We start from the raw sequence: 71,591 nt of genomic DNA on the forward strand, positions 1-71,591 counted from the left end.
GATTGTTCATAATTTTAATAATGTTCATTGAAACATTTAAATCTTTTGTAGCTCCTTAATTAAAACATGCACCCAAAATCATGCAACTTAACTGACTAATCCAAGTTGCACCATAGACATGCAGATAGTAAGTAGTTATCTCTTAAGAGAAATCACTATCTGTTCATTCAACGCATTCACGCAATTTGTAACTCTATTTAGTGGCTAAAATTCGTATGAATTCATACAATCTAATATGTACAATTCAGTACGATTTGCTCATCACCCAATGACAATTGGGATTAGGGGTGAGGTTGGGTGCCATGCCTCCTTTTTAAAATTGTACGTTTTCGTACGATTGAACTCTGAATTGACTGAATTAGCCCTAAACTGACAAAACGTAAAATACTTACATTTCCTCTTGAGATCAGGCTGGTTCCTTAGCTACTAAAACAGGGGAGTTCTTGAGATCTATCTGAGCTCAAACTCCTCTTGCCTTGCAAACGGGAGGGAACCCCGAGCTTGAGGAGCTTATGAGCAAGTGTGAACTCTTGAATTCCCTTTTAAGAACCTCTCAACCAATGCGTGAAATGAAGTCAAGTCACAGATCTTCCATTAAAACAAAAGATTTTTATTTAACTTTTTCTCTGTATACTTTTTTATTATAATAAGACACTTCTCTGCTTGTACATTGCTCCCTTGAACTTAAAATGGCAACAATTGTGTGTGGGAATGTAAGTTGGGGCGGACAAACTCCGATGCATACCAATATACATACATGTGTGTATATCAAGGTTCCAATAATAAGCCATAAATGCTAGGACAGCAGTAACAACTTCATGTACCTTGGTATATAGTTAGAAGTATAATACAATCTCTGAGTATTTCAAGGAATACACGTTTTCTATTCGGTTTTATTCAAATATCGGTACATATAATAATGTGACCACATCCATGAAGTAAGTTTAAGAGGGATGATAAACAGCGACTAGACCAACCAAGCTGTATCTGAGGACGAAACCATGCTTGGTGAAATGTCTGCAAGTAAAATAAATTCGTTTTAGTGCTTTTTTTTAGTAGATAGGAAAAAATATATATATATCGATTTCACTTTTTTTTCCACTCCACTTCGTTTGGATTAACATATACACACACTTGAATGTATATAATGAAAATATCCTAGATAAAATAAACATCCTAATAGTGTCAGAAAAGGTGGGCGATTGGGATTTGTGTTCGCCTTTCACAAAGCGTTCTACCCTCAAAAGAGCACGTTACATGTAGAGATCAGATATAAACTCACACATACATTTTTTTTAAATGCCCTACTCACACATACATTTCATTCAAAAAGCCCTACATAGTATTTCAAAGCTATTCATTAGACCAAGGCATTCCCAGAAGAAACAAACAAACCCCAACTTACACCATTAGGATACAGATGCTGGTCAAAATGAGGAGGGAACAATGCTTTGATCTGTTGTTTTTAGACGTCAAGCGTTTGTGGTTTCTCGTTAACCTGGACTCGGGCTCCCTCGATGGGCAGGTTTTGTCTGACGTCAGGCATATTGCACATTGAACCAATGTCTCATTTTGTAACACTACTCATAAGGGCCGCAGACTCCTTGGCATTGACTTTTGTCTCAATGAGATGTCTGGTAAATTGAAGATCAGTCCGAGGATGTGAGCAGGACAGCTCATCATAGTTCTGAGACATGTTTTGTGGGACTTTGTGGGAATACACACTGGAGAAAGAGCTCGCGTAGGTTTCTTCGAGGAGAGAAAATAAAAGGGAATTTACAATGCAGATGGTGATCGAAGAGCGATTCTCTACCCTGCCTAGAACTGGTAAGTGAATATAACAATAGCACAATACTTTCATGTTTAATCACCTGGAACTGCAGTATGACATCCAAATCAAATAAGATGTCCGATACACAGCTAATCATTTGGAGGAGAAAGAAAAAACAGAACGATCTAAAGGAGAGTTTTGGAGTTTACTGGCTTAATATAAGTAAGTGCAAGACTAAAGAAAATCTGTAACGGATATTCTCAACAACAACAAAAAAAATCTAATGAGGATCTGACGCAAAGGCTAAGAGTTATCGGATTTGCTCACAACCGAAAAAAAGAGCCTTAACAATGTGATCCATGAAGGGAATCGATTGAAGGACCTTCATTTATGATCACTCTGTCTAACAATATAAACATGTATAATGTGCACTATTAGACTAAAATTCCATGTGGAGGCCAAAAAACCCAAAGCAATGAGCAGAGAAGACCTATGACTCCAACGTACAGAAAATATACAATGTAGATCTGAATAAGTGGGCCTGACAGTGATATTCCAACACAAAAACAGAGCTGTGGTTGTAAGTGGGCAAGCACAGTAATATGTGAGTTTTGACAAAAATGAAGGGGGATTTATTAAAACACTTTTAATGAAGGGAAAAAGACATTTCCACCTTTAAAAAGAGATAGAAATGAAAAACTAATGTGGGGAAAAATTATTTTATGATACATATGTTCTTATTAAAAGAGCAACTTCCAAAATCCAACATGTAATGTGAATAATACACAAGTACACCAACCTTGGCCTTATACTAAGCCAGACTTCATACAAGAAATACACATATCGTGCCCGGCATACACAAACTAAGCACATTTTCGTCAGGTTGATGTCTTACTGTGTTTGTGTATGCAAACATAATTGGGTTGAATGCATGTTCAGTCAGGAAATACTTCCATTAAAAAGGGCTGTGTTGTGTAAAATCTCAATAGAGTTTAGGAATTGTGGGAGCGTGAAATGACACGAGTGTAAATTTCCAATTAAGGGACAAAAAGCTATCAACCAAAAGAGCTAGACTGTGTACATGGTCTTGGTAACTATTCTTTCACAATAATAATGTGTTAACATGTTAAGGGGGAAGAAGTTTTACAGAAAACAAAAGTGGCCAAAGATAGAGGGATGCGTTTGAAACATTTCCAAAAAAAAAAAGAAATCACTTCCTGTTCTTGGGAGAAGGCCAGTTGCCACGCCTCTCACCACGATTACCCCCGCCATTGCCAGCTCCACCCACTGGCCCACCAGTGCCGGGCGGACCCCTCTGGCCTTTTCCTCCACCACCACCACCAGCATTCACCCTTCTGTTCTGCCGCTCCATTCCTGGACGCTGACTGGAGAAGCTCCTCTTCCCAGAGGCTAATTCTTTAGCAGTCATCTCTCTGTCGCCACCACCGCCCCCTCCACCGCCTCTTCCCGGTGGATGGTGGTGGTGGTGGTGATGATGGTGATGCGAGGAATAGGATTTACCACCTCCTCCACCCTCTCTCTCTCGAAACTCTGTGAAATCACTGCTTTCTGAGGCAGTTTCCCATTCTTCATTTGCCTGGTCAGAGTTCTGGTTGGAGACATCTGGAGATTTGGCGCCCCCGGCCGGGTTATGGTTGTGATGGTGCTGAGGGTGTGACTGGGAGTTACCCTGATAGTGATGGTGGTGGTGACTATTGAAATTTTGGTTTCCACCTGCAAGGTTGCTGCTATTATTATTACTGTTAGGAGTTGTGGACACACTGTGATTTGCATTTGCAACTACTGCATCGGGTACATTGGGAGTGCTGTTGGCTTGTTGCAGGGAATTTTGCAACAGTGGAGCAGTGCGTTGCTGTTGTGCAGCTATGACTTCAATTAATCCACTGCTTCCATTTATACGGGCTGCATTCTCTCGCTCTTGTTTAAGTCTGCGGAATCTTGGAGGCTTGTCCTGCTGATGCTGGGATCGGCCATGGCGCCTACGACGAGGAGGGCGCTCAAATCCCCTGTTAGGGAAGTTCCGCCCATCTGGGGCAGGCAGAGGAAGAGACTGTGTAGGTGCACCAGCGGGATTTGATGGAGCATTAGTTGAAGACATTGGTGCTCCAACATTTCCATTCTCAGTGGACCCCTGTTGGATAGTTGTAGGCACAGAGGCAACAGTTGTGGTGGGATTTGCACTTTGACTTTGAGGCTGATTCTGTTCTGCAGGTTTCTTCTTGTCAACATTCACTCCACGGCTTAAATCTTTAGCAGGGGGTGGCTGTGAGGATGTCTGTGGCTTTCGCACATTTGCAGACTTTGCCGACCAGCCATGGGAAGAAGAGCCAGGTCCAGGTCTTTGTCCACCAGACACTCCAGCACCACCTCCGCTTCTATGGAGACCCCCTCCAGCACCACCTCCACCTCTACCACGTCTTGATGGTACTCCCCTTGGTGTGAATACTCTAGTCTGAGTGTTTCTGACTGAAGCAGAAGATGAAGGGCCAGTTGTAGGGTTCTCTCCTACTGTTCCAGCCTTGGTGTTGAGCTTGCGATCTTCCTTGTCAGAGTGAGCAAGGTCACTTCCAGCACTCTCACTGCCTGTTTCAGATCCTCGTTGTCTCCTTCTCTTTGGCACCTCTTCATATTCAGAGCCTTCGCTTCGAGTCTCACTACGGTTCCTAGCACGTCCAGGATTGGGTTGAGATGTGCCATGTCTGCCACTCCCAGATGATGCCTCTCTTTTGTAATCTTGATTAGAAGATGGATGGTGGTAACCACTATTGGCAGCTGGCCTATAATCCCTGCTGTTCCTGCCACCAGCCTTTCCACGGTTGCCACCACCTGCACTACCCACGTAAGTGCCCCTATAGCCTCTGCCTCGACCATAGAACTCTCCTCTGCCACGATTGGATCGGCTACCTCTGGATGAGGACGAATGGTAGGTTGTGCTCCCTCTTTCAGGTGAATGTTCTCTTTCCCTCCTGGACTGAGAGGCTGAATAACCAGAATTCTGCATGGAGCTTTCCCCATTTTTGGATCCTTTGCCTGAACCCCCAGTGTTACCTCGCTCCTTTCCACCAGTTCTGGGTTTATTTGATGAGACGGCATCATCTTTTCCACTGGGTGCTAATATGACTTGATTCCCAGTGGCAGGTTCTTGTTTGGTTGTGGTTTGACTTGCATCTTGTTCTTTATCTTTACCAGAGCCTCCAGTAGTCTTTTCTCCTCCTCCTTCACCACCCTCCCTTTTAATCTCTTTAAGAACTGGTCTCTTAATAGGACCTGCCCGCTTGACTGTGATGCCATCTGATTGGTTAAAGGACTTGTTCTCAGCACCCTGGTTTCCAGATGGTTCTGTAATTGCAATAATTCCAGAGCCTGTCTTTCTGTTGTGAGTAGAGCTTCCACTCACACTACTGCTACCAGGCCTCGGGCCCCAGTGCGTCTCAGTTTTGTGTTCCCGATTGCGAGGGTTGGCTCTAGGGTGGTGCTGCTGCCCAGAATGTTGTGGGGGCTGATTATGCGCATTTCCTGTCTTGTCCTGCTTCCTTCCTGAAGCATGAGTGGATCCAGTATCATGCTCATGCAGTGGTGGAACTTGATTATGTAAAGACTGTTTTCCACTGCCATCTTCTCTGGCAGAGGAAGACGAGGATGATGATGAACAGGAAGAGGAGAGGGACGGCTGATGGAGTGGAGGTGAAGGGTCATTCTTCTTTGGCTCCACCATTTTTTCTCGCTCCCTGCCATTCTCTTGCTTATGAGGATGAAGAGAAAAATGAGGGGCGTGAGAGGGAGGACCATGATGTTGGTGATGAGAGTTGCTCTCCAAGGCTGAGTGATCAGAACGGTCATAATGAGGATGAGGAGTCCCCCAGATTTGGTTCGGCTGACTACCTTCCTGATGGCCAAAACCATGCAGTGTCCCTCCACTGTTAGCCCTTTGCTGCAGGTGGGAGCCCATTCTTGATCCATTGTCAGGGTAGCTGCTGTAACCTCCTCGCCCATCCAAGAAGGGTTGATGATGGGCATGGTGGCCTGCACCCCCAACTTGAATCCCCAGAGGTGGTGGGGTTTGGTTGGATGAGCCAGATGGAGAGCTGGGAGCCACACCAGGCTGCTGAACAGACGCTGTGCCTCCTTCTCGCATACGAACGGGAGGAGTGTCACTTCTAGAAACATTCAGAAAAGAAAAATGGTTAAATGCTTTTAGAAACTCACAACATAACATCAAGCAGACGTTTACAAAATATATTTAGCAGAAAAATAAATCAGGAAAAAACAACAAGCTGGAATGTTTAATGCAACTAATAAAATTTTTTGTTGATACCTTTGACCTTTTCCAGCCTCCTCTTCCTCAACTGCTTTCTGACGTAAAGGGGAGCTTAGACCTCGTCCCTCTGTTCCTCCTGGAAAAACATCTGGTCCCCAAGCCAGTTTGGGATCCATGGGGGGTGTACCACGATGGGAATGAGGGGGTCCAGCATGCTGCTGCCTATCAAAGGGATCTGACCCAGAGCCACCTGAATCAGAACGCTCTCGATTCATCATCCCTGAAACACAAAAGCCCTTATAGTTTCTGAATCGAAAGGCTGTCAATCTATTATTTACAGCTGATCTGAGTTAGTCACTAACCTGAAGGATGCATGCTTGGAGGGTAGTAGTCCATAGGAGGGGGGCGTCCCTGCATCATTCGGGGGTCCATATAGGGCATCATCATCCAGCGGGGATCAAAGTTCATAGGAAGAGGTGGAGGACGTCCCATTGAGCCAGGAGGATAAAGAGTTGGCTGTTTGGGCCCAGACTGTGGTGCGGTACCTGGAGCGGGGCCCTGCTGGTTCTGAGGCTGTGACTGCAACTGATTTTGGGCAGCAACCTGGTTATGTTGCTGTTGTTGCTGCTGCCACTGCTGTTGCTGTTTGAGAAGTTGCTCCTGTTGATAAATGATACAAGGCAGATTTTATATAGAACATTTTTAAAAGTTCATCTGCCACTTTAAATGCTCAAGCTTACACAGAAAAGATTCTGGTTGAAAAAATGATTCTGCTAATTGTTCCGCTCTGCTGTTACCTTTATAGCTGTTGTGTGACATTTTCTAAGTAGAAAAATATTTAGAACTATGCATTTATCATTATAGTACACCATGTGAACCATTTAGTACTTTAAAGCATTCAAGGTTTCTAATGTTTCAGCTCTGGTGATGAATATTTACATCTACACAATCTATAAAAATATTCTTGTCACTCTGCATCATAATTCTACAGTCCTAGTGGGAACGTTAAAACAGGTCAAGATGTTTCTAGCAAATTTTAACAACACAAACTAAAACAACTCATTGAATTTAATGAGCTTTTCTTACAGATTTGAAAAAATAAAAACCAACCTGTTGTTGCCTCTGAAAGCGAGGAGGAAGCGATTTTTGATACTTGGAAAAGCCTTGCCCAGAAGGACCACTTCCCTGCCGTCCTGTTACACCAACACATTCAACCACCTTCACTGAATCATCTCCAACTCTAGTACTGCGGATGTGTGGACCGCCCACCACATGCTCCTCCTTGATATCTCCAGGCCCTGGGACATCCTGGGATTGTGGATGCTGGGTGGCTTGAGGTTGCAGAACCTGCTGGGACTCTGAATAGAAAGGAAATCATGCAATTACCTTAAAAATAATCATACTCAAGCTGTTTGCTGATCTTGAACAAAATTGACATTTCAGAAAAGTTAGGAAACATTTTAACAAAAGTGCCAAACATACTTTTATGTAATAATTTAAATAAAATAAAAAACTAACCATTGTTGGAGTCGTGGCTGCTGTTGCTACCAGCTCTCTGTCTGTTATTATTAGTAAGCCCTAGAGTTGCACCACTTCCTTGAGCGGATAACAGAGGTGGTTCTTCAGTGTCCACGCAGGGTGATGATGGCTGACTGACATTGGGAGATGAGGCATGTGCAGACAAAGAAGGACTAGGGCTGTTGGCTGGAGCGTCACTGGGGCTGCTGGGTTTTATTGTCTGTTGCTGCTGTTTTTCATCAAGTCTTTTCAGCTTCTCTGCACAGGCAGCACGGCGCTCCTCCTGCATCCTCCGTTCCTCCTCTTCACGGCGTCGACGGGCACGCTCCACTGCTGCAGATATCTCGGTTGATGACTGCTTTCTCCTTTGTCGCCATGTCTCATCTTCATCCTCACCCTGTTGCTGAGGGTGCAGGGTGTTGGAGGGAGGAGGAGTTGGCCCACCAGGCACTGTCCCTGCCTGCTGCTGTGCATGAGCACTACTGGGCTTCTGGGGGGCCAGGATTGGGCCAGGTATTGGCGACTGGTTTGAAGGCCGGTCCTGTTGACATAAGGTGGGTTAGTCAAGTTCACAAATACAAACATTACCTCCATTACACCCAACATGCTTATGTTAGTGCTTGATGTCACTTCTGCCCTATTTCTCGGACTCTTTCCCCATGTACCTGGCGGTAGTAGGAGTGGGGCCCTTGTCCAAGAAGTGGACCTGGTGGGGGAGAGGGCTGCTCCCTAGTGCCACCTAATCCAGGCCTAGGCCCCTGCATAGGGGTACATGTATCAATCAGCGAGTCATCCAGGACACACCGTGAGCATGTTCCTGTCCTCACAATGACTGTACAGTATTTGGCAAAGGCAAGTTGTTGCACTGAGGGCTTGGACTTTGATGGGGTTATGATTTTTATACCTGATAAGATCCGGCATTTGCTTGACTGTTCCAGCTGCTACCTCCCTCCTCGGCCCAGCCTGGCTTGCTGGAGGGGGACACAGAGCCATCTTCAGTACTGGAAGGAGGGGTGCGTCGCGAATCCCCTCCACTGTCGGATGCCCTGGAACGTGAAACAGGTACAGGTCCATCTTGGGATCTCTGCTGTTCCCTTGACTCCCTGTTAAACCAGAACTTCAGTAAGCAAACATAAACAGTTAAAAACAACTAATGGGAGAAAATTTTAGAAATGTTTACCGGGTTCCATTTTTATTTTCACCCCGTTCCTCCTCCCCATCATCCTCTCCTTCATCGTCACTGAATTTCAACTTCGCGGAGTAGTCAATTTCCTCTTGAGCTCCTGAGAACAAAGTAAACCATCAAGAAAAAGGACTAAATACTGTAGTTACAACTTCTGTGTCAGTATTAAAAGAGTTACTTTTACACATTTCCCTCAATTTTATAGTGTTAACTACTACGGTTTATTCCACTCTAATGTGGCATATAAATGGAAAGATTTTCTCTTACCAGCCCAGCCCTCATCTCCATCATGGTCCAGCTCATCCAGCTCTTTTAGGTCATCCTGTTTGAGGATGGATGGGCGTTTTACCACTTCACCCCGGGGGCCTCCAGGGGGTCGCCCATCTGGCCCTATTCCACCCTGGTTCCGAGAAAACCTGGCAAAAACAGTTACAACAGACTTAGAAAAGGCAATAAAATGACTGTGAACATGAATATTAGTATCTGAATTTCTGCTTAATTAAGCACGTATAACTCACCTAGGAGCCTCATTTGGCGGTGGGTACCTGTAAGGTCCCTGTGGACCATAAGGGGGTGGAAAGGGCAGGTATGGTGGATACATCTAGAAATAAACATACAAAAACAAACAATAAATTGATTCTTTTTTTACTCAACAAGGTACTATTTTCAGGGAAAGAGGATGCACTGAGCCACAGGAGCTCCAGCATGCTTAATAATTGCAGTTAAAGCTGCATATTAAAGGGATAGATAATTCTGTTAAACACTAAAGATGATGTTTTGCTAAAATCTGAAAACCTGTAAATATTCACATGCACAATATAGGAAAACCAAATACAATGAGGGTCAATGGATACATGTTTCCAGATTTCATCAAAATATATTATTTTGGGTTTAACAGAAGAAAAGATCTTCACACAGATTTTGAACAAGTGAAGAGTGTGTAAATGATGACAATTTTCAATTTTGGGTGAATTACTGCTTTAAATTCATGAATGCACTGCTTCTACAGTCTTCAAAGAACCAACAATTTTATAAGAAACATGCACGTAAAGATCTTTTTTTTTTTAATTACTAAAAATTCAAAACTTCACTTACACTTACGAAGGGAGGCATGATCCCTCTGTAAGCCTGAAACTGCGGGCCAATAGTTGGCTGGGGGAGGGGAAGCGCGGGGTTGCTGGTTGGGGGAGTTCTAGGCGGCCCATGAGAAGATGCATTCTGCTGTTGGATGGGAGGGGCCCCAGCAGCACCCTCCATCAGGATGACTCCCCCAGCACCGCCCTCCGCAACTGCCTCCCCAGCCAGGGTGGGTGCCAATGCCCGGCCCCCACCATCCCGCCAACTTGTTACGTCTGGGACAGAAAGCAATCAATTGTTTTTGATAGTTTGTCGAACATATGCGAACTAATAAAAGTAAGAAGCATTAGAAGATAAAAGATTTAACTTAAACCCTGCATGTTCCAAGACACAAATCACAGTATGAATTATTAAAATGAGAGCAGGGATATCATGCTTACTCTGGGGGCGGAGGCTTGGTCCTGGCCCATACCACTGATCTGCAGTGGCCTGTTCTTTGCCAGCTCTGTCCTGGTCTCCAGCCGCCTGCAGGGTGGGAAATTCCTCGCGAGAGAATGGCGATGGTTGGTTTGATCCCTTTCCACCTGTGAAGAGACCAAAGGGAATTAATGATGTAGAAAAAACATCCTTTATTAAAAACATTACTCTTCATATTCTGCATTAAAAAACATCTAAAAATAAACAACAATAGTTTTACCGCAAGCCTTCATGATTTTTTTATCTTTTGCTTAAATTAAGAATATAGCTTCAAGATGAATCACGAAAGCAGCAAGTACTACTTTAACACTATTTCCAATTCAGGGTTCTTGCACCATTTTAAAAGTAAAACTTAATGCTTTTTAAGACCTTTTTAAGACCTCAACAAATATAATTTAAGACCCAAAAATTATATAATTTCTTTGGAATAGGCTACTCATTTGAATGTTTTCGTTAAATTAAAATAAATTGTGCCTCGTCACAGTATGGATAACCCGCAGTACCTGCCTTTTGGGTGTCTGGTGGTGAAATGAAACTGTTATAGCTGACTGTGAGGGGGCGTCTGAACTAGAGCTGCAATCAGGCTATGAAAGGTAGGCCCGATAGAGCCCGAACCCGACAGGTACATTTTGATTGACAGCTTTTTAAAAGCCCGAACCCGTTTATAGCCCGACATTACCCAAATGTGCACATGTACAGCTCTTTTGTCTTTTTTCATGAATGAGTTGTTTATTTGCGTTAACATTACTTATCCATAACATAGGCTACAGGCCAAGTTGGAAAAAAAAAAAAAAAAAAAAAAAGCCCCCTATAACATATTAACATCTCAACACTCTAAATAGGCCTGGGTACATACACTTAACATTTAAATTGGCCAACACACCAATAAAAATAAGTCTTTCTTAGCAAATAAATTAAAATAAATGATAAATGATGACGGATATTTGGCAATAACGAAATTAAGATAATGGCTCAGTGGGATTTGTTTTGCCACTTCTCTTCACAATAAGGCGATGGTGAAGCTGAATAATAAAAGAATAATGCCAACATTAGCCTGTATACTCTGCATACATTATGATTTTATTAATATTAAGTTGTAATTTAAAATTCTTTACTCATCAACCCAATTGACATTATTGAACCCACTGAGCAGCACTGAACACCTTTTCTCTGCTGCTGCTACTGGCCGGGATACACTACTGATCCGGCTAATTTAGCATGTTTTGGGTAGGATTGTTTGTTCATCTTCCATCAGTCAAAAACATTCATTTAACTTTCCATGACAAAAGGAGTCATGGAGTCAAAGGAGTTTCAAAGCAGCGAGTGGCCTCGTCATGTCCTGTCAGCTCGCTGGACACTGCTCCTTAGTGCTCTACCGTAAAGAGCGACCGCCAAAATACCTTTATATACCAGTGGCTAGAATGACTGTTCGAATAAAACAAGGCGGCTGGCCTGATCGCTGACATAATTCGCTCTTTTTGACATCTCTTTCATCATTTGATTCACCTTTGCAGGGATGGATTTCAATGTTGTAACAAACAATTTGATTACTTCCTCGCGCTAATCGAAATGCATCACATGACTGTTCATTTACTGCGCAAGCCCAAGCCCGGCACGACCCCGTCTAAAATTATAGAAATAAAGTCCGAGCCCAACAAAGATCTTCAGCTCTAGTCTGAACTAGTAACATTGTTAGGTCGAGCTGCAAACAATGCAGGGATTAACCTGGACCCACTATGACTAGCTGCTGCAATGTCCAGCTGCTGCTTTCCTCCTTTCAAGTTATACTCGATGACTTTGAGCCCCATGGTCCCTAACGAAAAGGTCTTTTTGCAGAATTTACACATTGCCTCTTTGCCACGTCGTTAAATTTACATTCTCCCATCTTTGCATTTTGAACCTCACATCAACAACCGCGTAATGACAGCACGCAGGTGCAGACCGCCGTCAGCGTCTGTACTCTGTACCCAACCTACCGTAATAAGCTAATAAATCACGGAGACTGTCATTTCTCTCCCGTTTCACATACTGAATTAATCAACTATTAGATGTTTTACGGTGGACCACTGTGCTTCCCTATCGTCATTGAGCAGACCGGCTGAAAATTTAATACCTATAGCCACTTTACGGTAAAATTTAAGACAATTTAAGACCTTAATTTCACGGATTTTAATTTAAGACATTTTAAGACTTTTTAAGGACCCGCGGGAACCCTGCAATTTTATGCAGAATTCTATATTTTGATTTTTTTCTTTCTACAACTTTAAAACTGTAACAAACCAAGTTTTAGACTTGTTGTGTTTCAAACAATGTGCACCAATCAAGATATGATGGTCATGCTACAGTATGGTCATGATTAGGGTTGTAACAATATACCGGTATGACGGTTTACCACGATTTGAACGTGCACGATTATCATACCATGAACAATTGCATATCAACGGTTTTAACCCTTAAAGACCGAGACAGCCGCCCGCGGCTAAAAATAAGTATTGCTCTTAAATGTTTAATAACTTTTGATCCGCTGATCCGATTCATACAATTCAAAGATTGGCATAAAGAAGAGAATCTCAGCTTTCCAGCGCTGTATCACATATCATTCGCGGACTTTCAGAGGCTCCGGAATCAGTGCGGTTACGTCATCAACATTTGACAACGCTGATTTGACAAAGAAACGCTCGTCACTGTGTCTCCGGACAAATCAGACATGATACATTGATGCATTGTCCCTCCTCCATGCCCAGATTGGTTCAAACTCGCTATATCACAACCAATAAGCATAGGTTTCGCTTTTGTTTGTGGACCAAGCTTTTTGAACAACACGGAATGAGAGATAGGCACACATTTATGCACGGCTAAATAAAACGCAAAAAAAAAAGTTTTGCATGAAATAATTCTCATACTAAGTACTTTTGCATGCACAGCAGCACAGAAACATGACAAAACAGTGACACAGCAAAGACGAACTGCTGCTCTTGCTGTTTTCAAAAGACGCAAATGAAGATGCAGCTGTTTGTCTGCATTGCAGACAACCATATCCAAATCCATAGACAACCATATCCATGCTGGCACATAAAACCTAGGGATGTTCCATATTGAATCTAGTTTCGTTATGTAACTATTTATAGTATAGTAAATATTTATATCTATTTTTTACTGAGGATTTGCACCATGTTTATTTGGACTTTATTTGGACTTTGACACATTATTTATTATTTTCTTATTTTTATTTGTTCATTGTAAGTGGTGTTGTTTATAGTAACTAAAAATATATTATTTGGAAAAAGTCAAATTTGCTTCACTGTTCTATTATTTTGTAACATACCGTATACCGCGAAACCGTCAAACCGTGGTATTGTTTTAGACGATTATCATACCGTGAAAAATTCATACCGTTACAACCCTAGTCATGATAGAGTATCTTACCATCTCCTTGTGCTCCATGTGTAACACTGGCCGGAGCCCAAGACCTTGGCCCTACGGCTAGAGCTGGAGTCGGAGGCTAAGAAACATACAAAAATGGCAGGTATTAAACACTGAGCCAGAATAACAAAGTATAAGTATTTCCATCTCGTCATAAAATAACAACTACAGCTATAAGGTGCATGTTTAGGTGCCGTTTACACTTTTCCATTTTGATTTAAAAATGGCATTTTAGAATGAAAATGCTCCGATATCCAGACAAACGATCTGTCCACACCACACATAAAATGCATGATACATACCTCTTTAACGCTCAGTGTAAACAGCACCTTAATCAGAGATTGTGAAGAGCATGCATAATGTTGTAGATTAATAATGTTTGTGTGATGGCACCTCTTGAGCTGGGGGTGTTCTCGGTATGCTCGGCGCAGACGTCTGTGAGGCCACAGGCTGCTGCGACTCCGGCTGCGCTGCTGACAATACATCGGTACTGGAGGAAAGATCAAAACCATAGCAATCTTGCATTAGATGGCAGGCATGAACATTCATTTCATTATACTGCATATACCAACAGCAGGTCTGTGAAGCTAATTGTGTCTTTGCCCGAGTTTTCTGAGGCCGATCATAACCACACTTGATGTTATATGTCTCTATTAACAGATTTAAAGGGTTATGACACCCCTTACTTTCGGTTCAGGTCTACCTCAGAATTTTTTCAAAAGATGCATCGTAACTTTTATATACAGATAACCACAATTTATATCATTATAAAGATAATCATGTTCATATAAACACTATAAATGAAGACTTTTCCATCAATCCCCAGGTCTGAATCATAGGTCTGAATGCAGACTCAGTGAAGCAGGTCTCTTGCCCTATCTATTTTAACCATTAGCCCTGTTGGTTATCTAGAGGATTTAGGTGAACACAGCAGCACGCCGATGTGTCTAAATGTGAACGAACTCCTGATAAAAGACATTGTCCGCCATTCTCCATTTCTCATACTGCTCTCCCGACAAAATGCTTGCTGCACACACACAGCTTTGCTGAATTCGCCCTGACAGGATCGTGGGGAAAAACATGCAACAAACCCTGTGAATCATAGAAACAAAAACATACTACCCTTCATGAACAGCTAAATACTGTGTGCCGTGGGTCTGTCTCACACAGCTTGGCACTGGCAAGTCTGCCTTGCCTTCAGAAAGCACATGCAGTCATGAACAATTAAGAAGTAGACTCTTTTCATAGGATAAGAAAACTCCGCTATGAATAATAATGAAAAACCGATGCGTCATTTTTGCACTTGCAGTTTTGCGCTACATCGCCGATTTTGATCCCGCCCCAAAAATCATTTTAAACCCAGAAGCTGAAATTAGCTGACAAAAGCTTTAAGAATCTGGGTGGTCTACAAAGAAAATCAAGCACCATCCGCTTATTAAGTGTGACGTCACACCCAAGCTCTATATTAAACGGTATGGGGAGACTCAACAAATGGCTATAATAAACATTTACAAAGCGATGTAATATTTTCAAAAATCATGATCACAATAAATACATCCATGCCTAATATCCGATGGCCAGAAAGTGATCCATTTTTTAGAAATTATAAAAACATTATCAAATTACAAAAACAATATAAAATTCACTTTAATGGGTGATTTGAATAAAAAGTGGTCACAAACGAGGATTTTCTCAATTCAAATGAGTAGCGACTTGAACCTAGAAACAGTATTCCATACGTCATGACTTAACAAGCAGATTTAAGTACACTGTCAGTTAATCAGTATTTTACTGAGCACTTATTCATAGCGCAACCTGCTAGATTTGATAGTGATTGAACTGGCATGGGTTATTATTTACTGCATTAACAGCTTCTTAAACCCTCAAAAGTTTTTATATTTTGATATTTTAAAAAATGTGGACATTGATAAATGTATCATTTGCATTATATAATCTTTGCATTCAATTAAAAAAAAAATATTAACTGTTAACTCTTAGGTAAGGTGTTTCTAATGCAGAGTCTATAGGCACGGCTAAAAAAAAAGGAAAAATATATTCTAAAGTGTAAATGGTTTCACTTTCTTGAGAAAGCTTGTCACGCTTTAATATTTGGAATAACAAACTTCTTGAGCTAATATTAATTACATGCGTGTGATTATTAAAGTGCTTCTGACACTCTATCCTTTCAGAAACGGACAATTGCAAGAGTGACCCGTAAAAAAACAAAGGAAAAGCCGAAAAAAACAAAGCGGCAAATGATTCTTTCAGCAACCTAAAACATGAAAAAACTGCCATGTTTAACTATTATCATCACCTTTTGGATTATTATTAACTCAGAATGACAGAATTACTTTTTAATTAGAGGTTACATGTGCTGGTGAAGATTAAAGATGCAGATGAAAGGTTTGCACTGACTGTGTTGTTTTTGAACCCAAATAAGGACTACAGTGTGCTGTGTTTAGTTTTTCTGTAATAGGTAACATACTGGAGACTGTAAGGGGCTGTATGTGTTGATATACTGTGCATTTATTTCATCATTCATCTGCAGTTATAATCAAATCATGTTCATTAAAAAGTTAGTGATGAACATTTATACACAAGTATTTGTGTATAAAGCATCTGTTTTGTGAGAAGTGATTCTCATATGATATGTAAACGACCTGTACAGCTTTACTTTTACATGTTCTCGAGAGAGAATGAAGTCAACTGAAACTTTGTTATACACCACACCCACCAAAGGGTACCGTTGTTGCCCTTTCGGCAGTGGAAACGCGAGCCTGATAACGGTGACCCGTAGCGACCCGTACCGTACTCTACCACTTAGTGGAAACGGGTCATTAAACACTATATAATGGCTAAAAAGCTCACCTCTTTGGGTCTGCTTGTTCCTGCTTGCTTGCCCATCCTGTGCCGTCTTTGGGAACGAGCGAGACGTTGGGGTCGTTGCCTTTGTTCTCTGCCTTCAAACTAGGCAAGTTGGCAGGGGGGGGCATGCGCCGTGTAGAGGCAACTTTACCAAGAGACTGTAAGCCATGACGAGGGGCAACTGAAAGTAGAAGAGGAACATGAGTAAATAAACATGCAGAAACCCAACACCATCTTGAGGGACTCAGTCAGAGAGATTGCAGCATATGCAAGAACATCAAATCCCTTCATCCGTTTAGACTTAGGAATGCTTGACTGGTCAGTACAAGAAGCAAAACTATCTTGCGTGGATTTGTTTCAAGTGGTTGACATTAAAATTACTTGAAGTCAAAAATACCACTCTCTCAATAAACTTGGCCCATGCTAACTAGGTTTAGCCTTGCACAGCGTAGTCACTGGAGGTTTCAGACACTGAAAAACACATCTGTCCTGACTCTCAATCCCCTATTTGTTTCCAGAAGCCAAGAGGGCTAGAGTGCTGGAAGAATTGTATTTGAGAAAACAGGGGCAGCTACTCAGAACTGATAGCAGAGCGACTGAATAAAACATAAGGAGGGAAAAACGAAGATCACAAGAAGAACTCTGTCTTGGGTCAAGCCTCAACACTTCTGTGAGCTGCCCTGGAACGCTAGGGTGACCCACTGTGGGATTTAAGATGCACAGAAATCAAAGAACATGCTTGTTTTAGAAGGCCAGACAGATCAAGCACAACGCGGTATTTGTTTAATATGCAACAGCTGTATTACACTGTTTTGTTAAAGACAGATGAGGTTCATTAGTCCTATCGAAGAGCTAATACTAGTGTGGTCACGATGCTGAAATTTCTCATTTTGATATGATACCTTGAAAAATAACGATAATCGATACCATTTGTGATTTTGCAAGGAAACCCTCTCCCTCCCCAAAATTAATAGTATCCAATTTTTATTTTTTATTAAAGATATACAAGGCTAGTACATGAGAATGAGACATGTTTTACATCATAAAAAATGTGATTGCAACATTCAAAATGCAAAAAAAAGTGTCTTAAAAAATAATAAATAAAAATAAACCTCCATCTTTCAAGTAAAATTAAATATTATACTAGGCCTATGTCAGCAGCCCTTAAGTCAGCAATAAGCAATTTGTAAAAACTAAAATCTAGTTAACTAGAAAAATCCATGCAATCTCATATAATCGTCTTATTTTCTGATTAAAACAAAAGTGATTTACCAGTAATGCACAACCAAAAAATAGGACTGCAGGATTTAGCAAAAATCTGATATTAAAGAATTTTAATATACAATATTTTTATTTTGCAATAAGAAAACAATGTTACTAAATGAGTTGAAAAACCATTTGGAAAGAATTTACTATTTTAGATTGATTTGGGATGATTCTGTAGGGGATTAAATAACAAATAATAAAACACTCTAGAAGTGTTGATAAATTCAATGAAGAAAAAGATACTAATTAAATAAACTGCACTATACTGTTTTTCGAGGAGCCAAATTGTATTCAGGTACAGTGATCCCTCGCAATAACGCATTCACCTTTCGCGGTTTCAGGTATACAGTAACTGATTACTCAAAATTAAAATAATACCACATGGTCATCTCTTTATAAACAATTCAATAAAATGTATCGTTGTTAATTTGACAAAGTTACAATCTTCATATTCTTCAATGCTTTTAAAACCCTCAGTCACATGCCTTAAAAATCACTTGCAAAACGATCTATTTTAATCTAGACCTAACAATGCACATACTTGCCATGTGACTATTGCGAATGATCACATTGTGATATCGATGCTGAAACGATATATTGTGCAGCCCTAACGACAAGCTATCCTCAAAGAAAAGCAACCACAGAAATAGCACAACATTTTTAAAAGTCTTTTTAAAATGCAAATAATAAATAAAAGTAAATATAATATGTAAAAAACATATTTACAGTCTTACATGCCAACATTTTTATTCAAATTGATTATTAGAATATGAAAATAAATGTTACTCTAAGTTCTAAGCACACTGCACAAAAACCACAGTTTCTAAATGCCTGTCTTGTTTTACAATAAAAAATATATTTTTAAAAGCTTGTTTTATTACTACCAAAATGCAAACTCACCAACTGGCTTCTGTGCTTCAAGGCTCTTTCCTTTGTAGGTATCAAACAGGTTGAGAGACGCATACTTGGTTTTGCCATCCTTCCCCTTTGCCGTTTGCCCAGAGCGCTCTGACATTGCGCTGTACGCTCATTGAGTATGGTGAGTCCTGAGACTGAAAGAGAAAGAGATTGAAAGAGAGTGAAAAAGGAGAATGTGATGCTAGGGCGAAGGGTGTTCCCTTTCAAGCATTACTGTTTTCAGGATCCAAATAAACATTCAACTGAACAGTACAAGTAAGAATGAGGATAGTGTTTGCTATTTTTTTGTCAACAGCATAATTGTAATGGGCAATAATTTGTTAGGCCATTTCAAAATTTATCGTCTCTCAGCAAACCACAATAAGTAGTAATAAAGTGAGTTAAATCTGATATCATTACAGACTATAATCAGTTCTGTGCCATATGGATTTGGCTTAGCACTTTGCAATGTACCATCGCCTAGATCTAATATTAACCAACCTCAAACCAACCAAGACATTGGGACATCCCATAATATAGCAGGTTATATGTGAAATAAGGCACACAAGTTGATTCCAATGTTAACCAAAACCAACGAAAGCCACTAAATTATTTCTTTCACTACATTTTGACTGCTCACTAAATCAAACTTACTAATAAAAACCATTAAAAACTTTAGTGTGTTTTTTGAAAACCTAGAGAAGGCAATTGTGACTAGCATTACCATGGAGATGTAATATAAATGTTGTTCCTCTTTTTCTGCCTCGCGAGTGGTTGCATCCATAGCAACACCAGGACTGTATTTCAGTGACTGACTGTACACTCAAAATCAACTGCATTCATAAAATCTAAAAAAAAGGATTGTGAAAAGTGTAAACTCCAGCATACACAGATCAATCTAAAAGCAGTTATTCTCTTAATATTGTGATATGCTGATCAATGCTTGCATTTGGAAATATACATCAGGCAGTACATGAATTTAATATAAACCATACATATAAAAGTTGTCATCATAGTAAAAGAAACTTGTACAGCTCCATGGTGAATGTTTATTTTCCGACCATTTTTTTTTTTGCAAAAAATAAGTCATTTTCCTCTAAACTGTAAACCAACTTTAATATTGTGCTCCATGAACTGTAAAATGTATTTCTGTATTTTTAAGGGGTGGTCCATGATACGATATCATATTTCAAACTTTAGTTGATGTGTAGTGTAGCTGTGTGAACGTAAACAACATGAATGTAATGCGAAGGGAGACATTGGCTTTTACAGAGTTAGCTCAGCAAAGCATACAGCAAACTAATTTGGGGGCTACAAAAAGATACATACCGGTTAATGAGATCATAAACGCTTCAGGTTACGCACATTCACCAAGCCCACACCCCGCGCAGCAACAGGGAATGGCCAGTGGCGCTATATTTAAAAAATATATATAGAGCATTTGACAAAGAACAGCTTCCAGAATATCTCCCAGTTCAGTGCTGGATTCGGTTAAAACTCTTCCAACCGACAAAGCTGTAGATTGTGAGCCACAACCTGAAAGTGCTTTTATTTGGTAAAATTGATCAATTACATGTAACGTTTCTAGTGTTAACAGTATGTTGTAGTGAGGACGTTGACAAGGATGTAAACAATGGGAAATGCTGTTTGGCACTGTTAACAATTTAACTACAAATTCATATTTATCAGTCAAACACCCACAATCTTCAGCAGCGCTGCAGTGTCTCACTTTGTGGATGCTTTCCGTGCATTCTACATCTCAAATAATAAACTCGCAAAAGACATGTGAACATTTCATATAACTTAAACATGCTTAGAACTCAAACTTGTCATATTGTATTCTAGAGTGCAGGCGTGAGGTTCAGCTGTTCGCTCTTAATTTTCTTTCTGATTTAGCTACTGTAGAAACAGCGCTAAAGTGCGTGCTAGTAGGGCCGTGACGTGGTGACATGGAGTTGATCCGTGAATCGCAACACATTATGTTAGCTGACCAATCAGAGCCTCTTGAGGGTGGGCTTTTGAAGGAACCAGGAAATATGATTGTTGTTTTCATGTTCATGGAGCAGCTGTATAATTAAATAAAGATATATGAAAATATAACATGATTTTCCACAAATGAAGCACGAGTACACATTGCTTTGAATCTTATAAAAACAACCAAACCTTAAAGGGTCACGAAACACCAAAACACATTTTTTGAGCTGTTGACAGTCGCAGGGCTGATAGTGGAAAAAATTCCTGAGCCTGAACTTTTTTTCCTTGCCCCTGAGGTGAGTATGCAACGCACTTTTAACACATAATATAATATATTTATATTATATTATAATATATTATTGGGCCCAAATATATTAACAGCCTATGTGTAACCCTGATCATCATTATTGTCAAGTGGCTCTTTTTAGACACATGCCAGTAATATCAGTGACACATGCCAGTGTCAGTGATCTTGTGACATGTGCCAGTAGGTGTCAGTATAAGCACGTTATAAGCACATTAATCTTATAAGTCTCTTTGCCTTAATATTTAAAAATCATTAGGCAAATGACACCTGTTATCTTACATGCATATATGTTATGAGTTTTAAATTTGCATTTTATTATAACTTTTTAAAGGATATTATTTAAAATACCTTAAAATGAAAATAAGTTAAATAATAAAATAAATGAATGAATTAAAAACATAGAGAAGTCCATATTGTAGGGAACAAAGGAACTGCCAGGATGCAATAATATACAGTACAACAGATAAGTGTAACCCCTCCCATACATAAGCATGCCACAATAAATTTTAATGACATGTACTGTCAAATGACTATATTACGTACGGAAGTATGACTACGAATACATAAAATAAATGCTTTTAAATTAAAACATCGTGGAGTAGCTCAGCAAATAAACTAACTTGTGACGCGATAAATTAGGTTAAAAGTCGCGTAATGATTAAATATGGTTTTGCTCGTGTTAATTAATGTCATAAGCTTCGCCGGGTGTCGATGTCACTGCAGTGACATGCAGCGCGACACTCTGAGTGACACAGGTCACTAGGTCACTACACATGCCACTAGCGAGTGACATATGACAGTGGAAAACACCGGACGTGCCACCAGAATGTGCCAGTGTCATCTGTACGTCAGATGTCGTGTCACTCCATGTTAAAACTGCTACTGTGAATCCGCGTTCAAGCGCACACAATAAGCTAAAACTCGCCCCAAGCACCGGCAAAAACAAATAACAATGAATGTGTCGAGGAAAGTGTAAGGACATATCTTAATTATTTATTAATAAACTTATTCTGAGTCAGTGTCGCAAAGATCCTGACTGGCAATCTCCTCTTGGACTCGCCTTTAGAAATTCATCTTTACGGATTACATGAAGGACTTTTTTTGTTTTCGATTTGTTTTATTTCGTTAAGTAATAATTTAAAGCTTTCTATAAATATATTTATTATGTCTGTGAGGCATATACATTTTGCTTCATTTTGTTAAGCGCTCCAGTTCAAAAACCAGACGACAGAAAGCGCATAGTTTTGGTTTTCTTTATTTTATAAAAATCGCTGTAACGTTTTTTGATGTATTACTCGTACTTTGTGAGCAAAAATGACGGTTAACTTTAAATTGCTCCCACTGAAAAAATGCAAGTGATTTCTTTCGCGCCTCGATGTCCTGCAAGCTTTTTATAAGCAAACTAAGTCGTGATGATCTGAGAAGGCAAACTGATCAAACAGACAATGATGGTCTTCCGCTGGGCGCTGTTCGTTAAAAAAAAACTTATTTTTAACGAATAAAAAATGCTCCAAACGTTTTTCTAAATAAGCTGAATAAAAAACGAAACTAAATATAAACACTTTGCCATTAGGCTACATACAAAACTGAACTATTTCATAGCTGAAACACTAAGTGGTTTAAGGAGAAGGGGGAAATATATTTTTGTCCCGTCTATTGCTTCACCGTTATTTCGAGAATAAACCCAGTGTAAATATGCAGATGCCATTCCCAAAACATATCAGCGTATATGTGCCGAAAACGAAAGTTTCATACAAATTCTGAATGGATTATAGCCTGGAAAGTGCAAAGCACGCTCCTCTTATTATCACTAAAAAGCGTCACTAATCTTAGTTCATAGAGATCTCACAAAGATCCGTTATGATTTATAAAGCTCTCTAAATTACACAATGAATCTTTTATTTACATGGCGTCTACACTCAAAAGATGATTCACGAGCACACAAAATGGCACTTAATAAAAACCAATCCGGCGCTTTCAGCAGTGAGTGAATTCTGTGAATCTAGAGAAATGACAGATCAATATCCGTGAACCTGATTTTTTTTTTCCCCCGCAGCCACAGTACGCCGGAAATCCGGCGTGGTGCCGGAACGCTATCACCCCTGCAGTCGTATATGTGTCCCACACTGCTAAAAACACTTTTAGGACACCTATATTTCACTAAAAAGTGTAAATTGGTTGTTTTTGCGTTATTTCAAGCAAATTCGTACTTCCTGTTTGAAACGAATTTTTGAAGCTGCGTCACGGTCATGACATAATAGCGTTGTATTCCAGCGTGCAGACTGGGCGTCTGTGCCAGAGTGAGTCTTATTACGTCTTACAGTGTGATACATTAATGCATGAGTAAGGCTTGGTTCAAACCAATCAGCGCGCTCTACTGTGAAACTTCATTAATATTCATTTGTGTCACCGCGCTTACACCACAAAGACGCCACGTTGTGTTGGCAAAACAAGCGTGAAGTGTTGCTTTTATAGTTTGCTGCCGTTAAGTTTCGTTTTCATTTTCTCTCTGTGAGAGCTTATCTGGATCACGTGTGGATTACAGTGTACGCGACGCTCGACAACAATAACTTACGTGTCTAAGGAGGATTATTGTTTACCTGAGAGCTGTTCACATCTGCAAACGCTGAAATCTGGATTCGTTTGTAGTATTCTCTCTATATAGACGCGGCTCTAGTTGCTGGTGATTGTCCTGTCTCTACAGATTTGGTAAGTGAGCGACCAGTGCTCTTTGTTTATTCAGTTTGTTCGTATCGAATTAAGTTAACTATTGCACTGAGTGCAGAAATGTTAGCACCGCATTTTGTGACCGGAATAACACACGTGGGTTTCTGACACTACCTGCCGTATGCATCTAAGTTTCCGGGAAATGCGGAGTTTTTTTTTTCTCTCATTCGCCGTGCGGTATCAAACATTGCATGAAAAATACACGCTTAGATCAGTTCCTCGAATCAAATATCTCGTTTGTCGCGAGAGGCATGAATGAATTCCCTGAATGAAAGAGCCAAACTGCTGTTAAAGTCCAACATTTAATAATTTGGCAAATAATTCGACTACAGATGTCCATGTAGGTTAAACACCATCACTTACTCCTGTCTGTGTGGGTGTGTATTTTGACTCTGAAACTCGCGCGTGCACAAATAGACACTCCCACACCATCCCACTTTAGTTCCTCCGACACTCCCCCCTAAACAGAGCTGGACACGCCCACTTTTCTGACTTTTTCCAAAGTAGAGGTGTGAAAACACCCTGCTGAAACGAGGGGGTTTCATGGCCCTTTAAAAATACACTGTGGAGTGTGGACCACTTCTTTAAGAGAAGATGGTTGAGTAAAATGAAAACCTGATAAATATTTACCTTTTTCCTGGTCAGATTTTTTTTTTAAGTTGCCAGCTACCGTCAGTATTTTTCCAAAATTTCCACCTAAGCATGTAACGTCACATCATGTACCTCATGCAGGCCCCTACTGTTACATACATAAAAAATTTATTGCCGTAAAAACTCAAATGCAGGGAAACCTTTTCTCTTACTTGACAAGTTATTTCTTCAATAGCAGGGAAAGAGTTAAAAGTTCACTCACTATAAATGGTGAAAAACTGTAACGGACCAAACAGGATATCTCATGTAATTCTACAGTAAATACTTCTTAAGGTTTAGATTTTGGAAGTCGAAACATTGTCACTTTTAAATTTACAGTGAAAAACATACTGACATTCCTACTATTGCAATAGATGCAGTATTTACAGTAAATATAATCTAAATACAATACCAATGTATTATGTAAATTTAAGACATGCAACAAAAAATATTGCCACTACAATGTTTCCAAAAATACAGCAGACGCTAAACTTAACAATAAATGTACACAGAGGAAATATTATTATTATGCAGGCCATTAATACATGCACACTAAAAAGTTTTATCGGTCTAGTTTCTGTTACTTCTCTTCATAAGTTAGGCCCTTCTCAGACGTCTAGGTGTTTAACATCTTTTTTATTGTCTCAAAAAACAGAAGGGCTAGTGATGACCTGAAGGTGAAATCTATGCCATGTATGCTGTACACGTACACTAGCATACACATAAATAAACTTGAGTGTATGTATATGCACACTCAGACCATTGGCAGAATTGACATTCAATTAAACGAGGCTGCTTGTCTAGTTGGAAGACTCAAAGTATGTTGAAATCAGAGGTACCTGACAAGAGAAAATATACCAGTTTGCCCAAATAGTTATAAAAAATTTTACCAAAATGTACTAGGCATGTTGTCACCCAAAGCCACCTCCACTCCCCAGTCAAACACTTCCATGTTGCAAAAGAAAACTTTTATACACAGTTGTATCTACTAGTATTGTTTATAGGTACAATATTTCAAAGACTTAAAAAAGTTTCTGAAAATTCCCAAAGCATCGTATGTAGTGGCAGAACTGCAACAAAACAATATTGTTGCAAAAAATAAACAATATGGAGAAAACACTCCATAATCTAATAAACAATGTATTCCTGCTTAATAAGAGAAGTATGCCTAGTTCACACTACAGGATTTTAAGGCCAATTTGCAAGTTACTAAGCTTGCCAACTGATCGGCCTGTGGTTGAAGGAAAATCTGCAGGTGCTCTATGAACTACTGAATGACACATCAAAAAGGCTCAGTGAGTCGTGACCAACACCTCACAGATGAAAATCCAACATCTACCATGCTAAACATTCTATACCAGGGGTCACCAATCTTGGTCCTGGAGGGCCAGTGTCCCTGCAGGGTTTAGCTCCAACTTGCCTTAACACATCTGCCTGGGTGTTTCAAGTATACCTAGTAAGACCTTGATTAGCTTGTTCAGGTGTGTTTGATTAGGGTTGGAGCTAAAATCTGCAGCACACCGGCCCTCCAGGAACAAGTTTGATGACCCCTGTTCTAGACCATTTTCAGAGTCAGCCGACTCAACCACACATAGGGTCAGGTGTAGTGACGAGCTGAAGCCAATGAGAGAGCAAGTCATGAGCTGAATGGTTGTTGTGTTCAGGAGTTTAATAAAAACGTGATTGGCCAGAATTGTCATCGATGCACTCCCTTTACTCTGTATTTACACAGACACTAGAGCATCTTAAAGTCACATCAATTGGCTGAACCGTGCAGATATATGAGCAATTGACCCACTGACACCTCAGCTGATTGACGATACTTTCTAATGCTTTCAGAGTTTTCAAATGCTGTGTCAGCCAATAGTATTCAGTTTTCTGAAGGCGGTGTCCTCAACATTTTATTGGCTGTGTTTTGGGGGCTGGACTGAGACGTTAGGTGAAAGAGTTGTTGACGAATCATGTAGTGTGTGACCCTCCCTTGTGTAGATAAATTATGTACTGTCATGTAGAGTAAACAAAACAACAACTCAAAAACAAAATCAAGTCATGTAGTCTAAACGCCACAACGATCTGCGATAGTGTAAACTAGGTTTTAGTTTCAGTTCAAATGATTTTGTTTTGGTTTGTTATAAGACAGCATATCCATGTTTATAACAATTATAACTATTTGTAATTTTGTATTATAAATGTTAAATTCTACATTGTTATGATAAAAAAAAATCTTATTAAAATAGCCTACAAGTACAACTAAAAATGTTTCATAAATCAGTTACTGTTTGCATTGAATGTGTTCACCCACATTCACCCACATTTGGGTTCGCACTGTTAGAGGAATTAAGTCAAATGCATTTTAGACCACCTCGGAATGTGGTCAAAACAGCCCCTTCACACTTGTACTTAGCATTGTCCACTTTTGATCTGATCAACAAAAAAATATCTTATAGCAGACGCGAACAGGTTTATGGTTACAAAGGACCAACAGTTAACGAAACATGTTCCTGTAGCAGCATAATTGTAGCAAATAAACAAATTCTTAACCACAGACAAAATAGTAGTTGCCCAACCAACATTCTCCTGTTGTGTGTCATAATGAGCAAGTAAAGTCTAATTTCAATTCTTATGGCAGTTTTAAACGTGAATAATGCTAGTCTGATTTTTACGAGCCACTGTCATGCATCTGTGATGTGCACACCTCAGAATATCCAGGTGCTACACTTCTGCACTTTAGAGTTCCACCTTTCGCATTGGATCACTTTATAAATACTCAGAAATAGATTAGATTTTTCACATTTGTGAATCAATTCATCATCACTCACATCTGCATTACAATACAAACTGTTCCACAGAAAAATGCCACCAAATACAGGCATGAAAAATGTTGCCTCAACATCCTACAAGAGCAAACAAAGAACAGCGCAATTATTGGTAATAAGTACTCTTACAATAACCTTGTTATGGCAACAATTCAAACAGGAAGTCCATGTCTTCCCTGGTGGACCTTTGCTGACAAACATGTAATTCTCAAAGCAGGTTACATAGAGAAACATTATTACTTTCATTAACGGACCAAAACAAAGAATGTTGTACATCACTTTTTAAAACACTTTAAATTTTTGTCTGATATATTTTTACTGTAAAATTTTAAATGTCTCTTCTAAACACAATATAGAGCGATTACAATTCCACCAAACAATCATACTGCAAAGATTAAAAAAAAAAGTATTGAATATTCGGCAACACAATGTCCCAATCACAATAAATTGTTCTTAACACATTTGTGCAATACATTTACACTCACAAGTAATATATGAAAAAATAAACTATTTATACATCTAAATGCAGAAATACATACAGATGTAAAAAAAATCTAGATCACTCAGAATTTCTGTATCTCTTGATGTATTAATATAATATTTATGTTTGTTTGATTCTATAAAAGACTGATAACAGCCCTTTTCATTTTCAAATAAAAAATACTAAACATTTAAATGAATGAATTATAACATTTTTTTCTAGAAAATGAAAAAAGCTTTTCTATCTTTATTTAATCCCAAGCTATGAGGCATTCTAAACACCATTAACCCTGGGTAAAGTCACATTTCACATCCTGTGATTTGAAAGTGGCATTAGCACTGCATTTTAGCTGTAGTTATGAAACTCTGATCTTAAGCAAGGTTAGCAATTCATTTAGAAAAATATACAGCATGAAACATCTGTTCCACCCAGTATTAACACTTAACCCCAAGTATAGTATGATAAATAGTGTGAAACATGATTACATACAAGTCAGGATCCTGTTAAACCAATGTTTGTTTACCCAGGGTCAACAATATCAAGTGTGAAAAGCCCTAAATGGTCAGAATAACATATATTTTCATTTGTTGAGATTAACTATCACGGTTATTCCACCAAATATTGTTTACTTAACTGTTCTAAAGTTAAAACAATGCGACCAAGTAGTCAGAAAATTAAAGCATGTCTAACAACAGGGCATCTTTTTAGTTATGTATGCAATAACAAAATAAATATGAAAGCTAAATGCCAATAACGTTGACAGAAAAAAAATAAAGTACAAAACTACAAGATTTTAATACAGAGAAAGGGAACTTTAAAGTGGTTTATACTATTTTACAGTAATAGCAATGACTTAAGTAAAGGGGAAATTGGTGGTAAATTTGGCATAAAGCGTCAAAGCAAGAGCAAAATTGCACCACTACGAATATTAAAACCGCACAGTACATCAGTGAAGAGCCACAAACCACCCTGCTCGTTTAAGTTATATAGCACATTAACGCCAGGCAGTCGGCTGCACATCACTGTCATTGATTTGGGCAGATGTGGATTAGGAATAGCAGTGATGGCCAGTTGGCAGAGCCTGAAAAATAATCTCTACGCAACATGAAGCAAGCGCTGGCAAACAGGAGCTGCGTAGAGATTATTTTACACGCTTTGCCAACTGGTCATAAGGGAAAACAACAGCCTCACACACAAAACACTAACGCTATCCTCCAAAACCACATCAAAGCTCTATATCTGAAATAAAAAGCGGCGGTTGACGGATTAAAAATACTGTGAAATTTAACTTATGTGTTGACTGTTTAACTCGCGTCTTGTAACCGCGGCCTCCATGTTTCGTGAGGAGAGGAGGGGGAAGACCTACCTATTTCATAATATACATATCTTCGCAATCACATATCAATTCAGACAGGCGCAATAATCTAGTTAAATGATATATAAATCGAAAGTGTAACAAAAAGAAGATGAGAAAATAAACGATCATATAACTGATGCTGCGGGATTGATTAGAGGATTTGATGGCGAGAACAAAACAAAATGGCGGCGGTGAAGCGAGGCCAGTGCTACAAGCACATTAGCATCGGGATTTATGACGATTTAACAACACTGCGCTCACATAGAAACCCAAATTGAGAATTTTAAACTACAATATAACATGCATTTAACCAACAACTTCACCGGATCCTTGATTCCCAACCAAAACAATGCACTTGTCTGTCATGCAGTCTCAGCCAATGCACGTCCAACGTTAATACATTTCTTCAATCTACAAGTAACGTTAGCACTCCACCCAAACACGAACCTAAAATCTGCTAGCGCTCTAAACAAAACACCTAAATGGTAGGCTTTTAAAAATACACATGGTAAATATTCACCAAAATGTGACACACAAGCTGTGTTGATAGCATGCTAACGTTAGCCGACACCGACAGATGAAAAGCAGGACAGCTGTATCCCAACACTACATAAACAAACACCTATATAATAAAGCCTCGTCAATACACTCGATTGGTCATTAGACACAGCTACTAACCTGGTCTTGTCCCGACTTGTCTCGAGGTTGTATCGTGGAGTTATTAGCAATAATCGTGTACTAGCTACCGTTAGCACAATCTCTTACAAAAGCTCAAAACAGGATTATGTGTTGAAGAGATCTGATGGGGATTGCTGAGGACGGATGTGTGCAGTGAAGCTTACTTGTACTCCTTTTTCTTTTTTTCCACAAAACAAATGAAAAAGGAAAAATAAAATAATATTGCGGGGGTCGATCCGTCACTATTAGAGCCGTCAACGGCTTCTGAGGATGGTAGCGCAAAGAGGGGCGGATTCAACTTCAGGGGGCGGAGCCAAATTAACATAATTAGTTGCGAATATGCCTCTTGGCCAATCAGATAATGTATGATAAAATTCTATTTACATCTCTGTTAAGCACACCCCTCGCTCACTGATAGTAATTCACTATGAATGAACTATGAGGACAAGGCTTGGACAAGCAGGTTCAACTTCATATTATCTTCTCTTAGTCAGAATAATTGTTTTAATAAGATGATTCACTGTGCCCTGTCAACGGTTAGATAAAAAAAACCTATAGTATACCCCACTGGGTCGCTATTGAAAAAATGGAATTACAGACAGCTCACTTCCAGCCCTACTGTTTTCAAATACTAAATTACTCACATCAGTTAAGATTGATAACTGGATTGTTTCAAACTGTTTAAAAATATGGCGTCAAATCAAGAAGTGCTGCAAATTAGCAGACACTACTACTTCTGCCTTTAGTATATTGTAATCATGCACTCCTCCGTGTGCTCCGGTTTCCACCACAGTCCAAAGACATGTGGTCAACCCAGACTAATTCTGATTATGTACCCCTATATACATTTCTGGAGAGTGCAAAATACATTCTAGGAGCTATGTTTTTAAAATAATGACTCAATTCTTGCAAAAAAAAAGACAAAAAAAACAAGAAAAAATGGTTTGGTATTAATACATTTGCATTTGTGGATATGTAATTTAAAAAGAAAATAAATTAAATTTATAACAAAATAAGCATTTCTCTCAGTAGAGGCAGATTCATAATAACAAAAAATATTTTATTTAAAAGTAACAGAGGGCAAAGCAGTGGCGCAGTGCTGTCGCCTCACAGCAAGCAGGTCGCTGGGTCGCTGGTTTGAGCCTCGGCTCAGATGGCAATTCTGTGTGGAGTTTGCATGTTCTCCCTGCGTTCGCGTGGGTTTTCTCCGGGTGCTCCGGTTTCACCCACAGTCCAAAGACATGCATCACAGGTGAATTGGGTAGGCTAAATTGTCCGTAGTGTATGAGTGTTTGTTTCCCAGAGATGGGTTGCAGATGGAAGGGCATCCGCTGCGTAAAAACTTGATGGATAAGTTGGCGGTTCATTCCGCTGTGGCGACCCCGAGTTAATAAAGGGACTAAGCCAACAAGAAAATGAATGAATGAATAAAAGTAACAGAAACATCTTGCTGTATATTATCATTAATGAGCCAGTATGTTTCCAAAATTACACAGCATAATTACAATCCCAAAATAAATGAACAACTGAACAACTTTGAATAAATGAACAACTTTTTTAATGAAAAGAGATCTAATTTTTTATTACAAAAAGTTTATAGAAAGGTACACTTTTTTAGGAAAGAGATGATTGTTATTTTTTAAAGACCATAGTAATTCCTGATGTTAGGGCTCACCTAACCCTACCCCTTACAGTGACGTCACTCGCTTCACTTGAGCTTGCATCATAAAGACTGCATCCAGATACTATTGCCCATCTATCTCTGACGTGACATTCAATATTTGGAGGCTAAACGGTATAGTCACCCTGGAGGACTTGTAAATTGAAAAAAATTTGCCCTTATTTTCTCAACTAAAAAAGAAGTTTTCTCTCCCCGAAACACTTTTTTTGACATTTACAGATTAGAAACTATGTAAGTCACGCAATAACCAATTTTGAATCACTGCCAACTGAAAGGAAGGTTTACAGGCTACTATTGATCTCACGTGAATCCAAACATTTGATTTCAGATTTTGTATAAGTGTTTTTTTTCAAGAACTGAGCTACTCTACAATTTATATGAAGAATGCTATGGAAGAGGAACTGGAATACAGATTGATACATGAGAGGAAAGCCCCAAAGATGTTAAAAAATGTATATGTGGACGTAACTTTTGTTACGTAAGTTTGGTCTATCTTGACCCACTTTTAAAATACATTTAAATTATTTTTGAGTAAAGAAAAAATTCTACCAATCAGATCGCTTCGAGAAAAAGCACGACCATAAATCGAAATACTTCCTGTGTTTATCAAAATCATTGCAGTCGTAACACACCAAAATATCTGGCCCAGTTTAGACCCAGTTATGGGTTATTAACTTGGTTGAGACTTGGCCCAGATATGGTCAATGTTTGGCCCTTGTATGGAAGCCAGACTTGGTCCGATCATGTACCATAATTCACTGTGACATGTGGGCCAAGCAAAGGCTGATTGTGTGGGCCAGATCTTGGCCAGAGTAATTTTGCTATTTGGGAAGTTATGCATAGACTGCACTCAAAATCTAAATTACACAGAATTGTTCCTACCATTTCCCCTAAGACATATGACCTGTGTAAGTCTGCGGAAGGCTTCCTGACCCACCTCTTTTGGATGTGTCCAAAACTTTATGATTTCTGATGTGACATATTTAAATTGTTTTCTAATATCTATGGTTTTACCTTTACACCTGACCCAGAAATTGCTGTATTTGGGAACTATAGTTCTCTGCTGGATCATGATGTACAAAGCACCCTAATTTATGGAATGATTATTGCTGAGAATGTTATTCTAAAACTGTGGAAATTAGATTCTGTTCCTCAATTTAAGACATGGTTAACTTATCTCACTTAAACATTACACATGGAAAGAGTTTGTTATGGAGTTATTGATCATTTTGCTGAGTTTTACAATATAGGGCAACCATTTCTTTATCACCTGGACCAATATAATGGGAATTCTGAGCAGCAGTGTAATGCTTAATATGCTTACTACCTCTATCGACTGTCTCTTTGTATTTTTATTGAAACCATTTATATGCCCAAATTGTGTTTTAATAATAACTTAATTTGTATTTTTTATTTTCTATTTTTCTTTATTTTAATTATTATTACCGTTATTTTTATGTATTATCATGCTTATTCCTTGTATTTACTTGTTAAAAAAACCCTATAGTATCACCCCTCCACCAAAATTCTTTAATACAATCACAGCATCAAAAAAAAAATAAATAAATAAATAAATATATATATATATATATATATATATATATATATATATATATATATATATATATATATATATATATATATATTTATTTTTTTTAGGTAAAACGTGACTTATTTTGCTTTTTAGGATGGATAGAAAGTTTAAAACAGCAGATTTATTTAAAATGCATTTCTTTAAACATTATAAAAGTCTTTACTGTCATATTTGATCAATTTGATGATGAATAAATCTGTGTTTTTGTCTTGTTTGTTTGAATGTTATTTTCATTTTTGAATGTTAATACATAACAGCTAGTTTCCACACTTAAAGTAATCAAAAATATTTCTTGCAGAAAATCATTTTAGAATCATTTAAAGAATCATCTGATACTAAAGAATGGGGTAATGATGAACATTTGCATATTCATTCATAAAAAACAAATTCACCACAGCGGAATGAACCGACAACTTATCCAGCATATGTTTTATATTTATAAGGACAGTGTCTATTTTAATACAGTTACTTTACTATCCCGGCTCTCAACAGTGTTATTCAGAGACCTCACCCCTGAACGCCCCCTACTTATAGCAAACACAACAGCAGTCTGGTAGCGATATTGCTGCTTTTTTCGGGGTAAATTATTGTGATTTCCCGATTGCAATAGAGAAATACTGTAGACTGTAATACTGTAAGAAGATATCTCTGTAGACGGAAGGCATTTCATGTCAAGTTCAGCCTTATAATCTTAAAATGTCAGCCAAATCACCCGTTTTGTCATCACTTTATACATTATGCTTGAGAATCATTCAAAAACTAGCTCTAAAGTGACGTTGGTGAATTAGTAACGGCTTCTGCTGTTTTGACGTTAGCTGCACATGTGAATGGCAGAAGAAAGTAGTTCCTAATACAATTTTGGACAATACTCTGTATTAGATTTTCTTTTGATATACACAATTGTGCCGTCAAACTGTTGTATAATCGCAATATCACACAAGTAGCAGTGTGATATGGCTGTATTTCAGGACTGGTGGGACACTATAAAGCAGGAGGCTGCACGCCTTCCACTAGTGCTGATATACGGCCATATCACACTGCTACTCGTGTAATATTGCTCATACACGCCCAAACAGACTCAAATGAATGGGTAAAAAAGCACTGCTTTAATTTTAATTAAACATTTTTTTTGTTATTAAGAGCAAAGTGCATTTTTTATTTGTGATTGCATGAGATCCAGTGTACGTGATGCTTTATTGAATCATTTGACATTGATTTATTGAACACACACACAGTTTATGAGGACTCTCCATAAGCGTTAGCATAATGAATTTTATAGAGTAACAACTGCCTATTGTAGCACATAATTGATTCACACTGTAAAATAGAATCCATACAAAAAAGTTACATTCTGAATTTTGTGAAGGTTAATCTAGCTTTAACCTCATTAAAATGAACTGGAGTGAACAAAAAACAGACCATTTGAGCTGAGGCTATGAAATATACATTAACTAAATCTGCATAGAAATGTGCTAATGTTCCAGAAAGGATTTTGTAGATAATGTGTTATGTATAAAATTTTGCTCACACTGTAGGTAACATATAAACAACCAACATAGCACATATAAATCATAAAGCATTATATATTTGAACATTTTAAAATGCCTTTTAATTTTACAAAAGAGTTGATATTTGATTTTAAAATAATGATTGACTTTATTCATAATAAAAATCTGCTGACCATATTTGATTTTAATCATATTTAAATCAAAGTGTTTCATAATGTTTCTGTATTACTAATTTTGTTTCATTCACACAGTATTTGCTTATATTTACTGTATTAAATACAAAACTGGTAACAGAGAAGAACTTTTCTCGTGCTCTGATTGACTTACTGCTGATCAAGTGTTTACATTTAAACCAGTTCAATATTCTGTCACCACGGCAACTGGAGTTTACACTTTAAATCCACACAAGTGTCTGAAAGTCTTGAATCCTCTGCTTGAAGCTCTTTAAACTCTCCAGTTTGACAAGTTTCATCAGTTTGTCTGATTTGAGAAGTTGATCTTCATGGAGCAGCGACACCTCAGAAGAACCAGGGCTCTTCCTGCACGCCTGAGAGACTTCTTGGTGGAGGGTGCCTCTTCTGCTCTGGATCCTGCAGCTGTGGTCAGGTTAGATCACACTTACAGCCGTGTCTCTGTTTCAGGTTTGGAGGAGCGACACGTGAAGAACGCGGCTGTCCTTCCTGACCTCCGTCCAGCAGTCACAGTGTCTTCAGAGGATGCAGGTCAGCAGACAGAGTCTCTCTCCATCCATGGCTGCAGTGTTGAGGACTATCAGGACATCTACCGCTCTGTGGTTGAGCCCATGAGGAAGAACCGATGTGGTCACCGCCGTCCCTACAGCCTGCAGCTGGGCCTGGACATCAAGCAGCGGCTGTGGGAGGCACTCGGGTGTCCTGTAGTGGAGGAGACGGAGCAGGCTGATGGACGAATAGTCATCACAGAGAGCAGATCTGGATCCAGCATTGCTCCTCGAATCCAGGTAGACATCAGTGAAGAGCCGCTGCCTGAGGAGCCCAGAAGAAAGAGGTCCAGACACTGAGAATCACACTACAGGCTGCGCATGTAAATACTGTATATACTGTACATAGTTCTAGAGCAAGTTTACAAGTAAGTTTCCTTTTTCACACACTCTTGCTTCATCAGTCGGCTGTGTTTGGTGATTGTCAGTGGGTTTGCTCATGGTTTTTAATGCTTTGCTGTGTGGTCATCAGGTTGTTTCATGTGGTTTTCTGCACGTTTATCAGGGTTTTCTGATCGGTTGTTCTCGTGTTGCGGGTCGGTCGCTGGACTCTTCAGGGTGTTTCGATGCGTTTGGTGATTTGCCGTGTCTGTTAAGTTAGGGTAGGTTAGGTTAGGGTCCCTCACGTGGTTTGCAGCTTGACGTGCTGTGAGGGCTTGTGTACATCAGTGATGCTGAGAGCTTCACCACTGGTACTTCAGATACCGGCAGGGTCACCCATAGTGGACAGGTCTCAGCTGAGATGCCCGACTAAGACAAACCAGCTGATTCTGGACAGCAGATTAGATTCTGCAGAGTTTCAGAATATCACAGACTCAAGACAATGCCAACAGCATCAGAATTACCTGAAGATGTGGAAGACACAGGTGGAACAATCGACTGAACAAAACAAAATAAAATAAATTGGTAGAAATAATAATAAAAAATGTTATGGTGAACAACTTTGCTGTATTTTTTCTTCAGCACTCTTCTACCTACATTTTTACAATGCAATTTCAGGTTTTATTATATTATAATATATTATATTATATTATATTATATTATATTATATTATATTATATTATATTATATTAGGGTATTTTATATTATTATTTAGGGCTGTCAGTTAATTATAAATGTTCATTTATTTCAATAAAATTAACATTTATTATTCAATATTACAGACTACTTATCGCAGTTTTGGTTAGCAGTTTTCTTCTGCACGCTTTTGTGTTATTTTGAACAAATTTATAGAAATTTTAAATGACACAAAGGCTAGTTTATCTGTATTTATGTCATTTTATTTTTTGGGGTAAACTATTATTTTAATCAAAGTTAATAAAAGTAAAAATAAACACTATAAAGTGTTTATAGACAGATAGCATGTAAACAAACAATGCTTTTTAACTGAGATTCTAGACACTCAGTAATAGTATTATTCAGTGATCAATGTTTCAACAATAATTGACCGTTTTGTAAAGTAAAATCATGAGGATTTAATATTGGATATCTAAACACACGAGAACAACACAAAGAAATTACCATTCTGAAGTGTTTTACGAACCTTAAGCTAGCTTTAACCTCATTAAATTGTTGTAGAGTGAACTAAAACAGCATTTGAGCTGAAGTCACAAAATTTACATGAACTAAATCTGCTTTGCACAGAAATGTAAGCGACTCCAGTGTTATGCATGTGACATTTGTAGAAAAGCCTCAAAACATAAATTCGGAAAGTATATGTTAACATTATATTGAAACATCCGTTTATACTTTTACAAAACAACTAACCACAGAGTTTTGAGATCAGAAAAAACATAAATCTGTAAACATTTTTTAGATTTTAAATGAGGAAAATAAACGTGTTTTGGATGCGACCAAAAAGGTTAGTGAGTTTACAGTTTACAACATACTTTGTAGAAATTCTGTGAATTATACTGCACAAAGCAAAATAAATAATGTTAATCAAAAGAAAAGGAGTCCGCTCTCTATGGAACAAAAATGATTGACTTGATTTTATCATGGATGTGACAGATGTAAAATTGCCACTTGTGTGACTTTAGTAAATCAAGTATAATTTTTAAAAAAACATTGACAGAGACATTTTTTTTGTATTTTTAGCTTTATGAAATACAAGCCTACTCAAAAATGTAGAAAGGGTTTCGCTATTTTGGGGATAACTTTATTTTTTCACTGAAAGGTCGACATTTAGATGGAATTGCTCATGCTCAAACAGCCACACTTATGTTATATAAAACTTTGATCACACTGTAGGTAACAGTTAAACAGCCAAAATAGCAGATATAAACATCAAAAAGCATTATCTACAGTTGAAATCTGAATTATTGGCAAAATTAAATTTTATAATTTAATTGTCATCTTCATTTTGCAACAAAGTTTGCATGTCATAAAGTTTAAATTAAATAAATAAATGCATCGCCATTTTACATATTACATTGAGGTTTACATTACATTTCATAATGAATTTTGCTGAAACCACATTTAATTGACTTTCTCCAAATTTAAGAAACATTTTTTATGATACACATTTAACTCTGTAGATTTAGTTGTGTGGTATATTTAACTACACAGAGGATTTTAGTCATCACATGTACTGTAAAGATCTTAATTATTACAGAAACATGTTGAGTGAATGACGGTTTAGAAAATGACAGTTTAATGAATAGTTATTTCGAGTTAGCTTTAGAGAAAAAGTGACAGATAATAAGAAACTGCATTAGTTTTTTTACTGTTTGTGTCTTGCACACACACAAATATCTTCAGAAATCGTGTGTAATTTTATGGAGCCTATATTGTTTTCAATGTTACCATGTTTTACCTGAAATAAGAGCTGTAATTGTATGTAATGTTTTTCTTACCCGGATGTAAAGTTTGAAGACACACAATTAACAAAAGTACTTGGGTATCTAAAGACCAAGAAATTGCATTTTAGAAAAAGGCAAAAGTTAAACAATTTAAATGTTTTTGTAAACATCATTAGTAAATGTAATTTAATAAAAAAAAAACTAACTTTCACTGCAGCATTAAAAAATGGAGTAAATCACTTAAACACAAACCTAACTTTCTCTTATTTACACACAAACTACTTAACTAATTGTTGCATGTTTCTGCATTTAATATCCATCCTTAATTTGCTGCTAATAACTTAAAAGGTGTGTTAGCTAAGTAAGCGCTAGCAAACCCACAGCTGCACCCACACCCCGACCGCTCACCAGATACTTGTTAATAAGTTCTGTAGTTATGCCTAATACGTGTTTTGAAACTAACTTACTTTCAGTTTTTTTTACCAATACAATCACTTTTAATCATTAGTTAGCGTTAACATGAACTAGCGTAGGTTAAATATCGTTAGCAAACTTCGTTACAGTACAATTTGCAAAGCTAAAACCTCACCTGCTAGCAAAGTCAGCAGTTTAGCTTGACGTATGGACTTCGCCATTCAGGTCCGCTGCTGCAAGCAGTTAGTACCGAGTCCGGCCAGTAAACATAATGCATCTGTCATCTGTTCCAGTCAATGAAAAAGAGGTAACGCCGATTTATTAAAATCAAGTTTGATGCACAGACCTGCCGCACATTGGCAGCTGCACTAATAAATTGTGTGTAAAATCACTTTAAAACATTTCCTGTACACAAAACCCACATACAAAACTCTGTACTCAAATAAATTGCAATAGTTTTACTCAAAATACTTTTATATAAAAACGGGTATATTTTAAGTAAAGAGGAAGAAAATTGATACTTTTTAGTATAAATAAATAAACTAGATTGCAATTAGCCTATCTAAAGCATATAAAGCTTAGGCTACTTTGTGAATGTAGCACTTAGGCAAGTCAATGGTTTGTTTGTAGACAATCGAGAAAAATGTTGCTTAGGGGGCTAATATTGACCATAAATGATTTTTTTTATTTTTTATTTAAAACTGTTTTTCTTTTAGCTGAAATAAAACAAATATAACTTTCTCTAGAAGAAAAAATATGATATGAAATTAGGTGAAAAATTCCTTGCTCCGTTAAACAAGTTGGAAAATATTTGAAAAATAAAAAAAAAACTCACAGGGGGGCTAATTATATTTACTTCAAATGTATGTGGACATTCTAAAATGTTTTTTTTTCATAAGATATCTTTAATTGATATTTGATTTTAAAATAATAATTTACTTTATTCATAATAACTATCTGCTGAGCCTAATTTATTTTAATTGTATTTAAATCAAAGTGTTTGTCTGTTTCTGTATTACCAATTTTGTTCAGTTCACACAATATTTACTTAAATTTACTGTAAAATTACAAAACTGGAAACAGAGAAGAACTTTTCTCGTGTTCAGATTGACTTACTGCTAATCAAGTGTTTACATTTAAACCAGTTCAATATTCTGTCACCACGGCAACTGGAGTTTACACTTTAAATCCACACAAGTGTCTGAAAGTCTTGAATCCTCTGCTTGAAGCTCTTTAAACTCTCCAGTTTGACAAGTTTCATCAGTTTGTCTGATTTGAGAAGTTGATCTTCATGGAGCAGCGACGCCTCAGAAGAACCAGGGCTCTTCCTGCACGCCTGAGAGACTTCTTGGTGGAGGGTGCCTCTTCTGCTCTGGATCCTGCAGCTGTGGTCAGGTTAGATCACACTTACAGCCGTGTCTCTGTTTCAGGTTTGGAGGAGCGACACGTGAAGAACGCGGCTGTCCTTCCTGACCTCCGTCCAGCAGTCACAGTGTCTTCAGAGGATGCAGGTCAGCAGACAGAGTCTCTCTCCATCCATGGCTGCAGTGTTGAGGACTATCAGGACATCTACCGCTCTGTGGTTGAGCCCATGAGGAAGAACCGATGTGGTCACCGCCGTCCCTACAGCCTGCAGCTGGGCCTGGACATCAAGCAGCGGCTGTGGGAGGCACTCGGGTGTCCTGTAGTGGAGGAGACGGAGCAGGCTGATGGACGAATAGTCATCACAGAGAGCAGATCTGGATCCAGCATCGCTCCTCGAATCCAGGTAGACATCAGTGAAGAGCCGCTGCCTGAGGAGCCCAGAAGAAAGAGGTCCAGACACTGAGAATCACACCACAGGCTGCGCATGTAAATACTGTATATACTGTACATAGTTCTAGAGCAAGTTTACAAGTAAGTTTCCTTTTTCACACACTCTTGCTTCATCAGTCGGCTGTGTTTGGTGATTGTCAGTGGGTTTGCTCATGGTTTTTAATGCTTTGCTGTGTGGTCATCAGGTTGTTTCATGTGGTTTTCTGCACGTTTATCAGGGTTTTCTGATCGGTTGTTCTCGTGTTGCGGGTCGGTCGCTGGACTCTTCAGGGTGTTTCGATGCGTTTAGTGATTTGCAGTGTCTGTTAAGTTAGGGTAGGTTAGGTTAGGGTCCCTCACGTGGTTTGCAGCTTGACGTGCTGTGAGGGCTTGTGTGCATCAGTGATGCTGAGAGCTTCACCACTGGTACTTCAGATACCGGCAGGGTCACCCATAGTGGACAGGTCTCAGCTGAGATGCCCGACTAAGACAAACCAGCTGATTCTGGACAGCAGATTAGATTCTGCAGAGTTTCAGAATATCACAGACTCAAGACAATGCCAACAGCATCAGAATTACCTGAAGATGTGGAAGACACAGGTGGAACAATCGACTGAACAAAACAAAATAAAATAAATTGGTAGAAATAATAATAAAAAATGTTATGGTGAACAACTTTGCTGTATTTTTTCTTCAGCACTCTTCTACCTACATTTATACAATGCAATTTCAGGTTTTATTATAGTATATTATATTATATTATATTATATTATATTATATTATATTATATTATATTATATTATATTATATTAAGGTATTTGATATTATTATTTAGGGCTGTCAGTTAATTATAAATGTTCATTTATTTCAATAAAATTAACATTTATTATTCAATATTACAGACCACTTATCGCAGTTTTGGTTAGCAGTTTTCTTCGGCACGCTTTTGTGTCATTTTGAACAAATTTATAGAAATTTAAAATGACACAAAGGCTAGTTTATCTGTATTTATGTCATTTTATTTTTTGGGGTAAACTATTATTTTAATTAAAGTTAATAAAAGTAAAAATAAACACTATAAAGTGTTTATAGACAGATAGCATGTAAACAAACAATGCTTTTTAACTGAGATTCTAGACACTCAGTAATAGTATTATTCAGTGATCAATGTTTCAACAATAATTGACCGTTTTGTAAAGTAAAATCATGAGGATTTAATATTGGATATCTAAACACACGAGAACAACACAAAAAATTACCATTCTGAAGTGTTTTACGAACCTTAAGCTAGCTTTAACCTCATTAAATTGTTGTAGAGTGAACTAAAACAGCATTTGAGCTGAAGTCACAAAATTTACATGAACTAAATCTGCTTTGGACAGAAATGTTAGCGACTTCAGTGTTATTCAATTCAATTCAGCTTTATTTGTATAGCGCTTTTACAATGTAGATTGTGTCAATGCAGCTTCACATAAATGGTCATAGTAACTGGAACAATGTGGTTCAGGTTTTAGTGTTTAAGTTCAGTTCAGTTTAGCTCAGTTCAGTGTGATTTAATCATTACTGAGAGTTCAAACACTGAGGAGCCAATTCATCGATGCGTAGCTCTACCAATCCTGAACCATGCGAGGCAGTGGCGACAGCGGAGAGGGAAAAAAAACTTCACCTGATGGGAGTGAAGAAAAAAACCTTGAGAGAACCAGACTCAGTTGGGCACGACCATTTTAATTTCTCCGCTGGCCAAAAGTCTTGTGCAGAGCTTCATTCGCCGTGGTTGAGGCTGGAAGATGGCCTCAGCGAAGACTCGTCTGTCCCTGGAGCGTCGCTGGAATCAGACTCATGTTCTCCACTCCCCACGACCATCAGCGCAGCAGCAGCTCAGGATATGGCCTGGTCCCGGATAATGAATCCTTGGGATCATCACGTCGCTGGTCTTGGATCCAATCAGTGACTCCGCATAATCTGAGGACCTCGGGATGAGTATCCCCAGGTGAAAATAGAGAATAAAGAAAATAATTAGCTTAGCTGCTGTTCATAGTGTATATAAGCAAGATGCAGAAGCCTGTGTGGAACCCGCTAGGTGATGCATTGAGAGTATGCTTTACTAAACAGATAGGTCTTTAATCTAGTTTTGAACTAGGAGAGTGTGTCTGAGCCTCGGACGTTATCAGGAAGGCTATTCCAGAGTGTAGGAGCCATGAAAGAGAAGGCTCGACCTCCTTTACTTGATTTTGCTATTCTAGGTACTACCAGAAGCCCTGAGTTTTGAGATCTTAAAGAGCGAGTTGGTTTGTAGCGAGACAGAAGGTTGGTTAGATAAACAGGAGCTAGATTATTTAGGGCTTTATAGGTGAGAAGTAATATTTTAAATTCAATACGAAACTTAACAGGCAGCCAGTGTAAGGAGGATAAAATTGGGGTGATATGATCATATTTTCTAGACCTGGTCAGAACTCTGGCTGCTGCATTTTGTACTAATTGAAGTCTGTTAATAGAGGATGCTGGGCAGCCAGCAAATAGAGCATTACAGTAATCCAGTCTCGAAGTCATAAAAGCATGGACTAGCTTTTCTGCATCTGAGATGGATAGCATATTACGTAATTTAGCGATATTTCTCAGATGAAAGAAGGCAGTTTTTGTGACATGGGATATATGATTTTCAAAAGTTAGATTGCTGTCTAATATGACACCCAGATCTTTTATAGTAGAGGTAAAGCTAACTTTGTATCCCTCTAATTGTAAATTGAGTTGCGAGATCTGCTGTGTGCAAGATTTAGGCCCAATAAGTAATAATTCTGTTTTGTCAGAGTTTAAGAGAAGAAAATTGTTGGTCATCCAGTCTTTGATGTCTTTGATACACTCAGTTAGTTTAGACAGTTCAGACGTCTCGTCAGGTTTAGTTGAAATATATAATTGAGTATCATCTGCATAGCAGTGAAAGCTGATCCCAAGTCTTCTAATAATGTCTCCCAGAGGTAGCATGTAAATTGTAAACAGTAAAGGGCCTAAAACTGATCCTTGAGGCATCCCATACTTTACTGGGCTGACTTGTGAAGGCTGTCCATTAATATTCACAAACTGGTAACGGTCAGTTAAGTATGACTTAAACCATTGTAGAGCCTGTCCCTGGACACCTGTAGACTTTAAGCGATTTATGAGGATATTGTGGTCAATGGTATCAAATGCCGCACTAAGATCGAGTAAAACTAATAGCGAGACGCACCCTCGGTCAGCAGCTAAGAGTAAATCATTGGTTATTTTCACTAAGGCGGTTTCTGTACTGTGGTGAGCCCTGAAACCTGACTGAAACACTTCAAAAATATTGTTTGTCTGCAGTAAAGAGCATAATTGAGTGGAAACAACTTTTTCTAGTATTTTAGACATAAATGGAAGATTTGAAATAGGCCTATAGTTAGCTAAGTTGTTGGTGTCTAGTTGCGGTTTCTTAATAATAGGCTTAAAAACAGCTAGCTTGTAAGAGTTTGGAACATGGCCTATAGATAAAGAAGAGTTGATAATGTTAAGAAGAGGTTCTCCTATAGCAGGTAGCAGCTCTTTCAGTAATTTTGTCGGAATTGAGTCCAGCATACACGTAGCTGGTTTAGAGCTATTTATAATTTTTATTAACTTTTCGTGTTCTATGATTTTGAAGCAGTGTAGGTTATTATTATGATTCAATGAAATATTTACAGGATTTGGAGTATAAGCCGGTGCAGAAAGTTTGGCATCTCCTATTTTCTGTCTAAAGCCTTCTATTTTATCACTGAAAAAATTCATGAAGTCATCACTACTAATTTGCGGTGGAGTAGTTCGTTCCAAGGATGACCGATTATTTGCTAATTTAGAGATGGTGTTAAATAAAAATCTAGGATTGTTATGATTATTTTCTATCAGTTTGCGCAGGTGCTCGTTTTTTTTTTTATTCGATTTTAGAGCCCTCCTATAGCTGGACATACTGTTTTTGTATGCAATTCTAAAGACCTCTAAATTAGTTTTTTTCCATTTACGTTCCAGGGCGCGGGTTGCTGTTTTGAGCGCACGAGTATGACTATTATACCATGGTATAGTTTTAATCTCTCTAGCCTTTTTTAATTTGATGGGTGCCACAGTATTTAGTGTGCTAGTAAAGATGGCATCCATACTGCTGGTTACTACATCAAGGTCATTTGAGTTTGCGGGTGCATTGAGTTATGCATGTGATATTTGTAGAAAAGCCTCAAAACATAAATTCGGAAAGTATATGTTAACATTATATTGAAGCATCCGTTTATACTTTTACAAAACAACTAACCACAGAGTTATGAGATCAGAAAAAACATAAATCTGTAAACATTTTTTAGATTTTAAATGAGGAAAATAAACGTGTTTTGGATGTGACCAAAAAGGTTAGTGAGTTTACAGTTTACAACATACTTTGTAGAAATTCTGTGAATTATACTGCACAAAGCAAAATAAATAATGTTAATCAAAAGGAAAGGAGTCTGCTCTCTATGAAACAAAAATGATTGACTTGATTTTATTATGGATGTGACAGATGTAAAATTGCCACTTGTGTGACTTTAGTAAATCAAATATAATTTTTTTAAAAACATTGACAGAGACATTTTTTTAGTATTTTTAGCTTTATGAAATACAAGCCTACTCAAAAATGTAGAAAGGGTTTCGCTATTTTGGTGATAACTTTATTTTTTCACTGAAAGGTCGACATTTAGATGGAATTGCTCATGCTCAAACAGCCACACTTATGTTGTATAAAACTTTGATCACACTGTAGGTAACAGTTAAACAGCCAAAATAGCAGATATAAACATCAAAAAGCATTATCTACAGTTGAAATCTGAATTATTGGCAAAATTAAATTTTATAATTTAATTGTCATCTTCATTTTGCAACAAAGTTTGCATGTCATAAAGTTTAAATTAAATAAATAAATGCATCGCCATTTTACATATTACATTGAGGTTTACATTACATTTCATAATGAATTTTGCTGAAACCACATTTAATTGACTTTCTCCAAATTTAAGAAACATTTTTTATGATACACATTTAACTCTGTAGATTTAGTTGTGTGGTATATTTAACTACACAGAGGATTTTAGTCATCACATGTACTGTAAAGATCTTAATTATTACAGAAACATGTTGAGTGAATGACGGTTTAGAAAATGACAGTTTAATGAATAGTTATTTCGAGTTAGCTTTAGAGAAAAAGTGACAGATATTAAGAAACTGCATTAGTTTTTTTACTGTTTGTGTCTTGCACACACACAAATATCTTCAGAAATCGTGTGTAATTTTATGGAGCCTATATTGTTTTCAATGTTACCATGTTTTACCTGAAATAAGAGCTGTAATTGTACGTAATGTTTTTCTTACCCGGATGTAAAGTTTGAAGACCCACAATTAACAAAAGCACTTGGGTATCTAAAGACCAAGAAATTGCATTTTAGAATAAGGCAAAAGTTATACAATTTAAATGTTTTTGTAAACATCATTAGTAAATGTAATTTAATAAAAAAAAAAACTAACTTATTCACTGCAGCATTAAAAAAATGGAGTAAATCACTTAAACACAAACCTAACTTTCTCTTATTTACACACAAACTACTTAACTAATTGTTGCATGTTTCTGCATTTAATATCCATCCTTAATTTGCTGCTAATAACTTGAAAGGTGTGTTAGCTAAGTAAGCGCTAGCAAACCCACAGCTGCACCCACACCCCGACCGCCCACCAGATACTTGTTAATAAGTTCTGTAGTTATGCCTAATACGTGTTTTGAAACTAACTTACTTTCAGTTTTTTTTTTTTTACCAATACAATCACTTTTAATCATTAGTTAGCGTTAACATAAACTAGCGTAGGTTAAATATCGTTAGCAAACTTCGTTACAGTACAATTTGTAAAGCTAAAACCTCACCTGCTAGCAAAGTCAGCAGTTTAGCTTGACGTATGGACTTCGCCATTCAGGTCCGCTGCTGCAAGCAGTATACCGAGTCCGGCCATTAAACATAATGCATCTGCCATCTGTTCCAGTCAATGAAAAAGAGGTAACGCCGATTTATTAAAATCAAGTTTGATGCACAGACCTGCCGCACATTGGCAGCTGCACTAATAAATTGTGTGTAAAATCACTTTAAAACATTTCCCGTACACAAAACCCACATACAAAACTCTGTACTCAAATAAATTGCAATAGTTTTACTCAAAATACTTTTATATAAAAACGGGTATATTTTAAGTAAAGAGGAAGAAAATTGATACTTTTTAGTATAAATAAATAAACTAGATTGCAATAAGCCTATCTAAAGCATATAAAGCTTAGGCTACTTTGTGAATGTAGCACTTTTAGGCAAGTCAATGGTTTGTTTGTAGACAATCGAGAAAAATGTTGCTTAGGGGGCTAATATTGACCATAAATGATTTTTTTTTTAATTTAAAACTGTTTTTCTTTTAGCTGAAATAAAACAAATATAACTTTCTCTAGAAGAAAAAATATGATATGAAATAAGGTGAAAAATTCCTTGTTCCGTTAAACAAGTTGGAAAATATTTGAAAAAAAAAAAAAAAAAAAACTCACAGGGGGGCTAATTATATTTACTTCAAATGTATGTGGACATTCTAAAATGTTTTTTTTTTTTCATAAGATATCTTTAATTGATATTTGATTTTAAAATAATGATTTACTTTATTCATAATAACTATCTGCTGAGCCTAAATGATTTAAATTGTATTTAAATCAAAGTGTTTGTCTGTTTCTGTATTACCAATTTTGTTCAGTTCACACAATATTTACTTAAATTTACTGTAAAATTACAAAACTGGTAACAGAGAAGAACTTTTCTCGTGTTCAGATTGACTTACTGCTGATCAAGTGTTTACATTTAAACCAGTTCAATATTCTGTCACCACGGCAACTGGAGTTTACACTTTAAATCCACACAAGTGTCTGAAAGTCTTGAATCCTCTGCTTGAAGCTCTTTAAACTCTCCAGTTTGACAAGTTTCATCAGTTTGTCTGATTTGAGAAGTTGATCTTCATGGAGCAGCGACGCCTCAGAAGAACCAGGGCTCTTCCTGCACGCCTGAGAGACTTCTTGGTGGAGGGTGCCTCTTCTGCTCTGGATCCTGCAGCTGTGGTCAGGTTAGATCACACTTACAGCCGTGTCTCTGTTTCAGGTTTGGAGGAGCGACACGTGAAGAACGCGGCTGTCCTTCCTGACCTCCGTCCAGCAGTCACAGTGTCTTCAGAGGATGCAGGTCAGCAGACAGAGTCTCTCTCCATCCATGGCTGCAGTGTTGAGGACTATCAGGACATCTACCGCTCTGTGGTTGAGCCCATGAGGAAGAACCGATGTGGTCACCGCCGTCCCTACAGCCTGCAGCTGGGCCTGGACATCAAGCAGCGGCTGTGGGAGGCACTCGGGTGTCCTGTAGTGGAGGAGACGGAGCAGGCTGATGGACGAATAGTCATCACAGAGAGCAGATCTGGATCCAGCATCGCTCCTCGAATCCAGGTAGACATCAGTGAAGAGCCGCTGCCTGAGGAGCCCAGAAGAAAGAGGTCCAGACACTGAGAATCACACCACAGGCTGCGCATGTAAATACTGTATATACTGTACATAGTTCTAGAGCAAGTTTACAAGTAAGTTTCCTTTTTCACACACTCTTGCTTCATCAGTCGGCTGTGTTTGGTGATTGTCAGTGGGTTTGCTCATGGTTTTTAATGCTTTGCTGTGTGGTCATCAGGTTGTTTCATGTGGTTTTCTGCACGTTTATCAGGGTTTTCTGATCGGTTGTTCTCGTGTTGCGGGTCGGTCGCTGGACTCTTCAGGGTGTTTCGATGCGTTTAGTGATTTGCCGTGTCTGTTAAGTTAGGGTAGGTTAGGTTAGGGTCCCTCACGTGGTTTGCAGCTTGACGTGCTGTGAGGGCTTGTGTGCATCAGTGATGCTGAGAGCTTCACCACTGGTACTTCAGATACCGGCAGGGTCACCCATAGTGGACAGGTCTCAGCTGAGATGCCCGACTAAGACAAACCAGCTGATTCTGGACAGCAGATTAGATTCTGCAGAGTTTCAGAAGATCACAGACTCAAGACAATGCCAACAGCATCAGAATTACCTGAAGATGTGGAAGACACAGGTGGAACAATCGACTGAACAAAACAAAATAAAATAAATTGGTAGAAATAATAATAAAAAATGTTATGGTGAACAACTTTGCTGTATTTTTTCTTCAGCACTCTTCTACCTACATTTATACAATGCAATTTCAGGTTTTATTATAGTATATTATATTATATTATATTATATTATATTATATTATATTATATTATATTATATTAAGGTATTTGATATTATTATTTAGGGCTGTCAGTTAATTATAAATGTTCATTTATTTCAATAAAATTAACATTTATTATTCAATATTACAGACCACTTATCGCAGTTTTGGTTAGCAGTTTTCTTCTGCACGCTGTTGTGTTATTTTGAACAAATTTATAGAAATTTAAAATGACACAAAGGCTAGTTTATCTGTATTTATGTCATTTTATTTTTTGGGGTAAACTATTATTTTAATCAAAGTTAATAAAAGTAAAAATAAACACTATAAAGTGTTTATAGACAGATAGCATGTAAACAAACAATGCTTTTTAACTGAGATTCTAGACACTCAGTAATAGTATTATTCAGTGATCAATGTTTCAACAATAATTGACCGTTTTGTAAAGTAAAATCATGAGGATTTAATATTGGATATCTAAACACACGAGAACAACACAAAGAAATTACCATTCTGAAGTGTTTTACGAACCTTAAGCTAGCTTTAACCTCATTAAATTGTTGTAGAGTCAACTAAAACAGCATTTGAGCTGAAGTCACAAAATTTACATGAACTAAATCTGCTTTGCACAGAAATGTAAGCGACTCCAGTGTTATGCATGTGACATTTGTAGAAAAGCCTCAAAACATAAATTCGGAAAGTATATGTTAACATTATATTGAAACATCCGTTTATACTTTTACAAAACAACTAACCACAGAGTTATGAGATCAGAAAAAACATAAATCTGTAAACATTTTTTAGATTTTAAATGAGGAAAATAAACGTGTTTTGGATGTGACCAAAAAGGTTAGTGAGTTTACAGTTTACAACATACTTTGTAGAAATTCTGTGAATTATACTGCACAAAGCAAAATAAATAATGTTAATCAAAAGGAAAGGAGTCGGCTTTCTATGAAACAAAAATGATTGATTTTATTATGGATGTGACAGATGTAAAATTGCCACTTGTGTGACTTTAGTAAATCAAGTATAATTTTTAAAAAAACATTGACAGAGACATTTTTTTTTAGTAGTTTTAGCTTTATGAAATACAAGCCTACTCAAAAATGTAGAAAGGGTTTTGCTATATTGGTGATAACTTTATTTTTTCATTGAAAGGTTGACATTTAGATGGAATTGCTCATGCTCAAACAGCCACACTTATGTTATATAAAACTTTGATCACACTGTAGGTAACAGTTAAACAGCCAAAATAGCAGATATAAACATCAAAAAGCATTATCTACAGTTAAAATCTGAATTATTGGCAAAATTAAATTTTATAATTTAATTGTCATCTTCATTTTGCAACAAACTTTGCATGTCATTAAGTTTAAATTAAATAAATAAATGCATCACCATTTTTACATATTACATTGAGGTTTACATTACATTTCATAATGATTTTTGCTGAAACCACATTTAATTGACTTTCTCCAAATTTAAGAAACATTTTTTATGATACACATTTAACTCTGTAGATTTAGTTGTGTGGTATATTTAACTACACAGAGGATTTTAGTCATCACATGTACTGTAAAGATCTTAATTATTACAGAAACATGTTGAGTGAATGACGGATTAGAAAATGACAGTTTAATGAATAGTTATTTCGAGTTAGCTTTAGAGAAAAAGTGACAGATATTAAGAAACTGCGTTAGTTTTTTTACTATTTGTGTCTTGCACACACACAAATATCTTCAGAAATCGTGTGTAATTTTATGGAGCCTATATTGTTTTCAATGTTACCATGTTTTACCTGAAATAAGAGCTGTAATTGTATGTACTGTTTTTCTTACCTGGATGTAAAGTTTGAAGACACACAATTAACAAAAGCACTTGGGTATCTAAAGACCAAGAAATTGCATTTTAGAAAAAGGCAAAAGTTATACAATTTAAATGCTTCTGTAAACATCATTAGTAAATGTAATGTATTAAATGTAATGTATTAAAAAAAACTAACTTATTCACTGCAGCATTAAAAAAATGGAGTATATCACTTAAACACAAACCTAACTTTCTCTTATTTACACACAAACTACTTAATTAATTGTTGCATGTTTCTGCATTTAATATCCATCCTTAATTTGCTGCTAATGACTTGAAAGGTGTGTTAGCTAAGTAAGCGCTAGCAAACCCACAGCTGCTGCACCCACACCCCGACCGCCCACCAGATACTTGTTAATAAGTTCTGTAGTTATGCCTAATACGTGTTTTGAAACTAACTTACTTTCAGATTTTTTTTACCAATACAATCACTTTTTATCATTAGTTAGCGTTAACATAAACTAGCGTAGGTTGAATATCGTTTGCAAACTTCGTTACAGTACAATTTGCAAAGCTAAAACCTCACCTGCGCGCTAGCAAAGTCAGCAGTTTAGCTTGACGTATGGACTTCGCCATTCAGGTCCGCTGCTGCAAGCAGTTAGTACCGAGTCCGGCCAGTAAAGATGATGCATCTGCCATCTGTTCCAGTCAATGAAAAAGAGGTAACGCCGATTTATTAAAATCAAGTTTGATGCACAGACCTGCCGCACATTGGCAGCTGCACTAATAAATTGTGTGTAAAATCACTTTAAAAACATTTCCTGTACACAACACCCACATACAAAACTCTGTACTCAAATAAATTGCAATAGTTTTACTCAAAATACTTTTATATAGAAACGGGTATATTTTAAGTAGAGGAAGTAAATTGATACTTTTTAGTATAAATAAATAAACTAGATTGCAATTAGCCTATCTAAAGCATATAAAGCTTAGGCTACTTTGTGAATGTACTTTTAGGTAAGTCATTGTGACGATGGGTTTTTTGTAGACAATCGAGAAAAATGTTGCTTAGGGGACTAATATTGACCATAAATGATTTTAAAAAAATTTTAAAACTGCTTTTCTTTTAGCTGAAATAAAACAAATATAACTTTCTCTAGAAGAAAAAAAATATGATATGAAATAAGGTGAAAAATTCCTTGCTCTGTTGAAAAATATTTGAAAAATTAAAAAAAAAAACTCACAGGAGGGCTAATTATATTTACTATAAATGTATGTGGACATTCTAAAATGTTTTTTTCATAAAGATATCTTTAATTGATAATTGATTTTAAAATAATGATTGACTTTATACATAAAAATCTGCTGACCATATTTGATGTTAATCATATTTAAATCAAAGTGTTTCATAATGTTTCTGTATTACTAATTTTGTTTCATTCACACAGTATTTGCTTTTATTTACTGTAATAAATACAAAACTGGTAACAGAGAAGAACTTTTCTCGTGCTCTGATTGACCTACTGCTGATCAAGTGTTGTTTACATTTAAACCAGTTCAATATTCTGTCACCACGGCAACTGGAGTTTACACTTTAAATCCACACAAGTGTCTGAAAGTCTTGAATCCTCTGCTTGAAGCTCTTTAAACTCTCCAGTTTGACAAGTTTCATCAGTTTGTCTGATTTGAGAAGTTGATCTTCATGGAGCAGCGACGCCTCAGAAGAACCAGGGCTCTTCCTGCACGCCTGAGAGACTTCTTGGTGGAGGGTGCCTCTTCTGCTCTGGATCCTGCAGCTGTGGTCAGGTTAGATCACACTTACAGCCGTGTCTCTGTTTCAGGTTTGGAGGAGCGACACGTGAAGAACGCGGCTGTCCTTCCTGACCTCCGTCCAGCAGTCACAGTGTCTTCAGAGGATGCAGGTCAGCAGACAGAGTCTCTCTCCATCCATGGCTGCAGTGTTGAGGACTATCAGGACATCTACCGCTCTGTGGTCGAGCCCATGAGGAAGAACCGATGCGGTCACCGCCGTCCCTACAGCCTGCAGCTGGGCCTGGACATCAAGCAGCGGCTGTGGGAGGCACTCGGGTGTCCTGTAGTGGAGGAGACGGAGCAGGCTGATGGACGAATAGTCATCACAGAGAGCAGATCTGGATCCAGCATCGCTCCTCGAATCCAGGTAGACATCAGTGAAGAGCCGCTGCCTGAGGAGCCCAGAAGAAAGAGGTCCAGACACTGAGAATCACACTACAGGCTGCGCATGTAAATACTGTATATACTGTAGTTCTAGAGCAAGTTTACAAGTAAGTTTCCTTTTTCACACACTCTTGCTTCATCAGTCGGCTGTGTTTGGTGATTGTCAGTGGGTTTGCTCATGGTTTTTAATGCTTTGCTGTGTGGTCATCAGGTTGTTTCATGTGGTTTTCTGCACGTTTATCAGGGTTTTCTGATCGGTTGTTCTCGTGTTGCGGGTCGGTCGCTGGACTCTTCAGGGTGTTTCGATGCGTTTAGTGATTTGCCGTGTCTGTTAAGTTAGGGTAGGTTAGGTTAGGGTCCCTCACGTGGTTTGCAGCTTGACGTGCTGTGAGGGCTTGTGTGCATCAGTGATGCTGAGAGCTTCACCACTGGTACGTCAGATACCGGCAGGGTCACCCATAGTGGACAGGTCTCAGCTGAGATGCCCGACTAAGACAAACCAGCTGATTCTGGACAACAGATTAGATTCTGCAGAGTTTTAGAAGATCACAGACTCAAGACAATGCCAACAGCATCAGAATTACCTGAAGATGTGGAAGACACAGGTGGAACAATCGACTAAACAAAACAAAATAAAATAAATTGGTAGAAATAATAATAAAAAAATGTTATGGTGAACAACTTTGCTGTATTTTTTCTTCAGCACTCTTCTACCTACATTTTTACAATGCAATTTCAGGTTTTATTATATTATATTATATTATATTATATTAAGGTATTTGATATTATTATTTAGGGCTGTCAGTTAATTATAAATGTTCATTTATTTTAATAAAATTAACATTTATTATTCAATATTACAGACCACTTATCGCAGTTTTGGTTAGCAGTTTTCTTCTGCACGCTTTTGTGTTATTTTGAACAAATTTATAGAAATTTTAAATGACACAAAGGCTAGTTTATCTGTATTTATGTCATTTTATTTTTTGGGGTAACTTATTATTTTAATTAAAGTTAATAAAAGTAAAAATAAACACTATAAAGTGTTTATAGACAGATAGCATGTAAACAAACAATGCTTTTTAACTGAGATTCTAGACACTCAGTAATAGTATTATTCAGTGATCAATGTTTCAACAATAATTGACCGTTTTGTAAAGTAAAATCATGAGGATTTAATATTGGATATCTAAACACACGAGAACAACACAAAAAAATTACCATTCTGAAGTGTTTTACAAACCTTAAGCTAGCTTTAACCTCATTAAATTGTTGTAGAGTGAACTAAAACAGCATTTGAGCTGAAGTCACAAAATTTACATGAACTAAATCTGCTTTGCACAGAAATGTAAGCAACTCCAGTGTTATGCATGTGACATTTGTAGAAAAGCCTCAAAACATAAATTCGGAAAGTATATGTTAACATTATATTGAAACATCCGTTTATACTTTTACAAAACAACTAACCACAGAGTTATGAGATCAGAAAAAACATAAATCTGTAAACATTTTTTAGATTTTAAATGAGGAAAATAAACGTGTTTTGGATGAGACCAAAAAGGTTAGTGAGTTTACAGTTTACAACATACTTTGTAGAAATTCTGTGAATTATACTGCACAAAGCAAAATAAATAATGTAAATCAAAAGGAAAGGAGTCGGCTTTCTATGAAACAAAAATGATTGATTTGATTTTATTATGGATGTGACAGATGTAAAATTGCCACTTGTGTGACTTTAGTAAATCAAGTATAATTTAAAAAAAAAAACATTGACAGAGACATTTTTTTTTTTTGTATTTTTAGCTTTATGAAATACAAGCCTACTCAAAAATGTAGAAAGGGTTTCGCTATTTTGGTGATAACTTTATTTTTTCACTGAAAGGTCGACATTTAGATGGAATTGCTCATGCTCAAACAGCCACACTTATGTTGTATAAAACTTTGATCACACTGTAGGTAACAGTTAAACAGCCAAAATAGCAGATATAAACATCATAGCTGTAATTGTATGTAAAGTTTTTCTTACCTGGATGTAAAGTTTGAAGACCCACAATTAACAAAAGTACTTGGGTATCTAAAGACCAAGAAATTGCATTTTAGAAAAAGGCAAAAGTTATACAATTTAAATTTTCAGTAAACAAGTAGTTTTAATTTAAAATAAATAAATTATTCACTGCAGCACAAATTTTTTTTGGATTAAATCACCTAAATACAAACATAACTTTCTCCCACTTAAACGTAAACTAAACTAATTGTTGCATGTTTCTGCATTTAACAGTCATCCTTAAAAGGTGAGCTAGCTAAGTAAGCGCTAGCAAACCCTGCATCCACACCCCGACCGCCCAACAGAGACTTAATAAGTTCTGTAGTTATGCCTAATAAGTGTTTTAAAACTAACTTTCAGATTTTTTTTTTACCAATACCATCACTTTTTATTATTAGTTAGCGTTAACATAAACTAGCGTAGGTTAAATATCGTTAGCAAACTTCGTTACAGTACAATTCGCAAAGCTAAAACCTCACCTGCTAGCAAAGTCAGCAGTTTAGCTTGACGTATGGACTTCGCCATTCAGGTCCGCTGCTGCAAGCAGTTAGTACCGAGTCCGGCCAGTAAAGATGATGCATCTGTCATCTGTTCCGGTCAATGAAAAAGAGGTAACGCCGATTTATTAAAATCAAGTTTGATGCACAGACCTGCCGCACATTGGCAGCTGCACTAATAAATTGTGTGTAAAATCACTTTAATAACATTTCCTGTACACAAAACCCACATACAAAACTCTGTACTCAAATAAATTGCAATAGTTTTACTCAAAATACTTTTATATAAAAACGGGTATATTTTAAGTAGAGGAAGCAAATTGATACTTTTTAGTATAAATAAATAAACTAGATTGCAATTATGTAAAGCATATAAAGCTTAGGCTACTTTGTGAATGTAGCACTTTTAGGCAAGTCATTGTGACGATGGTTTTTTTTTGTAGACAATCGAGAAAAATGTTGCTTAGGGGACTAATATTGACCATAAATGATTTAAAAAAATTTAAAACTGCTTTTCTTTTAGCTGAAATAAAACAAATATAACTTTCTCTAGAAGAAAAAAATATGATATGAAATAAGGTGAAAAATTCCTTGCTCTGTTAAACAAGTTGGAAAATATTTGAAAAAAAAAAAAAAAAAACTCACAGGAGGGCTAATTATATTTACTTCAAATGTATGTGGACATTCTAAAATGTTTTTTTCATAAAGATATCTTTAATTGATAATTGATTTTAAAATAATGATTGACTTTATTCATAAAAATTTGCTGACCATAATTGATTTTAATCATATTTAAATCAAAGTGTTTGATAATGTTTCTGTATTAGTAATTTTGTTTCATTCACACAGTATTTGCTTATATTTACTGTAATAAATACAAAACTGGTAACAGAGAAGAACTTTTCTTGTGTTCAGATTGACTTACTGCTGATCAAGTGTTTACATTTAAACCAGTTCAATATTCTGTCACCACGGCAACTGGAGTTTACACTTTAAATCCACACAAGTGTCTGAAAGTCTTGAATCCTCTGCTTGAAGCTCTTTAAACTCTCCAGTTTGACAAGTTTCATCAGTTTGTCTGATTTGAGAAGTTGATCTTCATGGAGCAGCGACGCCTCAGAAGAACCAGGGCTCTTCCTGCACGCCTGAGAGACTTCTTGGTGGAGGGTGCCTCTTCTGCTCTGGATCCTGCAGCTGTGGTCAGGTTAGATCACACTTACAGCCGTGTCTCTGTTTCAGGTTTGGAGGAGCGACACGTGAAGAACGCGGCTGTCCTTCCTGACCTCCGTCCAGCAGTCACAGTGTCTTCAGAGGATGCAGGTCAGCAGACAGAGTCTCTCTCCATCCATGGCTGCAGTGTTGAGGACTATCAGGACATCTACCGCTCTGTGGTTGAGCCCATGAGGAAGAACCGATGTGGTCACCGCCGTCCCTACAGCCTGCAGCTGGGCCTGGACATCAAGCAGCGGCTGTGGGAGGCACTCGGGTGTCCTGTAGTGGAGGAGACGGAGCAGGCTGATGGACGAATAGTCATCACAGAGAGCAGATCTGGATCCAGCATCGCTCCTCGAATCCAGGTAGACATCAGTGAAGAGCCGCTGCCTGAGGAGCCCAGAAGAAAGAGGTCCAGACACTGAGAATCACACCACAGGCTGCGCATGTAAATACTGTATATACTGTACATAGTTCTAGAGCAAGTTTACAAGTAAGTTTCCTTTTTCACACACTCTTGCTTCATCAGTCGGCTGTGTTTGGTGATTGTCAGTGGGTTTGCTCATGGTTTTTAATGCTTTGCTGTGTGGTCATCAGGTTGTTTCATGTGGTTTTCTGCACGTTTATCAGGGTTTTCTGATCGGTTGTTCTCGTGTTGCGGGTCGGTCGCTGGACTCTTCAGGGTGTTTCGATGCGTTTAGTGATTTGTGATGTCTGTTAAGTTAGGGTAGGTTAGGTTAGGGTCCCTCACGTGGTTTGCAGCTTGACGTGCTGTGAGGGCTTGTGTGCATCAGTGATGCTGAGAGCTTCACCACTGGTACTTCAGATACCGGCAGGGTCACCCATAGTGGACAGGTCTCAGCTGAGATGCCCGACTAAGACAAACCAGCTGATTCTGGACAACAGATTAGATTCTGCAGAGTTTCAGAAGATCACAAACTCAAGACAATGCCAACAGCATCAGAATTACCTGAAGATGTGGAAGACACAGGTGGAACAATCGACTGAACAAAACAAAATAAAATAAATTGGTAGAAATAATAATAAAAAAATGTTATGGTGAACAACTTTGCTGAATTTTTTCTTCAGCACTCTTCTACCTACATTTATACAATGCAATTTCAGGTTTTATTATATTATATTATATTATATTATATTATATTATATTATATTATATTATATTATATTATATTATATTATATTAAGGTATTTGATATTATTATTTAGGGCTGTCAGTTAATTATAAATGTTCATTTATTTCAATAAAATTAACATTTATTATTCAATATTACAGACCACTTATCGCAGTTTTGGTTAGCAGTTTTCTTCGGCACGCTTTTGTGTTATTTTGAACAAATTTATAGAAATTTTAAATGACACAAAGGCTAGTTTATCTGTATTTATGTCATTTTATTTTTTGGGGTAAACTATTATTTTAATTAAAGTTAATAAAAGTAAAAATAAACACTATAAAGTGTTTATAGACAGATAGCATGTAAACAAACAATGCTTTTTAACTGAGATTCTAGACACTCAGTAATAGTATTATTCAGTGATCAATGTTTCAACAATAATTGACCGTTTTGTAAAGTAAAATCATGAGGATTTAATATTGGATATCTAAACACACGAGAACAACACAAAAAAATTACCATTCTGAAGTGTTTTACAAACCTTAAGCTAGCTTTAACCTCATTAAATTGTTGTAGAGTGAACTAAAACAGCATTTGAGCTGAAGTCACAAAATTTACATGAACTAAATCTGCTTTGCACAGAAATGTAAGCGACTCCAGTGTTATGCATGTGACATTTGTAGAAAAGCCTCAAAACATAAATTCGGAAAGTATATGTTAACATTATATTGAAACATCCGTTTATACTTTTACAAAACAACTAACCACAGAGTTATGAGATCAGAAAAAACATAAATCTGTAAACATTTTTTAGATTTTAAATGAGGAAAATAAACGTGTTTTGGATGAGACCAAAAAGGTTAGTGAGTTTACAGTTTACAACATACTTTGTAGAAATTCTGTGAATTATACTGCACAAAGCAAAATAAATAATGTTAATCAAAAGGAAAGGAGTCGGCTTTCTATGAAACAAAAATGATTGATTTGATTTTATTATGAATGTGACAGATGTAAAATTGCCACTTGTGTGACTTTGGTAAATCAAATATCATTTTTTTAAAAAACATTGACAGAGACATTTTTTTAGTATTTTTAGCTTTATGAAATACAAGCCTACTCAAAAATGTAGAAAGGGTTTCGCTATTTTGGTGATAACTTTATTTTTTCATTGAAAGGTCGACATTTAGATGGAATTGCTCATGCTCAAACAGCCACACTTATGTTGTATAAAACTTTGATCACACTGTAGGTAACAGTTAAACAGCCAAAATAGCAGATATAAACATCAAAAAGCATTATCTACAGTTGAAATCTGAATTATTGGCAAAAATAAATTATTTAATTTATTGTCATCTTCATTTTGCAACAAACTTTGCATGTCATTAAGTTTAAATTAAATAAATGTCATTTTACATATTACATTGAGGTTTACATTACATTTCATAATGAATTTTGTTGAAACCACATTTAATTGACTTTCTCCAAATTTAAGAAACGTTTTTTATGATACACATTTAACTCTGTAGATTTAGTTGTGTGGTATATTTAACTACACAGAGGATTTTAGTCATCACATGTACTGTAAAGATCTTAATTATTACAGAAACATGTTGAGTGAATGACGGTTTAGAAAATGACAGTTTAGAGAATAGTTATTTCGAGTTAGCTTTAGAGAAAAAGTGACAGATATTAAGAAACTGCGTTAGTTTTTTTACTATTTGTGTCTTGCACACACATAAATATCTTCAGAAATCATGTGTAATTTTATGGAGCCTATATTGTTTTCAATGTTACCATGTTTTACCTGAAATAATAGCTGTAATTGTATGTAATGTTTTTTTTACCTGTATGTAAAGTTTGAAGACCCACAATTAACAAAAGCACTTGGGTATCTAAAGACCAAGAAATTGCATTTTAGAAAAAGGCAAAAGTTATACAATTTAAATTTTCAGTAAACAAGTAGTTTTAATTTAAAATAAATAAATTAAACTTATTTACTGCAGCACAAATTTTTTTGGATTAAATCACCTAAATACAAACCTAACTTTCTCCCACTTAAACGTAAACTAAACTAATTGTTGCATATGTTTCTGCATTTAACAGTCATCCTTAAAAGGTGAGCTAGCTAAGTAAGCGCTTGCAAACCCTGCATCCACACCCGACCGCCCAACAGAGACTTAATAAGTTCTGTAGTTATGCCTATTAAGTGTTTTAAAACTAACTTTCAGATTTTTTTTTTTACCAATACCATCACTTTTTATCATTAGTTAGCGTTAACATAAACTAGCGTAGGTTAAATATCGTTAGCAAACTTCGTTACAGTACAATTCGCAAAGCTAAAACCTCACCTGCTAGCAAAGTCATCAGTTTAGCTTGACGTATGGACTTCGCCATTCAGGTCCGCTGCTGCAAGCAGTTAGTACCGAGTCCGGCCAGTAAAGATGATGCATCTGTCATCTGTTCCGGTCAATGAAAAAGAGGTAACGCCGATTTATTAAAATCAAGTTTGATGCACAGACCTGCCGCACATTGGCAGCTGCACTAATAAATTGTGTGTAAAATCACTTTAAAACATTTCCTGTACACAAAACCCACATACAAAACTCTGTACTCAAATAAATTGCAATAGTTTTACTCAAAATACTTTTATATAAAAACGGGTATATTTTAAGTAGAGGAAGCAAATTGATACTTTTTAGTATAAATAAATAAACTAGATTGCAATTATGTAAAGCATATAAAGCTTAGGCTACTTTGTGAATGTAGCACTTTTAGGCAAGTCATTGTGACGATGGTTTTTTTTGTAGACAATCGAGAAAAATGTTGCTTAGGGGACTAATATTGACCATAAATGATTTTAAAAAATTTAAAACTGCTTTTCTTTTAGCTGAAATAAAACAAATATAACTTTCTCTAGAAGAAAAAAATATGATATGAAATAAGGTGAAAAATTCCTTGCTCTGTTAAACAAGTTGGAAAATATTTGAAAAAAAAAAAAAAAAACTCACAGGAGGGCTAATTATATTTACTATAAATGTATGTGGACATTCTAAAATGTTTTTTTCATAAAGATATCTTTAATTGATAATTGATTTTAAAATAATGATTGACTTTATTCATAAAAATTTGCTGACCATAATTGATTTTAATCATATTTAAATCAAAGTGTTTGATAATGTTTCTGTATTACTAATTTTGTTTCATTCACACAGTATTTGCTTATATTTACTGTAATAAATACAAAACTGGTAACAGAGAAGAACTTTTCTCGTGCTCTGATTGACCTACTGCTGATCAAGTGCTGTTTACATTTAAACCAGTTCAATATTCTGTCACCACGGCAACTGGAGTTTACACTTTAAATCCACACAAGTGTCTGAAAGTCTTGAATCCTCTGCTTGAAGCTCTTTAAACTCTCCAGTTTGACAAGTTTCATCAGTTTGTCTGATTTGAGAAGTTGATCTTCATGGAGCAGCGACGCCTCAGAAGAACCAGGGCTCTTCCTGCACGCCTGAGAGACTTCTTGGTGGAGGGTGCCTCTTCTGCTCTGGATCCTGCAGCTGTGGTCAGGTTAGATCACACTTACAGCCGTGTCTCTGTTTCAGGTTTGGAGGAGCGACACGTGAAGAACGCGGCTGTCCTTCCTGACCTCCGTCCAGCAGTCACAGTGTCTTCAGAGGATGCAGGTCAGCAGACAGAGTCTCTCTCCATCCATGGCTGCAGTGTTGAGGACTATCAGGACATCTACCGCTCTGTGGTCGAGCCCATGAGGAAGAACCGATGCGGTCACCGCCGTCCCTACAGCCTGCAGCTGGGCCTGGACATCAAGCAGCGGCTGTGGGAGGCACTCGGGTGTCCTGTAGTGGAGGAGACGGAGCAGGCTGATGGACGAATAGTCATCACAGAGAGCAGATCTGGATCCAGCATCGCTCCTCGAATCCAGGTAGACATCAGTGAAGAGCCGCTGCCTGAGGAGCCCAGAAGAAAGAGGTCCAGACACTGAGAATCACACCACAGGCTGCGCATGTAAATACTGTATATACTGTACATAGTTCTAGAGCAAGTTTACAAGTAAGTTTCCTTTTTCACACACTCTTGCTTCATCAGTCGGCTGTGTTTGGTGATTGTCAGTGGGTTTGCTCATGGTTTTTAATGCTTTGCTGTGTGGTCATCAGGTTGTTTCATGTGGTTTTCTGCACGTTTATCAGGGTTTTCTGATCGGTTGTTCTCGTGTTGCGGGTCGGTCGCTGGACTCTTCAGGGTGTTTCGATGCGTTTAGTGATTTGTGGTGTCTGTTAAGTTAGGGTAGGTTAGGTTAGGGTCCCTCACGTGGTTTGCAGCTTGACGTGCTGTGAGGGCTTGTGTGCATCAGTGATGCTGAGAGCTTCACCACTGGTACTTCAGATACCGGCAGGGTCACCCATAGTGGACAGGTCTCAGCTGAGATGCCCGACTAAGACAAACCAGCTGATTCTGGACAACAGATTAGATTCTGCAGAGTTTCAGAAGATCACAGACTCAAGACAATGCCAACAGCATCAGAATTACCTGAAGATGTGGAAGACACAGGTGGAACAATCGACTGAACAAAACAAAATAAAATAAATTGGTAGAAATAATAATAAGAAATGTTATGGTGAACAACAATGCTATATGTTTTCTTCAGCACTCTTCTACCTACATTTTTATGAGATTGGAGGGTTTTATTTTATTATAGTATATTATAGTATATTATATTATACTATTTTATATTATTATTTAGGGCTGTCAGTTGATTATAAATGTTCATATAGTTCAATAAAATCAACATTTATTATTCAATATTACAGACCACTTATCGCAGGTTTGGTTACCAGATTTCTTCTGCACGCTTTTGTGTTATTTTGAGCAAAAAAATGAAATTTCATACAAATTTAAAATGACACAAAGGCTATTATATCTGTATGTCTTTTACATTTTTGGAGGGTGAACTATTATTTAAATAAAAGGAGTTTATCCTTAAATAGATAGCATATTAACAAACAATGACTTTTAACCAAGATTCTAATTTAAAATTTAAAATGACACAAAGGCTAGTATATCTATATGTCATTTAAATATTTTCAAAACTATAATTTTTTATTTAAAAAGTTGCAACTGCACAGGAAGCAAGACAAAGATGTCAAAACTAGCTGAATTTATGAGGTACTTCTATGTTATGCTACACTATTTCACTCTGGCAATACAAAAGGTTTGTTACTTTTGGTAGTTTTGCTTTGCACCCCTTTTCTCCCTTTTTAGCAGTTTTTTAAAACAGTTTATCGATTCACAAAATAAAATATACCACACAGAATGTATCATTCAGAATGTAGCATTTATTAACAAAGAGTTGTAGATGCTAAAATTATAATACACTTTACTATAGTTTGGTTCAAATGCACTATTCATTATGAATTACTATAGTAATTCACCTCTGGATGGAACACAAGATGCATGTTTTGATTTTTTTTGTTAAACAGGGCAGTGTCTGTTAGATGTGTGACTCTGGCATGTTTCTTGCTCGCTTGCAAAAAAGTTCTGCTTACTTGATGTTTAACCTCGACCTTGTACACTTTGACACCATGTATTTTATTTTTTTACATATTTACTCAGCTGTTGGAGGCCCCATTCAGCACGCGTCCTGTACAGGTGACCTAATGAGTGATCATTTTGTGCTCACTAAGTTTCTACCTAAATTAAAATGATTAACTTAGGCCTATTAACACAACACAAGATAGTTTTATATGTATCATTCATTTTTATTCTTTATTTTTGGGTGTAATCCAGTGTAATTACAAAGCTGGTATATTTACGACAATGAATTCCACTTATTTAACTGTAGAGGGCTTCAAAGAAGCTAAATTGAAACTTGGCATCTACAAATAAGCTACAAAACTGCAGAATACACTTAAGCAAAAATACACTTTGTTTCCATAGACAATCATTTTTTATACTGTGCAAACTGTATATTCTAATCCATAACACTCTTCCTCCTAGCATAACTCGAACATAAACATTTCTGTGTTCTTAGGTTTTAAAATAAGAACACATTTGATTTATAGACTGTTTTCAGTATACCCAAATACATGCATACATTATTTTGTTAATTATTGAGGAATTGGGGAAAAACATAAATGACTTTTTTGTTGTTGTAGAGAAGAACAGGTATAAAAAGGCGTTTATGCCTGTGTCACACCAAGATCTAAATCACAGTGTGTGTCAGTAAGAATGTGGTGTAGTAGGCTCACTTATGTATTACTGAATGGAATTATTTGAATTTTATGGAACCATCAAGGACCACAGTTTTTGAATTAAATTTTTTTCTACAATGTTCTACTGGAGAAAAGAAAATCACAATCAAATCAAATCCATATATATTGGATGACCTGAGGGTGAGTACATTTACGACAAATTTTCCTTTTTAGGTGAAAAACATCTTTAAATATTATTTTTTTGTTTATTCAAAGTTTCTTAGTTTTCTCTGAAATGAAACAGCCCATCATTGCCTTTCTTCTTTGGTCAATTTTCACAATGAAGATGGACCCAAAATAGTCTTTGCCTTTCTTAAAGATGACAGAGATATTTTTTATGATCCTCATTTTCATTGCATTTAGTGATGCAAGAGTATGCATCCACTTGGCCTGGCTTAGATCTTGATTCTGAGACCAGTGAAGGGTAAGATTCTACCCTAAAAGCTGTAAACACAATAGCATTTAAAAATCACGTTTAAGCATGACTGAACCATTTTAAACCTTCTCATATTACACATCAGAGCAGCCATTATAAAAAATGAAAGAGAGAAATAATAAATCAAATATGCATTTTCAACTCTACAAAAATATTAGTACCGAATATATTATCGTTTTCAACTTTGATGAATGATTATAATGATGTTTACATGAATATTTACAAAATTTGAAACAGTTTTACAGTAATTACTAGCTCAGTTGTTATCTATGAATTACCAAATGTAATTTTACAAGAGAGACTATAACAACCGGGAAGCTCTATGTTATTATTACTATGTTTTCATTTTTTATTATACAAATGGCCAAATTCACAGAGGAAAGTTGAAAGTGCTGGCCAGTTTATTTACCTAACAAATAAAAATAGTCACAGTATAATAATGTAAAACTAAAACAGATTACTTTTTTTTTTCCTCATGATAAAGATGTGATAAGTTTGTATTTAAAAAATAATAAGCATTTTTTTTTACATTTCCTTTTTCTAAATAATTAGAAAATGTTTTTGTTAAATTTAAATTGTGGATATGATGACCACCTGACAAGCTAATCCAGAAAAAATAGTGCTTAAAATGTCATTTAAAAATGCAGTATATTTAAACCTAAAATGAAAAGAAAACAAGGCGAATGACTGCAAAAAAGGCTGGCTGTGGGCTTTGATAGAGAAATGATAAACTAATAAAACTACACCACAGTTTACGCACAAACTAAACTATACAACTGTAGTCATTGTGTTACAACAATTTATTTCAATTTTTAATTTACTATTGCCTATCATTCAAAAACACTATTGCGCAAAAAGTCAATAAATTGATCAAGTTGTAGAGTAGGGGCCCTGATGTTTAGTCATGTTTATTATCAACAAAGTTATGATAATAAGCAATATTCTAGTATTCGACAGAGCCGAATCATGACTGCAACCTTTGTCAAGTCATATGCTACTGATTTTACTGTTTTACAGCCTCAAGCCCTCATACAACTATAAAAGACATGAGAATTGTTTTAAAAGACCAGTTTTTACACCATTTTTAAAGAATGGTGAAATCATAGACAGCTGCACCTTTAGACCTGACATGAGCAATATGAACACCACGAGATAATGAAGCAATGTCAAATATGTTATACAGGCACATCCAGTTTTCTATTTGAGAAATTAATGAATAAAAAAGATTTATATTTGACACAATGGAAACAGGTTAAAAAAAAATCATGTTTTACTTTAATTCAGTCTCAAACGTGTTGAAAGAAATTTCCTAAAACTTGTTTTCTTAAGTTTTTTTGCAGACATTCATATAGTGTTTCTGTTACAGATCAATTACGAGAACAGAGAAATATATGTCAGACATTTCGCCAGCCTACAGTGAAATGAGTGGTTCTGTTTCTCAAAATGTGGATCTTTTTCCATTTATTTCCCTAATTTTGTATTTAATTGAGGTTTATTTACTCAATCATATACTTGATGCATTCATTTGCACTGGATTCGTTTGTCTGCAGTTAAGATAACAGCACACTTTTTGATGCACCAGAAAACTTTTCTAAACATTTACTACAATCTTGTTAAATCACTGTCCATATGTTTATTTTACAGTTTTAAACTGTTAGATAGTGTTTTAAATGAAATGTTTTGAATAAAGAAAAATCAAATGCCATATCACCCTGCAGCCCAAGACCGGTTACTCACTGAAGCTACGCAGGGCTGAGCCTGGTCAGTACCAAGATAAGAGTCCACATGGGAAAGCTATGTTGCTGTTGGAAGTGGTGTTAGAGAGGCAAGCAGGGGGCGCTCAACCTGCAGTTTGTGTAAGTCCTAATGCCCCAGTAAAGTGAAGAGGACACTACACTGTCAGTGGGCGCCGTCTTTCGGATGAGACGTTAAACCGAGGTCCTTACTCTCTGCGGTCATTAAAAATCCCAGGGCACTTATCTGAAGAGTAGAGTTGTAACCCTGGTGTCCTGGCCAAATTCCCTTAATAGGCCCTTACCCAACATGGCCTCCCAATTATCCCCATCCACTGAATTGGCTCTATCACTATGGCTGTTTCTCAATTCCAAGAACGCAGAGAACGGACTTGTGTTCTTGTGGAGAGCGGTCTTGCCAGGTGTCCTCGAAAGAACGAACTCAGGAGACCGCGAGGGCAGAGAACGCATCCTTTGAGAAATGGGATGCTGCGTTCTTCCTGATGGTCATATGACCTTCACGTGTTTAAAATAGAAATTATTTAAACATTACAGCATTCATACAACGATTTATTGTTTTTCCCCTCTTCAAAATATATACTTTGCATAAAAACATTATAAATATGCTCTGCACAATATAAATAAAACAGATTTTAATACGATTTTCAGCAAACAAACACCCTTAATGTGTTTATTCCTATATTAAGATGTCCATGTTAATGTTTATTTTCACCGTTTCATTTAGGGAAACTCCTGAGGTAAATAAGTGATATCTCTGAACTTTAATAATAAATCTAAATAAAATGCTGCGCTTCCCACCTCCAGTCGCAATGACTTCGGGGACTTCCAGAGCGAGTTCGGTGGTCAAGTCTGCATCAGTGCGTCCTCGATATCAAGAACACATCCGGGAAGTTTCACGCGTCCTCCGTACTTGCGGTCTTGAGTATTGGAACTGAACTTAGGCAGCTGATGATGACGTTGCACGAGAACACGAGGACGCAAGACCGCTGAAGAACGCATATTGAGAAACAGCCTACCTCTCCATTCCACCTGTAGCTGGTGTGTGGTGAGCACACTGGCCCTGTTGTCCTGTGGCTGCCGTCGCATCATCCAAGTGGATGCTACACACTGGTAGTGGTGTGGAGAGACCCCCTCATGATTGTGAAGTGATTTGGGTGTATGGCCATACACGATAAATGCACTATATAAAAACACATTACTTACTTAATAAATGGTTTAAAGATCAGGTGTCATGGTGGCCCAGTGGTTGGCACTGTCATCTCACAGCAAGAAGGTCGCTGGTTCAAGTCCCGGCTGGGTCAGTTGGCATTTCCGAGTTTGCATGTTCTCCCCATGTTGGCGTGTCCTCAGGGTGCTCCGGTTTCCCCCACAATCCAAAGACGTGCTATAGGTGAATTACGTAAACAAAAACAGGCCTTAGTGTATGAGTGTTTTCCAGTATTGAGTTGGCTGGAAGGGCATCCGCTGCAAAAACATATGCCACAATAGTTGGCGGTTGATTTATTTAAATAATCAAAAATAAAACTTAAGAATATTAATAGTAAAAAAATGCTTCACTATTTTTTCTGCCTCTTGTAAAAAAGAAAACGTTGGCAAGTGAGTTAATCTAACTTCATGGTCACTGGGTAGGCCACTGGTTGAGTGAACAAAAAATGAAAACACTTCGATTAAAAAAAAAGCACCTCTGTATTCCATTATTCTACTGGCTTTTAGGTGAACGTAAACAAATCAAACAAGCAGTTGCTGTATTAAAATAGAAAGATTTATTGAACAATGAAATGTCCCTGTGTAAACCCAGCAGATGAATGAGAAGTCAGTTCATCAAATGTAATTCAGTGAAAGACTTTCAGCAAAGCTTCCTTATAATACTCAAAAATCACTTACAGTTGGATGTTTCCCAAATATATGGCTGCCCTTTGAATCTGTTCACAAAAAGGCCAGGCAGGACAAACAAAACCAGTAGTACATCAATTACATAGGTCGAATATAATTTGAGTTTTCTGATGTCACAGACATGGAGGACGTAAACATGGTTTGCTTATAGTGTCTATGGTTCTCAAAGCCTTGTGTCTTACAGTTGACAAAAGCAAAACTTAAGCCCTTCATTCATTTGATCAAAACCTGGAAATGGAGAAACACATTAAGGTAATTAAAAAAGAAATTACATTCATATATTTAAAACATTAACTCAAGTCTTGCAAATCAACAGAAAACAACCATATAAGATTGCCACAGCTTCACGAAGATTCACTTCAACTGCATTATTGTAAACCACATCAACAAATTAAATAAAAATAGGAAAGTGTCAGGAAGACAAACAGTGATTTAACCTTTAGGTCACCCATTGGAATACTGTTACTGAGGGTTAATACAAGCGTTTAGAATATTTATGATTATTATGAATTATATTGTTATCAATGTCAATGAATTTACCATACAAGGTTCTTCAACCAATTCGCTTGTTAAGTGTGACGACACGTGTAGCAGCTTCTGGGTCCAATCGCTCGATCAAACTGTATGGGGAGACTCAACAAATGGTAATAATAAAGGTTTACTAATTTAATAACAATCATGATGTACTAAATGATTTTAATTATTGTTTTTTTTGATGATTATTCCTTAATATTGCAAAAATAATTATTTAAAGTGCAATTTACACGCTTTTAAATGGAGATTTTACTGATGAAATTGTAAAAAATGTCAAAGCAGTGATAAATGATAGCAGACCTATATCATTTGTTGGATTTCATTTCCTGTAGAAACACTCTTCTCTATAATGCACCTGACACTTTATCTAAACTCCATCTTACAAGAGCTCAATAATGAAAATGATGTTTACTATAAATGTACCACAATCATGTTGCACTGCTTGAATTAACCCTTAGAAACTTTTTAGCACAATATTAAACCTCTAACCTCTTTTGCACAACATCCTGCACAACATTGTTCAGTAAAAGTATTTGTATAGCCTTATAGTCTTATGTTTATAGTCAAAGTCCCTTTAAGGCAAGTCATTTCTATCTTTAAAACACCTCTTGGGCAGTAGGCTCAGGCATTCTGTTTGAATGGGGAAACATCAAATTCTCCAAAACTGCTTGCCAAGCTTACGATTGAATTTCATATTAGGAATCACCAATAAAATTAAACAACAACTGTCTTTAGTTTCATTTCTAAACGTTCAAATCACACAAAATCTGCAGAAACTCAAGTCTGGTCCAAGCCCCTCCCGAAGAGTATCGTGATTGGCTCCTGTACAAGAAGGCGGGCTTTTTTCACCATGTAGTGATCAATGATTGGCTTCTGTACTAGTAGACGGGGCTTTATTCACCATATTGACAGTTACACTTTTTTCCATTCAAAAAGATACTAGTGACATGTCTTGTGTATTCTATAGTCTTCGGTATAGTCAAGTATCTTATAGTATAGTTATGCATAGGTTTTTTTAAAATAGCTCTTATGTCCAGTGTTGTGTTTGAATTTATGATTAATTGATGTAGCACAGTTGTCATGCGACACAACATTTTGTTCCTCTGTATGTCCACACATGTAGCGGAATGACAATAAAGACTCAACTAAAGGTAATAACTAATGGAGACTCGACTAATGTTACTAATAAACATTCACAAAGCGTGTTAATACTTCTGAAAATTAGGATTGCAATATATACACTGTAAAAGCCAATAAGTTAAGGTAACTCAAACCATTTGAGGAAACAGATGGCAACAAACCATTTAAAATCAAAAACTAATCCTAATGAGTCCTGTCAACTTAATCCATTTAAGTAAATGAAGCAATTTGAGCAAAGTAAAAGCCAATAAATGAAGAGAACTCAAACCAGTTGAGTACTGTAAAACCCAATAAGTTAAGGCAACTCAAACCGTTTGAGGAAACCGACTGCAACAAACCATTTGAGTTCAAAACTAATCTATATGAGTACTATGAACTTACTCCATTTAAGTAGAAGTAATGAGGCATTTAATGAACTCATTACCTTCAACACCGAGTTCAAAACTTTTTCAAATAAGTAGAATTAACTTTCAGTCAATATTGAGTTAACGACACTCATTTCATTTGATAAAGTTGACTGATGGGTTTTACAGTGTATATATAACCATACCTAATATCAGAAAGTGCAAATTTTTTTTACAAACTGTTCAAATATTGATGTCTGTGATGCAGCAAGTCTAAAGATTGTTGTGTACACCATGATTTTATATTAAAATAAAATCCCTTTAATGTGTTATATGACCAAAAAGGGTCATAAACGAATACGCCTCGGACTCAAAAACAGTATTCCATACGTCACGACTGAACAAGCAGATAAAGGGTTCAAAAGCATCAGATAGGCCTGATAAACACATGCAGCTCATGTGCAGCTCATAAAACGTGTTCAAATTGCTTTTATTTCAGAAGGATTTGTGCATTGGAGTGAGACGAGTAAAAATGTTGGCACAATCATGGCTGTGTTTTTATAAATTAAATGACTCTAGATCTCAATCACTGATTCAGGATATTTTGATTCTTTCCGTAGTGAATCTTAAAAGCAGTGCATAGTACAGACCCGATTTTATTTAAAGAACTGTAAAACTGATTTCAGATCAGGATGATAGCTTGGTTTTCTCCAAAAAACCTGTCAATTTTCGAAGTCCTAAGTTTCCCTTTTTCTCGGCTCCTCCATCGGTGTGCTATTTCCCTCCATACAGATGGATTTTGGCAAAAGAGATGGTCTCCCAGTAATCTTTGTGGCCCTTTTCATAAACGACGAAGATGTATTTGTTGTCCTCAGCAGAACCTCCTTTGAGTGATGTCATAGTGGAGTAACCGCTTGGCCCCGCCCAGATCTGGACGGCCTCCTTCTCCCATGACTTCCCATCAGTGAAAGACCAGCGAAGAGTTAGATTGACCCCTATGAAGAAGAAAAACATAGAGAGAAAAAAATAGATATATTTTGGTCTATTAGATCAATGGTTCCTAAAGTGGGGGTCGCTTGGTGATTTCTTAAAAATATCATATATGTTATTAAACTAATATCATATTTTATCCATAAACTGCACAAGATATAAATTGTTTAATAGTTACATAAAAACAACATGCAATTAAAAAGCCATCAGCCTTAATGTTTTTTTTTTCATTAGATTGCGACCCCTGGGGTTATATGCTAGATTAAAGACACAGCGTTAGCTGGTGCAGATTGATTTTACGGCACATTGTTAAACTTAAGACACCCTTACGGCACTCACGTGCATAACAAATTTAGGCTATGACAGAACATAGAGGACAATCTCCAAGTGTCTGTCTCCAAAAATAAACCAAGAATAGTCTTTTGCTATAAACATTGTGCCCACTGTTGCATATAAAGGTTGTAAAAGAAGAATATATGTATACACTTTATATATGTATGTGGTTTCAAATGCGGTACACTGCCACCCTGTGGGGGGGTTTGTTGTTGCTTTTGTTTTTTCTCTCCTCTCTCTCTCTCTCTCTCTCTCTCTCTCTCTCTCTCTCTCTCTCTCTCTCTCTCTCTCTCTCTCTCTCTCTCTCTCTCTCTCTCTCTCTCTCTCTCTCTTTCTACCTTGTCTCACCTGTTGGCAATTAAGTGGCTGGAGCATGCGGCAGGAAAAAACAAAGAGAGATTGTGCCAAACACTAGTTGGTAAAGGCTGCGCTCACTTGCTTCTCCTGCCCCAGACTAGCTT

At 37.1% G+C, this 71,591-nt stretch overlaps 7 protein-coding genes across 10 annotated transcripts in view; 5 read left to right on the top strand and 2 right to left on the bottom strand.

The window, feature by feature from the left end:
* Positions 1–589: 589 nt before the first annotated feature.
* On the bottom strand, positions 590–29,992 carry prrc2a (proline-rich coiled-coil 2A). Of its 4 annotated transcripts, none has more exons than XM_087294152.1 (17): positions 29,727–29,992; positions 18,760–18,911; positions 16,597–16,774; positions 14,122–14,218; positions 13,732–13,807; positions 10,269–10,412; positions 9,847–10,103; positions 9,270–9,352; positions 9,019–9,167; positions 8,749–8,851; positions 8,473–8,671; positions 8,234–8,326; positions 7,569–8,109; positions 7,161–7,408; positions 6,413–6,710; positions 6,108–6,330; positions 590–5,949 (listed from the first exon to the last, which is right to left on the bottom strand). In XM_087294152.1, the coding sequence occupies exons 2-17, from the start codon at positions 18,872–18,874 to the stop codon at positions 2,982–2,984; spliced, it is 5,772 nt and encodes a 1,923-aa protein (XP_087150278.1). In that variant the 5' UTR covers positions 18,875–18,911; positions 29,727–29,992; the 3' UTR covers positions 590–2,981. The 4 variants fall into 4 exon arrangements, with proteins under 4 accessions (XP_087150278.1, NP_958504.2, XP_087150276.1 ...); NM_201347.3 differs by having other exon boundaries at positions 9,853–10,103; positions 29,727–29,947; XM_087294150.1 differs by lacking the exon at positions 8,234–8,326 and having other exon boundaries at positions 29,891–29,992.
* A 9,632-nt stretch (positions 29,993–39,624) lies between these two features.
* Positions 39,625–40,932, top strand: LOC147832574 (uncharacterized). The gene is made up of 2 exons (XM_087295819.1): positions 39,625–39,821; positions 39,894–40,932. The coding sequence occupies exons 1-2, from the start codon at positions 39,755–39,757 to the stop codon at positions 40,289–40,291; spliced, it is 465 nt and encodes a 154-aa protein (XP_087151945.1). The 5' UTR covers positions 39,625–39,754; the 3' UTR covers positions 40,292–40,932.
* A 6,039-nt stretch (positions 40,933–46,971) lies between these two features.
* On the top strand, positions 46,972–48,477 carry LOC147832576 (uncharacterized). The gene is made up of 2 exons (XM_087295818.1): positions 46,972–47,366; positions 47,439–48,477. The coding sequence occupies exons 1-2, from the start codon at positions 47,300–47,302 to the stop codon at positions 47,834–47,836; spliced, it is 465 nt and encodes a 154-aa protein (XP_087151944.1). The 5' UTR covers positions 46,972–47,299; the 3' UTR covers positions 47,837–48,477.
* Positions 48,478–51,925: 3,448 nt separating this feature from the next.
* Positions 51,926–53,232, top strand: LOC147832577 (uncharacterized). The gene is made up of 2 exons (XM_087295822.1): positions 51,926–52,124; positions 52,197–53,232. Exons 1-2 carry the CDS (start codon positions 52,058–52,060, stop codon positions 52,592–52,594), a joined length of 465 nt encoding a protein of 154 aa, XP_087151948.1. The 5' UTR covers positions 51,926–52,057; the 3' UTR covers positions 52,595–53,232.
* A 2,847-nt stretch (positions 53,233–56,079) lies between these two features.
* On the top strand, positions 56,080–57,371 carry LOC147832578 (uncharacterized). The gene is made up of 2 exons (XM_087295820.1): positions 56,080–56,259; positions 56,332–57,371. The coding sequence occupies exons 1-2, from the start codon at positions 56,193–56,195 to the stop codon at positions 56,727–56,729; spliced, it is 465 nt and encodes a 154-aa protein (XP_087151946.1). The 5' UTR covers positions 56,080–56,192; the 3' UTR covers positions 56,730–57,371.
* A 3,402-nt stretch (positions 57,372–60,773) lies between these two features.
* On the top strand, positions 60,774–61,529 carry LOC147832579 (uncharacterized). Its single transcript, XM_087295821.1, has 2 exons — positions 60,774–60,970; positions 61,043–61,529. Exons 1-2 carry the CDS (start codon positions 60,904–60,906, stop codon positions 61,438–61,440), a joined length of 465 nt encoding a protein of 154 aa, XP_087151947.1. The 5' UTR covers positions 60,774–60,903; the 3' UTR covers positions 61,441–61,529.
* An 8,749-nt stretch (positions 61,530–70,278) lies between these two features.
* Positions 70,279–71,591, bottom strand: part of neu1 (neuraminidase 1) — a 13,439-nt gene continuing 12,126 nt past the window's right edge. Inside the window, 1 exon segment of the mRNA NM_001044909.2 lies at positions 70,279–70,802. Within this exon segment, the coding sequence (NP_001038374.1) occupies positions 70,582–70,802 (221 nt within the window). The 3' untranslated portion in view covers positions 70,279–70,581.

This window comes from Danio rerio, chromosome 19 (genome assembly GCF_052040795.2).
Source record: "Danio rerio strain M-AB ecotype USA chromosome 19, GRCz13ab, whole genome shotgun sequence".
In the NCBI taxonomy this organism is placed as follows: domain Eukaryota; kingdom Metazoa; phylum Chordata; class Actinopteri; order Cypriniformes; family Danionidae; genus Danio; species Danio rerio.

Bases quoted from the DNA above. Each gene is read 5' to 3' on its own strand.
- prrc2a (XM_087294152.1), bottom strand. From the start codon at position 18,874: ATGTCAGAGCGCTCTGGGCAAACGGCAAAGGGGAAGGATGGCAAAACC. The intron at 14,219-16,596 runs GTGAGCTTTTTA...TCTTTCCTCCAG, and splicing joins GAACAAGCAGACCCAAAGAG to TACCGATGTATTGTCAGCAG. The intron at 10,104-10,268 runs GTAAGCATGATA...TTTCTGTCCCAG, and splicing joins ACCAAGCCTCCGCCCCCAGA to ACGTAACAAGTTGGCGGGAT.
- LOC147832579 (XM_087295821.1), top strand. From the start codon at position 60,904: ATGGAGCAGCGACGCCTCAGAAGAACCAGGGCTCTTCCTGCACGCCTG. The intron at 60,971-61,042 runs GTGCCTCTTCTG...TCTCTGTTTCAG, and splicing joins GAGAGACTTCTTGGTGGAGG to GTTTGGAGGAGCGACACGTG.
- LOC147832574 (XM_087295819.1), top strand. From the start codon at position 39,755: ATGGAGCAGCGACGCCTCAGAAGAACCAGGGCTCTTCCTGCACGCCTG. The intron at 39,822-39,893 runs GTGCCTCTTCTG...TCTCTGTTTCAG, and splicing joins GAGAGACTTCTTGGTGGAGG to GTTTGGAGGAGCGACACGTG.
- LOC147832576 (XM_087295818.1), top strand. From the start codon at position 47,300: ATGGAGCAGCGACGCCTCAGAAGAACCAGGGCTCTTCCTGCACGCCTG. The intron at 47,367-47,438 runs GTGCCTCTTCTG...TCTCTGTTTCAG, and splicing joins GAGAGACTTCTTGGTGGAGG to GTTTGGAGGAGCGACACGTG.
- LOC147832578 (XM_087295820.1), top strand. From the start codon at position 56,193: ATGGAGCAGCGACGCCTCAGAAGAACCAGGGCTCTTCCTGCACGCCTG. The intron at 56,260-56,331 runs GTGCCTCTTCTG...TCTCTGTTTCAG, and splicing joins GAGAGACTTCTTGGTGGAGG to GTTTGGAGGAGCGACACGTG.
- LOC147832577 (XM_087295822.1), top strand. From the start codon at position 52,058: ATGGAGCAGCGACGCCTCAGAAGAACCAGGGCTCTTCCTGCACGCCTG. The intron at 52,125-52,196 runs GTGCCTCTTCTG...TCTCTGTTTCAG, and splicing joins GAGAGACTTCTTGGTGGAGG to GTTTGGAGGAGCGACACGTG.